The sequence below is a fragment of the Protopterus annectens genome, chromosome 7.part0 (assembly GCF_019279795.1).
Source record: "Protopterus annectens isolate FY-2018-M chromosome 7.part0, PAN1.0, whole genome shotgun sequence".
NCBI classification, from domain to species: domain Eukaryota; kingdom Metazoa; phylum Chordata; order Ceratodontiformes; family Protopteridae; genus Protopterus; species Protopterus annectens.
The window spans coordinates 53,494,347-53,566,435 of record NC_056739.1 but is presented as its reverse complement, the minus strand read 5'-3'; positions in this window follow the sequence as shown (position 1 = coordinate 53,566,435).

The following is a 72,089-nucleotide window of genomic DNA, read 5'->3' as shown; positions in this document are numbered from 1 at the left end:
TTCCCAGATTGTAATGTATACATATGACACTCCCCAGATTGTAATGTATACATATGACATTCCCAGATTGTAATGTATACATATGACATTCCCAGATTGTAATGTATACATATTACATTCCCAGATTGTAATGTATACATATGACATTCCCAAATTGTAATGTATACATATGACATTCCCAGATTGTAATGTATACATATGACACTCCCCAGATTGTAATGTATACATATGACATTCCCAGATTGTAATGTATACATATGACATTCCCAGATTGTAATGTGTATATATGACATTCCTAAGATTGCAATGTATACATATGACATTCCCAGATTGTAATGTATACATATGACATTCCCAGATTGTAATGTATACATATGACATTCCCAGATTGTAATGTATACATATGACATTCCCAGATTGCAATGTATACATATGAAACTCCCAGATTGTAATATATACATATGACATTCCCAGATTGTAATGTATACTTATGACACTCCTACATTGTAATGTATACATACGACACTCCCCAGATTGTAATGTATACATATGACATTTCCAGATTGTAATGTATACATATGACATTCCCAGATTGTAATGTATACATATGACACTCCCCAGATTGTAATGTATACATATGACATTCCCAGATTGTAATGTATACATACGACACTCCCCAGATTGTAATGTGTACATATGACATTCCTTGATTGTAATGTACACATATGACACTCTCCAGAATGCAATGTATACATATGACACTCCCCAGATTGTAATGTATACATATAACATTCCTAGATTGTAATGTATACATATGACACTCCTCTATTGTAATGTATACATATGACATTCCCCAGATTCTAATGAATACATATGACATTCCCCACCTTATCACACACCATTCCGTAACTTTCTTAAATAAAATATATTTTAACGTTATTAAGCTTTGCCACTGGATAAAAATAATTTACTTCCTATTAATGCTAAGAACTCAACAATCAGGGCGCTCGCCTCATAACCAAGACTGAACAAAACAAACCTTTTCATTCTGAAAGAACCCTTAAGCAATCAGATTTTTTACATTCATCAACAACAACTGTTTGCATACTCTACCCTGTCCTTTAAGAAATGTATAGAAGCAACAGTTAATAGATGCATCTCTTCTCTTGAGAAGCACAGCTTGCTCAAGTCAAAAATGTTCTGCTTCGTAAGTTAGAATATGTTCTGCCTATCATGGCATTGTACTCCTCCACGTGTAATCATATCCCTCAAAGCCAAGCTAATAAAATAGTGTCATGTTGTCCTTCTAACTGATGCTTTCACCCACCATTTCAAAATCCTTAAAATGACACATAGACCAGCACTGTCCAGCAGTTAAGGGTGTAAGATTATACAAATGTTTTAAATACCTTGTTGCTAAAAATCTTTAAACTATAATACTCCCCCTTATAATGTAGGCTTCTAATCAAAATGCCCAGATTTTCCTTGATAAATGCAACAACATTAAACAGACTAACCTTTGGCATACCAAAGATGAGAGAACCTTGTCAAAATTTAGACTTGCTACTTGGTATCAGCGTCCTAGTGCCAGTTGCTGCAAGTGACTGCAATCTACTCCTCTCAGCCTAATGCAGACTTTCTAAAATTTGTGGTGCAAATAATTTTTCATTTTCCATTTGCAATAAATCTACTAAAATTTGTTTTGCAATTGATTGCTTTCTTTCTTATGTAAATATTTGCTTTCATTTTCCTACAAGTTACAATGTTGCTACTGACATTGTCGTGCTAGATATTACAGAGAGGAGTATGCCTGGGTCACCAGTCATAACCTGCTTATTATCTGCAATCGTTTGAGACATGGATGCTAAAAAATGTATATCAAGAGCAAAGCTTGAGAGGTGAATCTTGGCATCATGTAAAGAACACAGAATTAAAGGTTACGATGAATCAGCTGATCATAAGTCTTTGCAGTGCATGCTGGCTTTCAAAGCCATTAATCACTTAGCAAGCACTGACAGAAAGACAGAGTAACACAGTCCCTTATATTTACAGTCACCATGCCATGCCCCTCAACTGTCCATGTTTTCACAGAAAGTCCCTATTTTTGCCTCATATATTTGGTCTGTTCTGCATAAAATCTCTGGTATTGGACACATCTCTCAGGATGTAATTCACAAAATAATGACATTTCAGTTTCAGATGTTGTAATCTACAGAAAATGCAACTGAACACTCATTCTGTTATTTTAGCTACTTTCTAAGTTTATAATTTAGTCACCATCTTCCTTCACAGTTCAGAACCTGTGGTCACTACATCCACCCCAATACTGTAGGGCCTGTGTCATAAGGGTCACCTCCCAAACATTTCCACTGAGAATTTTGTCTTTGTACAATAGCCTGTGGTCACTACATCTGACCCGTATACTGCAGGAGTGCTGCCAAACAGGCCACCTCCCAAACTCTTCCACTGAGGATTATGTCTTTGTACAATAGCCTGAGGTCACTACATCTGACACATATACTGCAGATGTGCTGCCATAAAGGCCGCCTCCCAAACTCTTCCACTGAGGATTTTGTCTTTGTACAATAGCCTGTGGTCACTACATCTGACACGTATACTGCTGAAGTGCTGCCATAAAGACCACCTCCCAAACTCTTCCACTGAGGATTTTGTCTTTGTACAATGTAAACAAATTTAACTTGAAGAACCTTGCTGTACATAAACTTCATCTAGTCAAATACCTATCTGTGCTTGAAATTGGCTTTAACATCCACCTCCAAAGGAGTAGCCCTTGCACTCTAAGGACACTTACTAAGTTGAGCAGTATCCTTTCCCTTTCACAAATCGTTTATACTGTATATGCCCATTATTTAGCCCTCCTGGCTGACAGGTTATTGCATTCAGGTAATTAAAGAAAACCTGTTGTACTTTGTACTGCTCTGTTAATTGCTTTGCATTGGCTATAAACTGATTACTTTCTGTTATAATTTGACGTGAGGGTGGAAGACCCCTACCCTACCAACAGTTCTCACCATCCACAGTTCCCACCAACCATATCTGAGTTTGCTATTTTTCTTCCTACATACACATTTCACTTGTGTCGTCTAGTCCCTAATTTACAAACAACCTCCTACCATAAACGCACTCTTGTTTCTTTTATCTAATGCCAAACTTCCATTTAATCGTTTAACATCATTCTCATCTACCTTTCTTCTTCCCATACTGCTTTGCACTATATTCATTCATAGCCTCACCCCCAACACCCATCTATTCTATACTGTATCTTCTTCTATATCCCCCCAAAACATTCACTTATTCCTATGTTAATTACATTACTCTAGCTTTTTAAACCCCTCTATTCTTTACATGCCAGAGAACATGCTAGAACAACCTAGCTTTCTTCCTTCATTGAAAACACTTACTTCCTACCTACTCTCTATCATCTTTTGGACTCCAATGCCACTAAATATCCTTCTGCCCTGCAACTTCCTTTTCCTTGTTGACCCCCCCACTACCTGCTAAGTATAACATACAGATCCCTTTCCTTATGCCTGTATTCTTCTCCTCCTACTGAGCCATCTTTCATCCTATCATGACTCTATAATCACTCCCAACATCTCTCCACCTCTGTCTCAGCCACCTATTCATACTTTCTCCCTGCACTCTCGACACGTCTCACCAAACCTACTTAATGACAGTCCTCACCTTTGCTCCAAATATAGGCTCCATTTCATCTGAAACCAAAACAAAATTAAGTGGAAAAATATCTCCAAAAAAACAAGTAGCTACAATTCCTCAATACACTAAAATCCTTCTAGGAAGAGGCATTCACCCTAATCCTGGCCCCACCTTTCACAATGAACATCAAAACAGTTCTCTTCTACACACTACTCTGATCCTACAATGGTCAACCACAAACCCCAGTAATCTAACTTTTGATGCCATAAACGTTAGAAGCGTAAGAAATAAAATTTTACATGCCTGGATTACTCAACATAAACCTGATATTCTCACTGGAACTGACACTTGGCTTAAACCCAACATAAAACATTCTGAAGTTATACCTCCCAGCTGTAATATAATTTGTAATGACCATATAAAGAAATGTGGTGGTATTGCTTTAAGATTTCCCAACAACTACAACATTTCCCCTTATAACAAACCAATATCAAAATATAGTTCAACAGAGCTTCTTACTGCTTTCCCAAAATTAAACACTTGTAAACAAGTATGCATTACTGTTCTTTACATCCATCCTGGTGACAGTACAGCTATACTGGAAGATATCTTACACTGATATCCATAGCGATTCCACAAGAAAAAATACTACTAGATGATGTGAATGTCAATTGGTTGGACATAAACTCTAACTCCCCTACATCTAGTCTAATCGTGTTTGGCTTCACACAACTAATTAATAGCCCCACACATTATAGCGAGACATCAAATTCCCTATTTAACTGGATTGTAGTATCAGACTAGAGCAAACACACCACCACTGGTACGTCTGTCTGTCTCACAGATCATCTCCCAGTCTATACAAGCAGACATCTCACACATCTACTTAAACAGCATGTTTATAAAACAACATGCAATCTTTCCAGGTTTAACCCAGAAATGTTCATTACTACCCTATCATCTATTAACTGGAACTTCCTAAAAATCCTCCCCTTATATGATGCGCTAAATGAATTCAGTACAACTTTCATGAATATCCTAAATATCCTAGCACCTCCCAGAAGGAAGAGACTGAAATCATATAATGCAATTTGGCTATCCCAAAGGAGCTGAACGCTAATGCAGGATACAGAAAAAGCATGGAAAGAATATGGCAAAAATATAAACCACCACCATATCTTCAAAACTTCAGAATGCTTTGTATTTGTACTAAAATGTAAATGAAGTCAAAAAACTATACTGTAATAACTTTCAGAATAATAGTAAACACAACCCTAAAAAAGTCTGCACAGCAATTAAAGAAATCTTGTATCCCGACCCCCCATCCCAATGAATCATCACTCAAAACTACAATACAGTTCAGCCCTTATTTCACAAACAGTATAGCATTTTTAACTAAAGATTCCTCAACATCTAATCCTAAACCAGCACAGCAGCCATGTATCACCACAATCACTTTTACCTTCAAACCTGCACCCACATCGTATATAAAACTACTCTTAAATAAATTCAAACAGTGTTGTACTGTAGCTGATGACCTTCCAAGTGAATACCTCGAAATAGCAGCTGATAGCATTGCCTACCCTGTCTCCATCCTTATAAATAGATAACTTCAGGAATCTCACATTCCTTCTCTCTGGAAAAGAATCACACATTATCCCTCTGCACGCAGGAGGAAATTCAACAGATATTACTAACTTTAGACCTATAGCAATCTTATCCCCCTCTGAAATACTTGAAAAATGTATTCAAAAACAATTGCTACATTATCTCCTGCAGAAAGAACTCCTATCCCCTACACAACATCCTTCTTATAATACTTACACTACTCTTCCAAACTATAAAGATAACGTCACTAAAACCAGAGATAACAGCAAACCAGTCTCTTGCATATTTCCAGACTTGTCTAAAGCCTTTGACACAGCTTCTCACAGATAATTTCTACTTCAAATGCCCCCATTAGGTATTTTTCAGCTCACCCTTTTATGGTCCAAAAGCTACTTATCTAATAGCTATCAGTCAGCAACATGGCACTCCACCCTCTCTCCGTACCTCCCAGTCACAGGCTCTGTCCTTGGTCCTGTCTTATTTAAAAATCTCACCAACATCCTCCACACATCCACACAACAAGCCTCCCTAATACAATATGCAGATGACTCCACACTCATTTGTACATCTGACAACATGGCACACTTCCAAAAAATTAGGAAGCTTTAACAGCCTTTGTAACTCACAACTCATGCTCAGTCCTAAAAAAAACAGCTACTGCCTTTTTTCCCCAAATCCCTCTCCTAACAAAAAGCAAAATTTAAAGTAATCTGTCTTGATAATACAGCCATTGAAGTCACTTCTAATAGCAAATTATTAGGGCTAATAGTGGATGAGAATCTTAAATTTGACCTTCATAAACAAAACTGCATAAGAAAAACCTCATCAAAAACTAGGGATGCTTTACAGAGCTGAAAACTTTCTCACCATAGGTTCATAGGTTCATAGGTTCATAGGTTTATAGGTTGGTAATAGGCTATCGGCCCTAGGGCCTATACAAGCCTAGCCATAACAATTCTCTGGATATTTCTTCTCACAACATTTACTTCCCTGGGCCCCTGTCTAGCAGGGTAACTGACGTGATCCCTGGGGTGAATTTCCTATCTCCCATCCAATCACCAAGGTTCCTTTTGAAGAGGGCCAAGGAGGCGCTCTGCTTGACATGTATGGGCAGTCTATTCCAGAGTATGGGGAGTCTCTGGGTCAGGAACCTATCCCTCCAGCATGTTTTGCTCATTGTGATGAGAAGGTTTAGATCCCTGGAGCATGTGGCTCTGAGGGATTGGGATTTCGTTAAGTGGAGCATGTCCAACAGCTCAGGGTTTGACATGGCCTTGTATGTTAAGCAGAGATCACCTCTGAGTAGACGATATGCCACAGAGTATAGCTGGAGTTTTTTTAGATGGTCAGCATATGGCATCTGCTTTAGGCCTGTGATTCTTTTAGTGAGGTATTTCTGAGGCCTTTCCTGTTGTTGCAGATGTCTTGAGAGGTACATACCAAACGGGGCATTGTATTCTATAATGGGTCTAATGAGGGATGAGTACAGTGGGACAATGACCTCCTTTTTTCTGGATGAAAAGCCCTTCGTGATGAGGTGCTTCGCATAGAAGGATTTGCTGACTGTTGTGGCGATGTGGTTATCGAAAGTGAAACCACTGTCCACCTGTGTCCCTAAGTCTCTCATCACACTTTCGATGTTTAGTGTCCTGCCACCTATTTTAAGCAACTGAGAAATAGTACAAAAAAGGCAATACTTACAGATAAAAAGAACTACTACTATACTATTACTACTATTACTATTATTATTATTATTACTATTACTACTACTACTATACTATTACTACTATTACTATTATTATTATTATTACTATTACTACTACTACTATACTATTACTACTATTACTATTATTATTATTATTACTATTACTACTACTACTATACTATTACTACTATTACTATTATTATTATTATTACTATTACTACTACTACTATACTATTACTACTATTACTATTATTATTATTATTACTATTACTACTACTACTATAAACTGCAGCAAACACATCAACATAATCCTCAAAAGTTTTGGGCTAGTATCAATAAACTCCTTTCCCCAGGCCACTCTCAAACACCTACCCCACTTGATGCCGATCCAAATACCCCCCATCAAACTGCCAATACCTTTAACTCTTTCTTCACAGACACCATACAATCTCTAGCTAGTCAACTTATCCCAGACAACTCAAGCCTTCCCCATCAGGCTCTCTACCTACACTTAAACTACAACCCATCTCTACTACTCTCATCTATAAATTCATTCAAAACCTCAAGAAATGTACTCCTTCTGCTGACCAACTGCCATCACAATATCTCCAAAAAGCAGCCAAAGCAATTGCCCACCCTATATCTATCCTTATAAATAGAACAATCAAAGAGGGTACCATTCCAATTATTTGGAAAATCTCCCACATTATTCGCCTACATAAAGGTGGGAACTCAAATGACTACTCAAACTACCAGCCTATAGCTCTCTTATCGCCCCTGGCAAAAATTTTAGAAAAATGCATTCACAAACAACCTTTACATCATCTGTCACAATATAACATAATAGCAGAGTGCCAACATGGCTTTAGGCCATCTCATAGTACCACTACTGCCCTTTTATCCTTTACAGATACCATTAATAGAAACTGCAATAAAAACATCCTCTCATCTGCACTCTTCATCGACCTTTCAAAAGCTTTTGACATGGTAAACCACACCGTCTTAATCAATATTCTTCAATCCCTTTCCTTTGACTCTCAAGCTGTTAAACGGTTCAGCTCCTACCTCAGCAACAGGCAACAGGCAGTTCTCTGGGAAAATCATATTTCATCTGTTCTGCCAGTCACCCTCGGAGTCCCTCAAGGGTCCATTCTTGGACCACTACTTGTTCTGCCAGTCACTCTCGGAGTCCCTCAAGGGTCCATTCTTGGACCACTACTTGTTCTGCCAGTCACCCGCGGAGTCCCTCAAGGGTCCATTCTTGGACCACCACTCTTTTCATTATTTATCAATGACCTCCACATAGCAATTCCTCAAGCCAACTGCATTCAGTATGCAGATGATTCAACTCTTGTATGCTCAACAAACTCCCCATCTGAACTTTATTCGCTTACTCAAAAACTTTTTAATACTGTAAAAACATGGTTTACAAAGTGCTGTCTCCTCCTTAATGCCAAAAAAAACCCAAACTCCTTCTCTTTTCCACCACTACCAAGTCCTCCCCCTTAGATTTCTCAGTCTCTTCCAATAATGGCACTGTCATATTCCCTGACTCTACTACTAAACTGTTAGGAATAACCATTGACAACTACCTTACCTTTGATCACCATATAAATAACACCATTAAAACAGTAAACAGAAAAATAGGCTCCTTATATAAAATAAAACCTTTCCTAACTCCAGCAGCCAGAACCAGGATTGCTCATTCCCATCTAAACTCTACTCTTCTGTATGCCTCACCTATTTATACCAACCTAAAGAAACATAATCTCAACAAACTAGCAACTTCCTTCAGCAACATCGCCAGATTTGCCACTGGTAATCCCTTTAGAACCCACCACTGTTTGAATCTTCGGCAACTAGACTGACTTGAATTCCAAAACCAACTTACAATCTCCCAATTTACGATTGCCCACAAAATATTTTATCAACCCAATGCTACCCTTATACTCTCCAATCTTCTTATCCCCTATAAAAATCTGAATTCCCTACGTTCTTCTAGCAAACTCCTCGCAACCATTATAAAATCTAACAACATGGCTGGTGACTCTCTGTTTACTAACTCAGCAGGAAAAAGCTGGAACTTGCTACCTACTGAACTAACCCTAATCACATCCTTGCCTCTCTTTAAATGAAAACTTAAAAAACACCTCAAAATTCACTGGTTATGCCCCTATAGAAACCCCGACTAACCACCCCTCCACCCTCTCCCACCTCTGTACTTTATTTCACATTCCTTACAAACTTCAAAACTTTTAAATTCTTATACTTGAAAGTAAGTCTTGCACTGTTTCAAACTCTAATCTATATACTGCTGAATAATGTTCTACTAGAAGTGAAAACGTCCTTATGTATCTTACTGTGCTACATTCTATTGTTGATTTTCCAAATATATATATTTTTTACTGATGCTTTTTCAAGTGTAAATACTTTTATTATGTTATAATTCTTGCTGTATTTTTTTATCAATCCTTTCTTTTAACATGTAATTACATTTTAATTTTTTTCTATCTTGTTGGAGCTTTTCTCCCCGGGCCTCTACTGAAAATGGAAATATATCCAGCTAGACCAGCCCGGTTAACAAATGTAAAATAAAATAAAATAAAATAAATAAATGTGGCAATTCATGGGTACATGTTTTTTTCCAAAGGGATAACTATACATTTCTTGGCATTAAGCTTGAGCCTATGGCTCTGGCATCAGGCATCTGTTTCTGTAAAGCACTTTTGTAGAATATCCACATCATTTGGGGATTCAATAATGGCTCCCAGTTTGCAGTCATCTGCAAACTTTGTTAGCCAGAGTCCCTTAGTGTTGGCCTGTACTTCAGAGAAGTAGATGCCAAACAAGAGTGGTCCCAGGACTGAACCCTGAGGTACTTCACTTGTCACTTGTCTGGAGCTGGATTTGGAGTCGGCTACTTTTACAGAGTAGGTTATGTCAGTAAGTCATTTGGCAACCCATCAGGTGATGTAGGGATTTATGCCCAGCTTAGTAAGTTTATCTATGATTCCAGAGTGGGGAATGGTGTCGAAGGCCTTGGAGAGGTCCAGATAGGCTGTGTGGACCGCCTTACCCTCGTCCACAGCTCTGGAGACTGATTCAATGAAGTCAATCAGATTCAGAAGACAAGATCAGCCCTTAACAAACCCAAACTGGGTGGGTTCCAGTGTTTGAAGGTTGCCAATGTCTTTGTTTATAAGTTCCATGATAATGCGTTCCATGCCCTTGCAGATCAGGCTTGTCAGACTGATGGGACGGTAGTTCCCGGGATCCAAGGTGGATCCTCCCTTGTGGAGCAGGATAAATGTAGCTGTGCGCCACTCAGTGGGCACGAAGCCTGAGGTGAGGCTATGATTAAACATGACACTTAGGTGAGGTGCCAGTTCATTTTGTAGTTCATGTAGTACACAGCCTGGGATGTCATCTGGTCCCATGGATGCTGTATTCTTAGCTTTGGAGAGTGCGGTTTCTACCTGTGTGGCCATGATTATTGGAATTTGGCAATATTTTGGTATTGAGATGGGCCCTTTAGGGGGTGAGAGGGAGGTGAAGTTGGCACTAAATCGATCTGCCAGGATATTGGCAATATCCTTGGGATCAGTATATTTAATGCCATTCTGTTGTAGCTCAGAGCAGATCTGAGCATTGCCATTTAGATTCTTGACATAACTATAGAATGCCTTGTGGTTGTCTTTGGAATCTTTGGCAATTTTATTTTCATAACTAGCTTTTGAGGATTTTATGAGGGATCTCAGCTTCTTACTGAGGCTGGTGAGGGAGTTTTTTGCATCCTGGGATTTTCCTCTTTTCTGCAACAGTTTCTTCCTTCTGTTGTATAGTTTGTTTATAGCAGAGGACCACCAGATTGGTTTCCTTTTGTTGGAGAAGAGCATCTTGGTTCTATTTGGGATAGCATGAGTCATGCACGTGTGGATGTGCTTGTACAGTGCCTTAGTGTAGGATTCTACAGTCGAACTTCCAGATCCCGTCTGCATGGGTGTTGTGAAGTTTGTCACTTCTGACTTCAGTAGCATGAAGTTGGCTTTGGAGAAGTTTTTTAAGGAGGTTTCCTTACTGGGGGGTGGGAGTGGGATGTGGATGTCAAAAGTCATTTGCTTATGGTCAGACCTGACCAATGAGGGGGTGACCACTGGTGTGGAGCATCTATCTCCCATGCTGGTAAAGACCAGGTCTAGGATATTGGAGCCCCTGGTGGGACAATGGATTAGTTGATTCTGGGGATTAGAATTTATGAATTCCAAGAACTGTTGGGAAAAGGAGTTGGTACCCGAGTAGTTTTCCCAATTAATGGCAGGGTAGTTGAAATCACCCAGTATTAGAGTGTTTGGTTGTGTCTTAATATTTTCCAGTATGTTTAGGAAGGTGTAGTGAGAATCTTGGGGCATGGTGGGGGATCTGTAGCAAGCTACAATTTGGATTGCAGTCTTACCTAGTGTTAGTTGCACCTGGAGAATTTCAGATGCATTGTGTTGGGCAGCTAGCCTGGAGGTGTGAATATCCTTGGTGAATATGGACACTCCTCCACCTTTAGTGTTTCGGTCTTGGTTTTGTGGCCGAAAAGTGTGGCAAAAATTCTAGCCTGGTATTGCAGGGTTGCTCTCTGGAGTCTTGAACCAGGTCTCAGTTACTGCACAGATATCGATGTTCTCCATTTTTAGGAGTGCCTCAAGAGAGTGCATTTTGAGGTTTAGACTTCTAGCATTGAGTAGCATTACCTTCAGATTTTGCATGCTTGTATCTGTTACGGTGGTGGTATTATCCTTTGAACATTGCCTAAAAAAGGCACTATAGGGGTGGCAAGAGCTTTAGCCACAACCCGAAACCCAGGGGTGACAGGTGCAGACCATCTCTGGCAAAGCATCGTGGTTTGTCGATCATGTCTTCCCAGGCAGACAAATACTGGATCCCCTTTGAATGACACCAGAAGATTAGCCAATTGTTGAAGTCAATCATTTTGTCCTTATACTGTGGTATAATTCTGGGCGAAGGCAGGATGCTACTCAGGGCTAGGGTCATACCTGCCTGGGTCACATGATCCAAGAGCTCTTCCATGTCTCTTTCAATGTAGTCCAGGGAGATACATCTCATGTCATTCACTCCAGCATGGACAATGACAGAGTCATATTTGTACGTGTTGTGGAGTGACTTGAGTGCATGCGTTATGTGGCGGATCCTGGCACCCGACAGGCAGCTGACTGTTCAGCCTGGTGAGTGGGACATCAGTGTGCCTGACTATAGAGTCACCTATGACTAAAGTGTTGGGTACATTGTCTTGCCTTAGGGGCTGTTGTTGGTTGGCACACTGGTGTTGTGAGCTATGTATCACTTTGGTTGTGACTGGTGTTTATTTGCGTTTTGGCTTTGGAGGTCCTTGTTGCTTGGGCAGGTTAATGTTAAGGGCCTCCGCATATGTGGGTTTGTGTTGCTATGTGTGGGTGTTGATGGTGTGGGTTTTGAAGGGCTATGAGTTGCTTGAGGTGTAATGCAGGTGTTAACCTTCTCCTCTTGACTGTCTAGCACAATCTTGGCCGGAGAGAGCTTTGCTTCCAGTTTGGATATGTAAGTGCATCTCTCGCAGGTTGTAGTGTTGGGTGGTAGGAGGAGAAGATTGTCTGTGTACATGAGGCAGTTGCCACACTGCCCCAGTATGCCCAGATTCACTAGATGGACAGCAGAAATCACCGGAAGCTGACCCTTGGACATGCCTGTTTAGGTGCTTTTTTGTAAAGTGTAAGAGCTGTTTTCCCTTACCTTTGCAAGGTACTTTGCAATTATAGGCTATTTAGTGCCTATGATTAATTTCTCCTTATTGACAAGGAAAGCTGAGTGCTTGAATCAGTTTCAGGCTTCCTAGTGCTTCCCAGCAGGTTCTAGAGCAAGTGCTAGTCACAGGGGTTCATATTTTAGTGCTACTACTGAGAAACCAGCTAGTTCTAAGGGAAAATTTGAAGAGCAGACTTTCTGGCACCTGGAATAGTTTAACTGTAGCCTCGCAGTGCTGCACAATGCGAAAAATGTGCAAACACACTCGTTTTTAAGCCAGAAAGTTGAAAGGGATAGAAATCAGCCCAAAAAGGCTAATAAAATTACAATTTCAGAGCTGGAAACCACTCCTCTAGCGTTAGATAGGCAGTACAATGCTCACCACTCCCACTGGTAAGCAGTAGGACTTCCCTCTACCACAGCAAGGTCTGGATAGCTCTGAACACAGAAAATAAAGTCCTGAAACCAGCAAAGCCTGGGATATGGACTGGCTAGGAAATGTGCGAAACGAGCAAACAAGATAGTATTTTTTTATTGTTGAAACAGGCTAAACAATGCAATAATACAGTAAATAAACACAGAAAAGGCTAACACACTTGAATGTGTAGTCCTAAACAGTAAATGCAATTAAAACTCTACAAAATTAGCAATTTAAAACTTTTTAAATGAAGCAAGGCAAATGCACAACTGAAAAACATTTTAAGAGGCAGTAACACAGCAGAATAAGTAGCTAGTCTACATATACAGAGAAGTCTATATATACAGAAAAGCAGCTAAAACACACAAATACTTCAGATGCAGTGCAACCTAGAGCACTTGAGTTGTAGCAATATTAAGGCAATTACAGTTATAATAAATGCTCTAAAATATACTCTATATTTGCAAAATGTTTGAGAAGCACAGTCAGAACACAATGAGGTTCAGGAAAAAAACATTTTTTGAAGGGGAAAAAGGAGAAACAGAAGGCCTTATCAAATGTTTTCTCTGTATTAGGTAGAATGAACTAATGACACTAGACTGGGAGGAGTGTCCCAGATCAGATTTACAGTAGGGGTGGGCAATGTCCAAGCCACCAAGTATAACAGCAAGACACCAACAGGGAGGGAGGGTGGGGACAATACTAAAGCATTAGCCTACAGACTGTAAGATCTACAAAAAGCCACGAAATTAAAGTTTTTAAACAGATAAAGGAGCAATGAGACTCTACAGAATGCTTTTTTAACTGCAAACAAATCAGTTACCCGTGCAGATTAGTTAATAGCAATAAAAATAGACTCAAAAACTATGCAACAGACAATAAAATGTGCTATATATAAATTGCCAGAAACAATAATCAGTATAAATAATCGAAGAAAACAAGATACTTATATATCTCAGGTAAGAGTTGTAGTCAACACCTCTCCTCCACTCTGCTCAGTGTGTATAGACCGAAACCTTTTCAAAGTTAGGGCTTAAATACCAGAAGATACAACCTCAGACAACTTTTATTTATTTATTTATTTATTTTTTTACAAAAACACAAAAGAACCAGCCCCCACTAGCCAACAGCATATTAACACAATCTAGCCATGCTAAAGAACGGCTTCAGCTAATTCAAGATGGCCTGTTCATGTGCTTTGAACAATCACTGTACAAACAAACAAGCAAAGAGCCAGCAATTCTGGACTAGGACAATCCTAAAGCATTAGCCTACATACAGTAAGCACTACAGAAATCCACAAAATGAAAGTTTTTAAATAGATAAAGGAGCAATGAGATTCTACAGAATGGGTTTTTAACTGCAAACAAATCAGTTACCCGTGCAGATTAGTTAATAGCAATAACAATACATTCAAAAACTATGCAGCAGACAATAAAAAGTGCTATATATAAATTGTAGAAACAATAATCAGTATAAATAATCGAAAAAAACAGGATACTTATATATCTCAGCTAAGAGTTGTAGTCAACACCTCTCCTACACTCTGTTCATTGTGTATAGGCCAACACAAGTAAAACTACACTTGCCACTACTTATTTCCTCCCCGCTCTTCTTTATGGCGCTCCCATTCTTCCTCCCCGCTCTTCTTTATGGTGCTCCCATTCTTCCTCCCCGCTCTTCTTCATGGCGCTCCCATTCTTCCTCCCCGCTCTTCTTTATGGCGCTCCCATTCTTCCTTCCCGCTCTTCTTTATGGTGCTCCCATTCTTCCTCCCCGCTCTTCTTTATGGTGCTCCCATTCTTCCTCCCCGCTCTTCTTTATGGCGCTCCCATTCTTCCTCCCCGCTCTTCTTTATGGCGCTCCCATTCTTCCTCCCCGCTCTTCTTTATGGCGCTCCCATTCTTCCTCCCCGCTCTTCTTTATGGTGCTCCCATTCTTCCTCCCCGCTCTTCTTTATGGCACTCCCATTCTTCCTCCCCGCTCTTCTTTATGGTGCTCCCATTCTTACTAATCTCCAGGCTTCACAAAAATTAAAACTTAAACAATGCTATAACAAAGTTGCTAAATTTGCAGCAAATACCCCTTTCAGAACCCATCACTGTATAGCACTAACAAGCATAACTTAGTTAGAACTACCCCTTCAGCTAACACATATTTCTCTTCTTACCACTAATAAAGTTATCCAGAATCCATCTGCTTGTCTAGTACTAGCTGACATTGTATACAACTATGTTCCCAGTCGGTCTTTATGTTTCAGTGATCAAAAACTCCTGTCTGTCCACAAACCTATCTAATATGCTGGGCATTGTCTGTTCTAGTACCATGTTACTAAGGCATGGAATGGTTATCTGCATCACTCTGGTCAATATCCTCCCTCCCATCCTTCAAAACCACTCTGAAATACTTCCTACCCAAAAATTTGGCTCTGTTTTTGCTCAACACCAGGATAAACTATATCCATAAATGTGAACAAATACCTGTTCGCTTCTTATATCTCCTTACTCTCCCTGCGTTACTCACTTCCTTACTTCTGTCAATTTCTCTCCCCTGGCTTTCTCTCTAAATATATCATAAGCTTGCTTTTCTCTCACTTTTTATTGCAATTCCTGTTTGTATTATACTAAATTACCATTAATTTCTCAATGAACTGGCTAAAATTTCTATTAAATCATTGTCATATAACTTGCATTTATTCTTAACCAATTCTTTCATTGTATGTCTAATTTAGTATAACACTTTAAACTGTAGTTGGTTTTGCATTATTTTTAAAGACTGTAAAATTATTGTTCTTAAAATGTTTAGTAAAACTTTGGAGCATGCCTTCTCAGGCCTCCACTGAAAATGAGCTCCTACCTAGTCGGACTTTCCCAGTAATCAAATGTCAGTAAATAAATAACTACTAGGAAGTCAGGGACACATTACCAGTACGGACAGCGGGCAGAAATAAATCTGTTTTTTATTCTGTCACTGTCTTTGCTGCTCAGTACTGGCAGATCTGAACTTAACAACTTAATCAGGGGGTGCTTAACTTTTAAGATCAAGTCTTACCCTACAGTAGCTCTTAACTGATTTGTCTTTTTTTGGATATTGGGGTGTAATCACCAAGCTCCATGCACTACATTGCAGTTGTGTCTATTTTAAGGGTTATACGCTGTATTTTCACTTTTGTCATGTGGGTAACATTTTCACTTGTTTATATTCTGTATGTAAATTCTATTGCAATGGCTTTATCAAATGTGTATCATATATGGATATGTTCATAGATTCATATGGTTATATCAGGCTAATGACCACCAGGGTATTTATAAGCTTAGCTGTGCCACCAAACTCAGTTTTCTCCCAGAGTTCCTTGAAAGCCTATATGGTGAGGTACGTTAGTAAACAGGTAACTAAGGGTTATGTGCTGGGTATGTCAGTTGGGGATTAATTTACTTACTGTCGACCTCTGCCCATCAGAGTCAAGGGGCCAGACCAGAGGTGAACTTACAACTTCCCATCCAGTGATCACGGTTTCTTTTGATTAAACTCAGGGGTGAACTTGGCTTCATGTAGCTGAGGAGCTTATTCCATACCCAGTGATCCTTTGTGATACATATCATTCTCTCCAGCGGGTTCTATTTGTGTCACAGACAAAGTTCAGGTCCTTGGATCAAGTGTCTCTGGTGTTGTTTGTTTTGTGGCTGTGCAGGAGATCCATCACAGCTGGATCTGAGGATGCCCTGTACTAATCATAGATTGCTTCTCAGTAACCTGTAGGAGACTGAGTACAGAGATAGGATCTTAGGGTGATCTGTTTAGGACAGGGTATTCATCCGTGGATTCTCCTGGTGAGGAACCTTTGAGGGCATTCTAATTGTTGCAAGTGCCTGGTTAAGTAGATGCCAAAGGGGGTATTCTACTCAATGATGGGTCTGATAAATGCTGAGGTAGAGTGGTACTATAACTTCCTTGGACCTGGATGCTATACCCTTGCTTATGAGTTGGAGTACATAGGGTTGTGGATGACCAAATTTACAGACGATTGCAAACTAGGTGCAATCATTGATTCCCCAGATGATGTCAGTATACTCCAGGATGGTCTCACACAGACCAACGACTGGAGTATTAGTTACGGTCTCAAACTAAATGCAAAGAAATGCATCATCATTCCCTTCAGCACAATATCTCTTTGAAATATCAAATCAATAACAATACCTAAAGTACAAATGAAGTGGTAATGGACTAGGATCGCAGGTTGACTGCGACCTTAACTTCAACCACCATGTGTTTACCATTGTAAGGAAAGATTTCCCCATAGCTCACTTGGTTAGTAAAGGCATTGCCTCAAGAGCAAAGAAGTTATAACTCCCCCTATACTCAACACTTTTCTGGCCCATAATTTAGAATAATGTCCTATTCAGTATATACCATACTAAGCATCTACAGCAATTAGAGAGACCACAGAGGTTTCTAACAAAGAAGATCAAGGGCCTCCAGCATGTGCTTTACATGGACTAACTAAAGTCCATGTCACTATACTCCATAGTCTATAGACTTATTAGGGGAGACTTGTGCTTGGCCTACAGAGTAACCAAGACCCAAACCTAATGAACTTACTTAATATCCATAAATTAAATGGGACAAGGCCTCCCCCCCAATCCAGTGACTTAAAAATGACTTGTAATTTAAATAGGACATACTGGCAGGACAGATTTATCTCCCAGTGACTGATGTATCTTTGGAACAGGCTACAAATTCATGTGAAACAGAGCACCTCTATGACACTGTTCAAGAGGAATTTGGATGAGTGGATGGGACACTGTAACTTCTTTCTGGGAATAACATCCACAACACTCCTGGACATGGGCAGCCATCATTAAATGCAGTCTTGGGTACTGACTAGTACATCTACCGTATTACAATGAGTTGAAATGGTTAAGCTTAAAATGACCTCCGGGTCAATAGCCTAGTAATCTCCTATGATCCTATGATTTCCTTACTATCTTGGCTATGTGTTGATCAAATGCCAGATTACATTCTACATAACCTAACTATCAGGTCAACCCTTAGGGCTGTTTTACCAATGAAGTAAACTTTTGTGGACAAATTCCCAAAAGGTACTTTAATGCATTTCTTTGCATAGAATTTTACTCTGTGACTTTTGCACCAGTCATTTGTTTGTGTTAAACCCTCTTGTGGGATGTTGCTGTCATGGGGGAATCTATGATAGCTCCCAATTTACAGTCACCTGAAAACTTGGTGAGCCAGATGCCTATGATGTTAGCCTTAGCGTCCGAGAAGTAGATGCCAAACAGGAGCTTGCCCAACACAGAGCCCCTGGGGTACTCCACTGGTAACTGGTATCTTGGTGGAGGTGATTTCACTGATTCTGACTTCTTAGGTCCTATCTGTAAGCCAGCTGGTAATTCAACGAGGTATGTAGGATTTCTGCCAAATTCTGAGAGTTTGTCAACAATACCTGGTTAGGGTATTATACTGAATGCTTTGGCCAGGTCAAAGTAGGTGGTAGGTACTGTTTTCTCCTCATTTATTGCCATGGTGACCCTCTCAAAGAAGCCTATCAGGTTAAGTAAGCAAGAAGTTCCCTTAGCAAAGCTAAATTGGGATGAGTTCAGTGTCCGTAGGTTGCCAATGGCCTTGTTGATCATTTCCATGATAATTCATTCCATGCTTTCCATGTTACACTTGTTAGACTGATAGGACTCTTGTTTCCGAGGTCAGTTGATGGTCCACCCTTATGTAGATGGACGACCTTTTGGCCTTCCATTCATTTGGCATGTAACCTATTTTGAGGCAGCAGTTGTAGAGTGCATCAAGTGATACTTTAGGCCACTTATTAAGCTATATAGGAGGCAACCAGAGATATTGTTAAGGGCCATTGAAACAGTGTTTTTGGCCTTAGCAAGCTGCTGGAGGACTTGCTCTCTGTTGATAGTTGGTGGATATGCTAAAAGAGATTTCACAGGGAGTAGCAGGTGAGTGGGGGGGTGACTATAGAGCTACATTTATTAGAGGTACGTCTCAGGTCATTCACACCAACATGGACAATGACAGAGTCATATTTGTACTTGTTGTAGAGTGAACTGAGTGCATGCATTATGTGGCGGATCCTGGCACCTGACAGGCAGCTGACAGTAACTTTTTCCTTGTTTAGCCTGGTGAGTGGAACATCAGTGTGCCTGACTATAGAGTCACCTATGACTAGAGTGTTGGGTACGTTATGCCTTATGGGCTGTAGTTGAGTAGCACACTGAGGATGTGGGCTATGTGTCATTTGGGTTGTGTTGGGGGGGGGTGGAGGTTGCTTGCATTTCTGCTTTGGAGGTCTCTGTTGTTTGGGCAGATTTGTACTGAGAGCCTCCGCGAATGTAGATGTGTGTTTTGTGGTTCTGTGTGTGTGTGTTTTGGTGGTGTAGTTTTTGAGGGACTATGTGATGAGTGTGGTGCGGAGCAAGTGTTTACCTTCTCCTCTTGACTGTCTAGGCCAGTCTTTGGTGAAGAGAGCTTTGCTTCCAGTTTGGCTATATAAGTGCATCTCTCACAGGTCATAGTGTTGGGTGGTAGGAGGAGAGGGTTGTCTGTGTACATGAGGCAATTGCTGCATTGTCCCAAGATGCCCAGATTCATCAGGTAGACAGGAGAAAACACCGGGAGCTGACCTTTAGACATGCCTGAATAGGTGCTTATTTATTAAGCACTAAAAACTGTTTTCCTCTAGACAAGTGAGGAAAGTTGAGTGCTGTAGTAATTTGTAACTTATTTAGTGCTTACAATGAGTTCTGACCAAGTGCTGAGATCAAAAAACAGATGAGTGCTAAAACTAAAAAGCTGGCTAGTTGCAAGGGAAATTTTGAAGAACAGACTTTATGGTGCCAGGAATAGTTTAACCCCAGTTAAGTGGGGGGGGGGGCTTATGACCTCACAAACAGTCCTGGCCACAACAAATCTGTATCTGACCAGCCACAGGAAAGGGGGGAAACAAGCTTAGAATTTTTTTTTCCAGTAAAGTGGAAATGGAGAAAGCTGAAACAGAAGTTAATTCAGCGTTAAGAATCTGAGTGGGTTGGCCTTCACAAATGTTCTCTATTAGATTGAGTGAACTAATGACACTAGACTGGGAGGAGTGTCACAGATGAAATATACAGTATGGGCAGGCAACTGCAAAGCCACCAAGTATAAGAACACACAACACTAGGGAAGGTGGGTGGGTGGTAAAAAATTACAGTTCCTAGCTGTAGCCACTAAATGAAAGTTTTAAACCGATCAAGGAGTAGACTCGAGAATGCTTTTAACTGTAACAGACAAAAATGCACAGAAAAGCTCGGATAGAGCACTCACAAACAGAAAATACAACTCTCAGTATGAAAAAGCAGTTTACAGTTAAGTAATGTTAAAACAGTATAAAACAGTACATAAATGCAGTGAAACAATAAAAAAAGCTTTATAACAGTGCAAAAATATAGTAGATCAACTGTATAGCACAATTATAAGCATTTCAGAAGTGCAGTTCAGTGAAATAAGTGTAAGAAATAACTTAGCCTGCTCTTGGAATCTTAAGGAATTTCCACTTATGCAATGCAATCCAGAGCCTGACAATACAAGCGTAAAATGGAAAATCTCAATAGAGGAATAAGAAATTTACATGATACCACCATTAACCATCTGTGTTTTGATGAAAAATATCTTTGGGACAGTGTAAATATTAAATTGACCAGACATGTTGCAATAACACCAACACCAACACAGATTTAGTTCGAATAATTATCTGCTTTCATCCCTTGACGAGTTTCCCCCATTGGTTGAGACTTCCAAGACTGTTCCAGTCAATGATCCAATTGATGTTACACCTGTTACAGAAGTTATTGTTAATAGCCAGTAGAATTGCTATGTCACCCTGATCAGTGACGGTTATGCCAGTTACCACCAGTTCTGCGCACTACTGAGCGATTACCTTTAAGGTCCCTGACATAGTTAATTAGGCTTTGTGATTTTCCTTAGCCTGGGAGGCTATCCTGACCTTGTAATTGATCTTTCTGGAGTTTACTAGACCTCTTAATTTCTTGTTTCGTTGAATCACAGAGCTCTTTATTTATTTATTTATTTAAATTTGTTGACCGGGAGTGTCCGACTGGATCCATCATTCATTTTCTAGGCCCGGAAAAAAGCACAGTAAAATAAACAAAAAGTACAGTAGTTACATTTACATACATAGTGAATAACAATTTAACACAGAAACTAAACAACATTATAGATGAAGAACATAGAACATACATCATCAGCAGACTAGATCTGTCTTCTGAAGTACATAACAGCACAAAATAATGTAACAATGAGAGTGTGTAATAATAGCTGTATAATAAGTACTAGGCTTATGGCTATCTATATGGTAGTTCATAGTTAGTGTTAGTGGTAGGAGGTGTAGTGTAGTGGGATGGGGTGATGGTTGCAAGGGCAGGGCCAGCATGTTTTAGCAGCATTTTTTTAGGTGTGCTTTAATTTTAGTTTGAAGTTGGTGTGATGTTTGGAGGGTAATTGTGGTGGTGGAGAGTGTATTTAATTTGGGAAGAAGAGAATAGTGTGTGCGGCGCTAGAAGAGTTATTTTAGTGATCTGCATGTGTTTTTGTGTTTGGGTGCTAGTTGATTGGAGTAGATTCTGGTGGATAGGTGAGTTTATGGGAGGATTCTGATGGGACAGAGGATTTTACTAGCTCTTGTATCTAAGAGTTTGGCCATGACTTTTTTTCATTTGTAATACAGCCAGTTAAGGTAAGGATTTCACCAGTGTGGTTTGTTTTTCGTGTTAGCTCTGTGCTTACTTCTGGTAGGTATGGCAGCGTCAACACAGCCATGTACATGTTTGTGCAGGGTTTCTGTAAATAATTCTGCATAGGTAGCTGTGTTATCTGGGTGTGGGGAGCTGTGAATTTTGAAAAACTGTCACTTAATATGTGTTGATTGCTTTAGTATATTTCCTAACTGCTACAGGTTTAATTGGGTTTATGGGTTGATTTTTATTTTGAGGGAGATAGTTTTGTGGCCTAACATCACCAATGAGGATATGGCACATGGGGGCAGTGCTTTACCATGCTGATGAATATTAGGTCCAATATGTTTGATCCTCTGGATGGAGATTGCACTATCCATTCCAGAGTGTTTGTGTTGTTGAAGTGCAGGAAACACTGTGCCTGTGAGTTAAACATAGCATACATTTTCCAGTATATAGAGGGTAGTTTAAGTCTCCCATGAACAGGGTATTTGGTTGGATGGTAAGTGTCTCTAGTAGGTCTAGGTAAGAGTTGTGGGCTTCATGGGTCATAGAGGGCAGCCTGCAGCTGGTCAGGACATTGTAAGGACACTTGCCTATAGAGACTTGGATGTGGATGAATTCCAGGGCATCCTCCCATTTAACCAAGCTAGAATTGCATTTACTTCTAACATACATCAAGATACCTCCACCTTTAGCCCCTGTCTGTGCAGCTGTTGGCTTAAATGTGTGGAAGGCACTGTACCATTCCACTGCAGGAGTACTTTCTCTGGCTATAAACCAAGTCTCGGTTACAGCATGCATGTCTACATTCTCCCGAGTGGGGAGAGCTTGTAGGGTGTGGAGTTTCTTGTTCAGGCTACTATCATTGAGCAGAACACCTTAACGTTGGTTTGAGTTTTTTTTTTTTTTTTTTTGCTATGTTGGTAATTTTGTCATTTTGACATTGCCTAAAACAGCAATAAGGGGATGGAAAAAGTTTTACCCAGTATCCAAAAGCCCAAGGGGAACAGGTGCAGACCATCCTTGGCAAAGCAAAGTTGTCTATTAACCATGTCCTTCCACAGTAATAGATACTGGATTCCCCTGAATTGACACTACAAACTAAGTGAGTTTTTAAATTCAGTCATTTTCTGTTCATACTTTGGCATCTTCCTTGGTGAAGGTAGAATGATGTTCATTGTAGGCCACGCACCTGTCTGTGATGCATATTCAGAATGATCCATAATGTCTGTTTTCATATAGTCCAGTGAGGTGTACCTTAGGTGTACCTTAGGTCATTTACACCCACACGGACTATGACAGAATGATATTGGTACCTGTGAGGTATGTCTCAGGTCATTTACACCCACATGGACTATGACAGAATAATATTGGTACCTGTGAGGTATGTCTCAGGTCATTTACACCCACATGGACTATGACAGAATAATATTGGTACCTGTAAGGTGTACCTCAGGTCATTTACACCCACATGGACTATGACAGAATAATATTGGTACCTGTGAGGTGTACCTCAGGTCATTTACACCCACATGGACTATGACAGAATCATATTGGTACCTGTGAGGTATGTCTCAGGTAATTTACACCCACATGGACTATGACAGAATCATATTGGTACCTGTGAGGTATGTCTCAGGTCATTTACACCCACATGGACTATGACAGAATCATATTGGTACCTGTGAGGTATGTCTCAGGTCATTTACACCCACATGGACTATGACAGAAAATATTGGTACCTGTGATGTATACCTCAGGTCATTTACACCCACATGGACTATGATAGAATCATATTGGTACCTGTGAGGTATGTCTCAGGTCATTTACACCCACATGGACTATGACAGAATCATATTGGTACCTGTGAGGTATACCTGAGGTCATTTACACCCACATGGACTATGATAGAATCATATTGGTAACTGTGAGGTATACCTCAGGTCATTTACACCCACATGGACTATAACAGAATGATATTGGTACCTGTGAGGTATACCTCAGTTCATTTACACCCAAATGGACTGTGAGAGAATCATATTGGTACCCGTGAGGTATACCATAGGTCATTTACACCCACATGGACTATGACAGAATCATATTGGTACCTGTGAGGTATGTCAAACTCAATAACTGTTGAAACCAAAGGCCTGGAATAGCTGCAGATAAATGGACCAAGTATAGCAAATGTACCTGACCAAATTTCCTTTCTTTGCGCTTGTATCCAAGTAAGAAAAACTTTGTATCCAAATACAGGTGACCCCGTATTACTTTGAAGTAAACATGTATTTATTAAGCAATACCAACTTCAGTTACTTTGGTTAGTTAAAACAACACAAATAAAATGCTTTTCGTTTCCAAAAGTTTGAAAACTTTTTCAAATAGCTTGTACTCCGCCCCTTTTCATCTATTTATACTAATCATGACATCATCTCTCCTTAAAGGTACAAGGCAACTTAGGTACAATGTATATTTACAATGCCAAAGTTGTTCATTGTTATACAACATATCATCAAATAAAATCAAGTAAAATAAGACCTTTTCTATCCATCTTTAAGTCATCTGATATAAATAGCTTTGCGTACAAATAAAAACTTTTCATTTATATCTGAAACCTTAATACTATGTATGTGCTCCATGGTACAAGTGCGCTCTACAATACTTATGTTTATACCAATACATGCTTGTTAGAACGCTAATGTAAGAAGCAACCCAAATATATTTAAATTTATGTATTTAAAAGTCCTTATAAATTCCTATCCTATTGTATTCAAGACATTATGGCATTCATGGTATTTCTGTGGAGGTTATTATGTATATTTGTCACCCTAAACAAGTTACTTAAATCAGCTCTGTACGAGCTTCATTTTCATGTTATAAAGACTACAACCCTGCAATAATAGAAATGTGTAAATCTATATTTATATTCTTCGTATCTGCCCTTTCATTAGTTGGCTAGATATGTCACATCTTCAGATCCCAAAAGTTGTAAAAAGTCAGAAACTGTTCAAAATAGTATCTGTAAAAATTATTATCATATAAGTAAATGTAACAAGTGTTACCTGTATTATAAATAGTGAAACATAATCGTGTAAAAAACTTTACGCACATGTGTGCAACTACTTATTGATAGGGACCTTCTACTTCAATTACGGACAAAAACTGGCTAACAAAACATGTAGTCACTTTCTGACCTCACTATGTTAGTAACATTGTAACATCATTCTGTAACAAGTATGGCATTATAATAACATAAAGTCTCAAAATCTCAAACCTATATATAAAAAATAATAATAATACTGATCTAAGCTCAGATTTGTTTACGGAAGTAAAATCTATGTGAGTGGAGTTAGTGACTTCTGTCTAAATTCTTTAATCTAAGAATACAGAGTATTGAAGACATTTCATTGATACCTGGATAGGTACATGCATGAGTGGTAAGTTGCCACATTAGTTCCAAACTTTCCAACAAGAGGCTAGCTGGTCCACATTGTCTTCTGTCAGTAACCACTAAGATGAGCGTAAGAGATAAGACTGGGAGGAGCTTCTAGGGCCAGCTAGACAGAGGATGAGACTGGGAGGAGCTTCTAGGGCCAGCTAGACAGAGGATGAGACTGGGAGGAGCTTCTAGGGCCAGCTAGACAGAGGATGAGACTGGGAGGAGCTTCTAGGGCCAGCTATACAGAGGATGAGACTGGGAAGAGATTCCAAGGCTAGATATACAGCAGGGCAGACAGCTCAAAAGCCTCCAAGTATAAACCGCAACAGGAATAGGGAAGGTGGCAAGTGACCAAAGTCAGAAAAGCCTGGCCCCAGCTCAGAAATAAAAAACAATGCAGACTATAAAAATACTTTTAGTTAATAACTTTAACTTCAGATAAAGAGCAAACAACAAACAAAACTGATTCAAATTATAAGATATGTACAATTATAAATGTAGCTGAAATGTACTTTCCTGGCTGCAAAATGTAGTCCAAAAGCTTTGCTATCAATCTTCCAACTTCCCAGCATTCCCAAGACTGAGACAGCAGACAGTGCATGTAATGTAAAATATCAGGGGTGGGTGGGTAGGTGCACTTAATTACCATAGGCTGTAGTTACAACTAGCTACAAGGAATGCAGTAAAACATCCAGCCCTATCACAAGCGCCAAAAAGCAATGCAGACTATAGCATGCCTTAAATTAATAACTTTAACTTCATATAAAGAGCAAACAATACACACAACCGATTTAGATGGTTAGATAAGTACAATTATAAACACAATTTAAATGTACTTCTCTGGATGAAATATGTAGTCCAAATGCTTTATTATCAAGCTTACAACTTTCCAGCAGCCTCAGGTCTACTTATTACTTGCCAATCCTGCAAAAAGGACAGAACATGACACACTGTAAATGGTCAAAATTATACAAAGAGAAAAAATACTTAAGTATTCCAGATGTTCATGCTTTAAAGAAAATGACTAGTCTATGCACCTCATGCATATGTAAAAACCTATTATACACTAAGCAATGAATTATTTTAGACTTCCAATCTTATCTGTATATACTTTCACAGCTTTCCAGAATGTGTTTTACTTTGTTACTGTACTTCTTGTCTATTAACTTTAACCATTCTAAGTTGGTTCATAGGTTTATAGATAGGTACTAGGCTACTGGCCCTACGGCCTATACAAGCCTAGCCAAAAAGGTACCTTGGCTTTTGCCACCCAAGAAAATTATTTTCCTGTGCCCCTGTTAAGCAGAACCACAGAAGTGATCCTCGGGGTGAATTTCCTATTACCCATCCAATCATCAAGATTTTTCTTGAAGAGTGTTAATGAGAAGCTCTGTTTGACAAATATATATAGTCTGTTCCAGAGTATGGGAAGTCTCTGGGACAGGAATCTATCTCTCCAGCATGTTCTGTTTATTGTGTTGACAAGGTTTAGGTCCCTAGAGCGTCTAGCTCAGAGGGATTTCTTTAAGTGGAACATGTCCAACAGCTCTGCATTTGACATAGCTTTGTATGGTAGGCAGAGATCGCCTCTGAGTAGGCGATATGCAATGGAGTAAAGCTGGAGTTTTTTGAGACGGTCTGCGTAAGGCATCTGTTTGAGGCTGGTAATCCTCTTTGTGAGGTATTTTTGCGGCCTTTCCAGTTGTTCTAGATGTCTTGTGAGGTACATACCAAAAGTACTCTATAATGGGTCTAATGAGTGATGAGTAGAGGGAAACAATGACCTCTTTATTTTCTGGATGAGAAACCTTTTGTGATGAGGTGTGCCACGTAGAAGGATTTCCTGACAACTGTGGCGATGTGATTATCAAAGCAGAGACTACTGTCCACCTGTGTCCAGAGGTCTCTTATCACACTTTTGGTGTTAAGTAGACTACCGCTTATGTGCTAGTTCATAGGTACAGAGTTTTTACCAAAGGGGATGACAATGCACTTTTTGGCATTGAGTTTGAGACCATGTCTTTGACGCCAGGCATCTGTCTCAGTGAGCAGGCATCTGTCTCAGTGAGGCCCTTTTGTAGGATGTCCACATCATTAGTAGTTTCAATTATGGCTCCTAGTTTGCATCATCTGCGAATTTAGTTAGCCAAAGACCTTCTGTGTTAGCCTGTACTTCAGAGAAGTATATACCAAACAGGAGAGGACCCAGGACTGAACCCTGTGGTACTCCACTTGTCACTGGTCTGAAGTCTGATTTGGAGTCTGCTACTTTCACAGTGTGGGTTGTGTCAGTAAGCCAGTTGGCAACCCATCTTGATCTATGGCTTTGGTGACTACTTCAAAGAAGTCTATCAAGTTTATGAGACATGATCTGCCTTTTACAAACCCAAACTGTGTGGGGTCCAGAGTTTGGAGATCTCCAATGTCTTTCTTTATGAGTTCCATGATGATACGATCCATGGCCTTGCAGACGAGGCGCCTGCCAGGCTATGGGGGTAGTCTTTTTGGGTCTGTTTTGGCCCCCCCATTGTGGAGTGGGATAACTGTCGTGGTGCGCCATTCAATGGGCACAAAGCCTGAGCTGAGGCTATGACTGAACATGGTACTTAGGTGGGGTGCCAGTTCATTCTGTAGTTCATGTAGAAGGCAGCCTAGGATGTTGTCAGGTCCCATGGATGCTGTGTTTTTGGCTTTGGAGAGTGAAGTTTTTACCTGTGCAGCCGTGATTACAGGAACTTTGCATTCTTCCAGTATAAAGATGGGCCCTTTAGGGGGTGAGAGGGGGTTAAAGTTAGCACTGAACCTATCTGCCAGGATGTTGGCGATATCAGTTGGTTCTGTATATTTACTGTCATTGTGCTGTAACTCAGAGCAGATCTGAGTGTTGCCATTGAGATTTTTGACATAGCTATAGAATGCATTGTGGTTGTCTTTAGAATCAGTGGCAATTTTGTTTTCATAACTAGCTTTGGAGGATTTTATGAGAGATCTCAGCTTCTTACTGAGGCTGACCAGGGAGTTCCTCCAATCATTTTTGCAACAATTTCTTTCTTCTGTTGTATTGTTTGTTTATGGCAGAAGACCACCAGATTGGCTTCCTTTTTTTGGAGGATAGCATCTTGGTTCTTAGGGATAGCACGATCCATGCACTCATGTAAGTGCTTATAAAGTGCATTTGTGTAGGATTCAGCAGTCGTACCTCTATTGTCCATCTGCATGCGTATCATGAAGTTTGCCACTTCTGTCTTAAGAAGCGTGAAGTTGGCTTTGGAGAAATTTTTTACAGTTGTTTTCCTAATGGGGGGTGGGAGCGGAATGTGGATGTCTAGGGTGATTAACTTGTGGTCAGATCTGACCAACGAGGAGCTGACCTCTGGTGTGGAACACTGGTCACCCATGTCGGTGATGACCAGGTCTAGGATATTTCTGCCCCTGGTGGGGGTGTGGATAAGTTGATCCAAAGCATTGGAATTGATGATTTCCAGAAAACGTTGAGCAAAAGAGTTGGTACATGAGTAGTTTTCCCAGTTAATGGTAGGGTAGTTGAAATCACCCATTATTAGAGTGTTGGGTTGTACCTTAATATTTTCCAGTGTATCAAGAAAAGAGGAGTGGGAATCCTGGGGCATGGTGGGGGGTCTGTAGCAAGCTACAATTTAGTTGAACTTGGATAATCTCGGATGCATTATGCTGAGCAAGAAACACTGTATCATGAACGCCTTAAATACACTTGCGTTTTTGTCCTACCAACTGGACTTCATCAGATATTTGAATTTAAATTAGTTAAGCACCTTTATACAATCCATTAAAACCACAAACCATTGAAAAACAGACATTACATTTGAAATAAACAAATCAAACTTCATTTGGGCTCATAAATATTAATCACCATTACTTCATTTCCACTTGGGCTTTATCATATTGAATAAAACAAACATATTTAAATTACTATTTATATATTATATTCTACTATCATCATCCCATATAAAACTCCATTATGAAAAAGTAAAAAGTAAAAAATTAATAAAACCTAAAATATAAGAGATTTTTAGATGATATAATGATTTTTTGGACAGGGGGTATAGAAAAATTTGAAGAGTTTATGGATTATATCTAGTATTAAATGTATTTTAGAAAGTAGAAATGGCTATAATAAAATGGGTGGAATGAGTAATAGAAGAAAAATGGTTACCTACAAATGTGGGAAGTGTAGCCAGTGTGAATATATTATTAATGAAGAAAAATTTTTTTTAGGAAGTAGAGGGAGATGGTTAATTAGTAAAGGTTTTTTTAACTGTGAATCTAGGGGTTTAGTGTATCTTGCCAGGTGTAAAAAATGTAACTCCTTTTATGTGGGCAAAATGGAGAGGGCCCTCAAGAGAAGAATATATGAACACAATTATGATATAATAAAAGGGAAGGAAACAAATGCCCTGTATAAACACTCTAAGACATGTGAGGGCTATAAATTTCAATTTTTTGTTTTAGAACAAATTAAAAGTGACATTAGAGGTGGCCCCTGGGAGGATACAGTAGGATATAAAGAATTATGGTGGCAAATAACTTTGGAAGCAAGTAAAACCCCTGGTCTAAATGAACATGTATCTATACTTCCACTTCTGAAATTGAGAGCAGCTAAGCTATGAAAATTTTAACAAAGAGGATGTAATATTTAAAAGTAACAGAAGGTGGCACTGCTGGATTGGGAATTTGTGTTTTTTTTAAACAGATGAATGCAAAAAGTTTATAATTAATTTTATTTATGTAGGTTTTATTAATTTTTTACTTTTTACTTTTTCATAATGGAGTTTTATATGGGATGATAATAGTAGAATATAATATATAAATAGTAATTTAAATATGTTTGTTTTATTCAATACGATAAAGCCCAAGTGGAAATGAAGTAATATTGATTAATATTTATGAGCCCAAATGAAGTTTGATTTGTTTATTTAAAATGTAATGTCTGTTTTTCATTGGTTTGTGGTTTTAATGGATTGTATAAAGGTGCTTAACTAATGTAAATTCAAATATCTGATGAAGTCCAGTTGGTAGGACGAAAACGCAAGTGTATTTAAGGCGTTCATGATACAGTGTTTCGTGGTTGTTTAACAATAAAGTCTTTTGGCCAGTCGATTTGTTTCTCCCTCCTAGCAGTTTGCTCTCTTTGTGTTTTATTTGGTTTTGTTGGAGAGCTTTTCGCAATTTTTTTGTCTTAATAAATATGGACACACCTCCACCTTTAGTGTTTCGGTCCGGGTTTGGTGGCCGAAAGGTGTGGTATGAATTATAGCCTGGTAATGCAGCGGTGCTCTCTGGAGCTTTGAACCAGGTCTCTGTCACTGCACAGATGTCAATGTTCTCCATTTTAAGGAGTGCCTCGAGTGAGTGCATTTTGAGGTTTAGACTTCTAGCATTGAGTAGCATTACCCTCAGATTTTGCTTGCTTGTACCTGTTACTGTGGTGAATTTGTCATTTGAACCTTGCCTAAAAAAGGCACTATAGGGGTGGCAAGAGCCTTTGCCAGTATCCGGAATCCCAAGGGCGACAGGTGCAGGCCATCTCTGGCAAAGCAGCATGGTCTGTCGATCATGTCATCCCAGGCAGACAGATACTGGATTCCCTTAGAATAACACCAGAAGCTTAGCCAATTGTTAAAGCCAATCATTTTGTTGTTGTACTGTGGTGTCATTCTGGTTGATGGCAGGATGCTATTCAGGGCTAGGGTCATACCGGCCTGGGCTACAAGATTGGAGAACTCCTCCATGTCTCTTTTTATGTAGTCCAGGGAGGTACATCTCAGGTCATTCACACCAACATGGACAATGACAAAGTCATATTTGTACTTGTTGTGGAGTGACTTGAGTGCATGCATTATGTGGTGGATCCTGGCACCTGACAGGCAGCTGACAGTAACTTTTTCCTTGTATAGCCTGGTGAGTGGAACATCAGTGTGCCTGACTATAGAGTCACCTATGACTAGAGTGTTGGGTACGTTATGCCTTATGGGCTGTAGTTGAGTGGCACACTGAGTATGTGGGTATGTGTCATTTGGGTTGTGTTGGGGGGGGTGGAGGTTGCTTGCATTTCTGCTTTGGAGGTCTCTGTTGTTTGGGCAGATTTGTACTGAGAGCCTCCGCAAATGTAGATGTGTGTTTTGTGGTTCTGTGTGTGTGTTTTGGTGGTGTAGGGTTTGAGGAACTATGTGATGAGTGTGGCACGGTGCAAGTATTTACCTTCTCCTCTTGACTGTCTAGGCCAGTCTTTGGTGAAGAGAGCTTTGCTTCCAGTTTGGCTATATAAGTGCATCTCTCACAGGTCGTAATGTTGGGTGGTAGGAGGAGAGGGTTGTCTGTGTACATGAGGCAATTGCTGCATTGTCCCAAGATGCCCAGATTCATCAGGTAGACAGGAGAAAACACCGGGAGCTGACCTTTAGACATGCCTGAATAGGTGCTTATTTATTAAGCACTAAAAACTGTTTTCCTCTAGACAAGTGAGGAAAGTTGAGTGCTGTAGTAATTTGTAACTTATTTAGTGCTTACAATGAATTCTGACCAAGTGCTGAGATCAAAAAACAGATGAGTGCTAAAACTAAAAAGCTGGCTAGTTGCAACGGAAATTTTGAAGAACAGACTTTATGGTGCCAGGAATAGTTTAACCCCATTTAAGTGGGTTGGGGGGGCTTATGACCTCACAAACAGTCCTGGCCACAACAAATCCATATCTGACCTGCCACAGGAAAGGGGGAAACAAGCTTAGAATTTTTTTTTCCAGTAAAGTGGAAATGGAAAAAGCTGGAACAGAAGTTAATTCAACGTTAAGAATCTGAGTGGGTTGGCCTTCACAAATGTTCTCTATTAGATTGAGTGAACTAATGACACTAGACTGGGAGGAGTGTCACAGATCAAATATACAGTATGGGCAGGCAACTGCAAAGCCACCAAGTATAAGAACACACAACACTAGGGAGGGTGGGTGGGTGGTAAAAAATTACAGTTCCTAGCTGTAGCCACTAAATGAAAGTTTTAAACCGATCAAGGAGTAGACTTGAGAATGCTTTTAACTGTAACAGACAAAAATGCACAGAAAAGCTCGGATAGAGCACTCACAAACAGAAAATACAACTCTCAGTATGAAAAAGCAGTTTACGGTTAAGTAATGTTAAAACAGTACATAAATGCAGTGAAACAATAAAAAAAAGCTTTATAACAGTGCAAAAATATAGTAGATCAACTGTATAGCACAATTATAAGCATTTCAGAAGTGCAGTTCAGTGAAATAAGTGTAAGAAATAACTTAGCCTGCTCTTGGAATCTTAAGGAATTTCCACTTATGCAATGCAATCCAGAGCCTGACAATACAAGCGTAAAATGGAAAATCTCAATAGAGGAATAAGAAATTTACATGATACCTCATTAACCATCTGTGTTTTGATGAAACTTAAATATCTTTGGGATTGTGTAAATATTAAATTGACCAGACATGTTGCAATAGCACCAACACAGATTTAGTTTGAATAATTATCTGCTTTCATCCCTTGACGAGTTTCCCCCATTGGTTGAGACTTCCAAGACTGCTCCAGTCAATGATCCAATTAATGTTACACCTGTTACAGAAGTTATTGTTAATACATCAATGGCAACGGCTACTACAACTAATCAAACGTTAATGAATGACTGTTTACTGGGAAGGGAAACTGGAACAAAAAACAACCAGATCATGAGAGGCAGAGGACAGAACCGGGATTATGCTGGAGATGATTTACCAATCTAATGACTCTTTTCCTAGTAATATTTCTGTGTTCAATTTGCCCAATGTTTCTTTTTCTGATACTCACTTGATTGTGCTTCAAAAAGGATTTACGATTATTCCAACTCTATATGGTAATCTTACTGACGGTTTAATTGACATCTGATTTTTCACAAGAAAGTTAAATTTGTAAAACATCTTGTAAGATTTTGTCTAATAATATTGATAATATTGATTTTTTTAAAAAAAAGTTTATTATATCCAGCCTTACACAGTATTTTAAATGTATTTGCTAAAATGTGTGACCAAGATGTTAGAGCTATACAAGGGAAATCCAGTTCCAATAAGTGGACTAATTTGTTCCAGATGAGTTTCACATTCTCAAAGAACTTAAAAGTAATTGCAACATCCGCGTTATGAAACTAGATAATGGTACAGGGTGGTAGTTATGGACAATGATGTGTATATTCAAAAAAAATTGAAGATGGGTTAAGTGTAGATGACTGTTATCAGGTCATGAAGTTGTTACAAAAAAAGATGTCATTAAAAAGTTCATATTTAAGAAGTGTTTGTTAGATTTATTACATAAATATAGGCATTATAATCCAGTAGTATAATTTTATGTCTGTTGAAAACCCTCATTTCTACCTAACATTCACAGAAAGCAAACTTTTAGAAGTAATTATCTCAATTTTCACAGTCAACATCCTACCTTCATGAAAAAGAACACAGTTAAGGGTCAGTATATTAGATTATCAGGGATCATCAGTGATGACAAACTTTCTGCTGATGAATGTGTATCTCTTAACCAGTTATTTAAGGAGTGACATTATGCTGTAGCCCTTATTGACCAGTTAAAAGATGAAGTGTTGAATATGAGATCCTTGAAATATCTGCCCATCTTAAAAAATGGATTTATGCCTAAGGAAAAGTACAATTATTTTGCACAACAAGTAAAGTTTCCTTTACCTATTAGTTCTGACGTGTCCATCATTCGTACCATCCTCATAAGGAACTGGTGGATTTTACTAGGGAATAGTGATATATGTAAAACTATAGGGGATATCCTGCAGTTCTGTCACAAAAGGACTAAAACACTGAAACATATTTTTGAAGTGGGTCATAATTTGTTTTGTGTCTCATAATAAAAGCAGTTTTCATGGAATGTTTCAGTGTGGCAGATATAATGTTTGTAGTGATATTTTAAGTTGTATTGTATTGTTTTAGATCAGCGTTGTTTTACCATCAAATGTTCTAAGATTTACAGCTGTCAGTCTAGAGATGTAGTTTACTTAGGGTTTGTTGTTCATGTCCAAGTTTTTAAATAGGTAAGATGACAAGAAAAACAGCTGACCAGATTCGAGAGCACAAGGCAGTGACCTGAAAGAAAGATATGAGAAACACTCTTGTTAAAAATAATTTGGTCTGCCCAGAATTTTTAGGATTTAAATTTTTAATATTAGAACAAGTCTTGAATTTTATAGGTGATGTAAATTCTTGTCTTGAATATAAAGAATTAAAATGGCAGTTGTTTTTAAATGATGACACACTTCTGGGTTTGAATGATAGTCTTAATAGTAAATGTGTATTAAAGTGTAGCCATTAGGATGTGATATTATTTGTCGGGGTTTTTTTTTGTGATTGGTTGACATGAGGTATTTAAGCTGAAATGTTTTATCAGTATGTATTTCTGAAGAATTTCTTTATAATAAAGAAGGACAAAAGCACTAATACTGTTGCAGCTGTTGTGGCTTATTTGTTTGTTTCACCAGTTTTATTTGTGGTTCCAGTTCTTTGACTTTTTTCCAGAGGCGTATTGACATGTTTGATACTTCTTGTCTGTGTTTTCCTGCAATTCTTTTATAATGTGCCATTTGGCCTTGGCTTGGCTGAAAAATGTCTTCCAACAAACATTTTTATCTATGTATGTATTTATTTCCATTTATTGACTTTGATAGCCTGACTGATCTAATGTCCTCTTTTCAGCAGTCATTGAGAGAACAGCAACACATTAAAAATGACACGTTCTGTATGTTCTGTAGTACTTCATATAGAAGATACAGGAACAATTCCAGGAAGAAGAAAACATTATCAAATTCAGAATTTCAGAAGAAGATAGCTTGTCATGGTTGTCACACAAAGAATAATTTATGCAAGTAATATATTTACATTATATTTAAAATTGTGCACGTTTCATGTTATTTCTGATTAAAGGGATATGACCTGGGTCATGGGTGAACAGGGTTTTTCAGCCTATCAAGTGGCAGTGATCTTTTACGAACATGCCACAACAAATACAGTAGCCTTGTGTTTTACAGAAATATTCCAGAAAAAGGAAAACATAAAATGAATATAAATGTATCAATACTTAAAATTTGCTTGTCAACCTGGTATGCTAACTAGGCTAAAGTGCCTGTTTAAGAGGCAGCCTGGAAGAACTTTCTGGAAAACAGATACACTTAGAGTCACCCAGAATGTAAATAGTTTTTGGGAACTGAATAATTCAGTAATGATACATATTCTGTAGTGCATGGAGTGCAGTAATTCCGCTCCGATATTCGGAATAAGACAAACTAGTTAAGTACCAGAGTGGTGTGAGACCTGACTTTAACAACTGTTAAGCACCCCCTACTGAAGTTTTTAAGGTCAGGTTTAGCACTAGGAAATAAAAGCTGCCTGCACTGACAACAAATGACAGTGGCAGAAAGTTTTGTTTCATCCTGCTGTTTCAATCAGTATCATGTCCTTAACATCTTTAAAAAAGCTTAGAATGTTCCAGAATAACAGAATGTTTTAGCACCCATTTAATTAAGGACACGAACTCTTAAACGCAAATAAATGTCATTACTTAGTAACTTCAGGCCGCAGTGGTTTGTCTGAAAACCACACATTTTATGAGGAAGAGAACACAAATGTGACGTAATAATCTGGACATTCTGTGAAAATATAGACAGATGAGAGGCATGAACTGTTAATATAAATGTAACAAACTGTACTACAAAGTGTTTTATGGCTCTGAATGCCATGAACTGTTAATATAAATGTAACAAACTGTATTACACTGCCTTTGTCACACTGTCCACTAAGTGTTTTATGGCTCTGAATGCCATGAACTATTAATATAAATGTAACAAACTGTATTACACTGCCTTTGTCACACTGTTCACTAAGTGTTTTATGGCTCTGAATGCCATGAACTGTTAATATAAATGTAACAAAGTGTATTACACTGACCTTCTCACACTGTACACTCAGTGTTTTATGGCTTTGAATACCATGAACTGTAAATATAAATGTAACAAACTGTATTACACTGACCTTCTCACACTGTCCACTAAGTGTTTTATGGCTCTGAATGCCATGAACTGTTAATATAAATGTAACAAAATGTATTACACTGCCTTTCTCACACTGCCCACTAAGTGTTTTATGGCTCTGAATGCCATGAACTATTAATATAAATGTAACAAACTGTATTACACTGCCTTTGTCACACTGTTCACTAAGTGTTTTATGGCTCTGAATGCCATGAACTGTTAATATAAATGTAACAAAGTGTATTACACTGACCTTCTCACACTGTACACTCAGTGTTTTATGGCTCTGAATACCATGAACTGTAAATATAAATGTAACAAACTGTATTACACTGACCTTCTCACACTGTCCACTAAGTGTTTTATGGCTCTGAATGCCATGAACTGTTAATATAAATGTAACAAACTGTATTACACTGCCTTTCTCACACTGCCCACTAAGTGTTTTATGGCTCTGAATGCCATGAACTATTAATATAAATGTAACAAACTGTATTACACTGCCTTTCTCACACTGTACACTCAGTGTTTTATGGCTCTGAATGCCATGAACTATTAATATAAATGTAACAAACTGTATTACACTGCCTTTGTCACACTGTCCACTAAGTGTTTTATGGCTCTGAATGCCATGAACTGTTAATATAAATGTAACAAACTGTATTACACTGCCTTTCTCACACTGTCCACTAAGTGTTTTATGGCTCTGAATGCCATGAACTGTTAATATAAATGTAACAAACTGTATTACACTGCCTTTGACACACTGTCCACTAAGTGTTTTATGGCTCTGAATTCCATGAACTGTTAATATAAATGTAACAAACTGTATTACACTGCCTTTCTCACACTGTACACTCAGTGTTTTATGGCTCTGAATGCCAAGAACTATTAATATAAATGTAACAAACTGTATTACACTGCCTTTGTCACACTGTACACTCAGTGTTTTATGGCTCTGAATGCCATGAACTGTTAATATAAATGTAACAAACTGTATTACACTGACCTTCTCACACTGTACACTCAGTGTTTTATGGCTCTGAATACCATGAACTGTTAATATAAATGTAACAAACTTTACTACACTGCCTTTGTCACACTGTCCACTAAGTGTTTTATGGCTCTGAATGCCATGAACTGTTAATATAAATGTAACAAACTGTATTACACTGCCTTTCTCACACTGTCCACTAAGTGTTTTATGGCTCTGAATGCAATGAACTGTTAATATAAATGTAACAAACTGTATTACACTGCCTTTGTCACACTGTACACTAAGTGTTTTATGGTTCTGAATGCCATGAACTATTAATATAAATGTAACAAACTGTATTACACTGCCTTTGTCACACTGTACACTCAGTGTTTTATGGTTCTGAATGCCATGAACTATTAATATAAATGTAACAAACTGTATTACACTGCCTTTCTCACACTGTCCACTAAGTGTTTTATGGCTCTAAATGCCATGAACTGTTAATATAAATGTAACAATCTGTATTACACTGCCTTTGTCACACTGTCCACTAAGTGTTTTATGGCTCTGAATGCCATGAACTATTAATATAAATGTAGCAAACTGTATTACACTGCCTTTCTCACACTGTCCACTAAGTGTTTTATGGCTCAGAATGCCATGAACTGTTAATATAAATGTAACAAACTGTATTACACTGCCTTTGTCACACTGTCCACTAAGTGTTTTATGGCTCAGAATGCCATGAACTATTAATATAAATGTAACAAACTGTATTACACTGCCTTTGTCACACTGTCCACTAAGTGTTTTATGGCTCTGAATGCCATGAACTATTAATATAAATGTAACAAACTGTATTACACTGCCTTTCTCACACTGTCCACTAAGTGTTTTATGGCTCTGAATGCCATGAACTATTAATATAAATGTAACAAACTATATTACACTGCCTTTCTCACACTGTCCACTAAGTGTATTATGGCTCTGAATGCCATGAACTGTTAATATAAACATAACAAACTGTATTACACTGCCTTTCTCACACTGTCCACTAAGTGTTTTATGGTTCTGAATGCCATGAACTATTAATATAAATGTAACAAAGTGTATTACACTGCCTTTGTCATACTGTCCACTAAGTGTTTTATGGTTCTGAATGCCATGAACTGTTAATATAAATGTAACAAACTGTACTACACTGCCTTTCTCACACTGTCCACTAAGTGTTTTATGGTTCTGAATGCCATGAACTATTAATATAAATGTAATGAACTGTATTACACTGCCTTTGTCACACTGTCCACTAAGTGTTTTATGGCTCTGAATGCCATGAACTGTTAATATAAACTTAACAAACTGTATTACACTGCCTTTGTCACACTGTCCACTAAGTGTTTTATGGCTCTGAATGCCATGAAATGTTAATATATATATAATGAACTGTATTACACTGCCTTTGTCACACTGTCCACTAAGTGTTTTATGGCTCTGAATGCCATGAACTGTTAATATAAATGTAATGAACTGTATTACACCGCCTTTGTCACACTGTCCACTGTGTTTTATGGCTCTGAATGCCATGAACTGTTAATATAAATGTAACAAACTGTATTACACTGCCTTTGTCACACTGTCCACTAAGTGTTTTATGGCTCTGAATGCCATGAACTGTTAATATAAATGTAGCAAACTGTATTACACTGCCATTGTCACACTGTCCACTAAGTGTTTTATGGCTCTGAATGCCATGAAATGTTAATATAAATGTAACAAACTGTATTACACTGCCTTTCTCACATTGTACACTCAGTGTTTTATGGCTCTGAATGCCATGAACTATTAATATAAACGTAACAAACTGTATTACACTGCCTTTGTCATACTGTCCGCTAAGTGTTTTATGCCTCTGAATGCCATGAACTGTTAATATAAATGTAACAAACTGTATTACACTGCCTTTGTCACACTGTCCACTAAGTGTTTTATGGCTCTGAATGCCATGAACTGTTAATATAAATGTAACAAACTGTATTACACTGGCTTTCTCACACTGTCCACTAAGTGTTTTATGGCTTTGAATGCCATGAACTATTAATATAAATGTAACAAACTGCATTACACTGCCTTTCTCACACTGTCCACTAAGTGTTTTATGGCTCTGAATGCCATGAACTGTTAATATAAATGTAACAAACTGTATTACACTGCCTTTGTCACACTGTCCCCTAAGTGTTTTATGGCTCTGAATGCCATGAACTGTTAATATAAATGTAACAAACTGTATTACACTACCTTTCTCACACTGTACACTAAGTGTTTTATGGCTCTGAATGCCATGAACTATTAATATAAATGTAACAAACTGTATTACACTGCCTTTCTCACACAGTCCACTAAGTGTTTTATGGCTCTGAATGCCATATACTGGCAATATAAATGTAACAAACTGTACTACACTGCCTTTCTCACACTGTCCACTAAGTGTTTTATGGCTCTGAATGCCATGAACTATTAATATAAATGTAACAAACAGTATTACACTGCCTTTCTCACACTGTCCAGTAAGTGTTTTATGGCTCTGAATGCCATGAACTATTAATATAAATGTAACAAACAGTATTACACTGCTTTTCTCACACTGTCCAGTAAGTGTTTTATGGCTCTGAATGCCATGAACTGTTAATATAAATGTAACAAACTGTACAACACTGCCTTTGTCACACTGTCCACTAAGTCTTTTATGGCTCTGAATGCCATGAACTATTACTATAAATGTAACAAACTGTATTACACTGCCTTTGTCACACTGTCCACTAAGTGTTTTATGGCTCTGAATGCCATGAACTGTTAATATAAATGTAACAAACTGTATTACACTGCCTTTCTCACACTGTCCACTAAGTGTTTTATGGCTCTGAATGCCATGAACTGTTAATATAAATGTAACAAACTGTATTACACTGCCTTTCTCACACTGTCCACTAAGTGTTTTATGGCTCTGAATGCCATGAACTATTAATATAAATGTATTAAACTGTATTACACTGCCTTTGTCACACTGTCCACTAAGTGTTTTATGGCTCTGAATGCCATGAACTGTTAATATAAATGTAACAAACTGTATTACTCTGCCTTTCTCAAACTGTCCACTGTGTTTTATGGCTCTGAATGCCATGAACTATTAATATAAATGTAACAAACTGTATTACACTGCCTTTCTCACACTGTCCACTAAGTGTTTTATGGCTCTGAATGCCATGAACTGTTAATATAAATGTAACAAACTGTATTACACTGCCTTTGTCACACTGTCCACTAAGTGTTTTATGGCTCTGAATGCCATGAACTATTAATATAAATGTAACAAACTGTATTAAACTGCCTTTCTCACACTGTCCAATAAGTGTTTTATTGCTCTGAATGCCATGAACTATTAATATAAATGTAACGAAGTGTATTACACTGCCTTTCTCACACTGTCCATTAAGTGTTTTATGGCTCTGAATGCCATGAACTGTTAATATAAATGTAACAAACTGTATTACACTGCCTTTCTCACACTGTCCACTAAGTGTTTTATGGCTCTGAATGCCATGAACTGTTAATATAAATATAACAAACTGTATTACACTGCCTTTCTCACACTGTCCACTAAGTGTTTTATGGCTCTGAATGCCATGAACTATTAATATAAATGTAACGAACTGTATTACACTGCCTTTCTCACACTGTCCACTAAGTGTTTTATGGCTCTGAATGCCATGAACTATTAATATAAATGTAACAAACTGTATTACACTGCCTTTCTCACACTGTCCACTAAGTGTTTTATGGCTCTGAATGCCATGAACTGTTAATAGAAATGTAACAGACTGTATTACACTGCCTTTCTCACACTGTCCACTAAGTGTTTTATGGCTCTGAATGCCATGAACTGTTAATATAAATGTAACAAACTGTATTAAACTGCCTTTCTCACACTGTCCACTAAGTGTTTTATGGCTCTGAATGCCATGAACTCTTAATATAAATGTAACAGACTGTATTACACTGCCTTTCTCACACTGTCCACTAAGTGTTTTATGGCTCTGAATGCCATGAACTATTAATATAAATGTAACAAACTGTATTACACTGCCTTTCTCACACTGTCCACTAAGTGTTTTATGGCTCTGAATGCCATGAACTATTAATATAAATGTAACGAACTGAATTACACTGCCTTTCTCACACTGTCCACTAAGTGCTTTATGGCTCTGAATGCCTACAAAACACTTAGGATTGTTTTCATTTCCCTGTAAGTAGTACTACATGGAGCAGATAATGCTCTGTGTACTACAAAGAATAATGATCATAGGTCATAGGGTCATAGCAGGATGCTAGGCATCGACTCGGTCATTTAAATCCTAGCCATTTCATCCCAATGTAATACCATAGATACTCTGGTCAATACCTAGGATTATACTTTGTAATGACTGCCAGTGTCAGGATGGTTGTGGGGGCTATCCCTGGTAAGAATTTATGGTTCTCCATCCATTTCTTCTGAACCGTGTCATAGAGGTGCTCTGCTTCACATGAATTGGAAGCCTATTCCAAAGACACGGCAGTCGCTGACAGACAAATCTGTCCCTCCGCATGTCCTATTCAAGTTGCAGGCCATTTGTAGGTCCCTGGAATGTGAAGCTCTAGTCCTGTTTGATTTACGGATGTGCAGTAAATTCATTAGGTTTGAATCAGAGATTGTTCTGTAAGCCAGGCATAAGTCTCCTCTAAGAAGTCTACACAATACTGAGTATAGTGACAGGGACTTTAGTTGGTCTGTGTGCGGCATATGCTTGAGAACTTGATGATCTTAGTTAGAAACCTCTGAGGTCTCGCCAATTGCTGCAGTTGCTTTGTACGGTATATGCTGAACGGGACATTATACTCAATTATGGGCCTGATTAGTGACATGTATAGAGGGGTTATAACCTCCTTTTCTCTAGAGGTGATGCCTTTGCTAATCAAGTGTGCTACAGATAAGCCTTTCTTCCTGCAGTAGACACATGGTGGTCAAAGTTAAGGTCGCAGTCTACTTGTGATCCCAGATCTTTCACCACTTCGTAGGCACATAGGGTAGTGTTGTTAATTTGATAGTGTGAAGGGACATTGTTTTTACCAAAGGGAATGATGACGCATTTCTTTGCATTCAGTTTGAGACCATGACTAAGACACCAGTTGCTAGTCTGCAGAAGTCCTTCCTGAAGTATGCTGACATCATTTGTGGATTTGATAATTGCATCCAGCTTGCAGTCCTATGCAAAGTTGGTCAGCCTCAGCCCCTTAATTTTGGCGTGAACTTCTAAGAAGTATATACTAAGCAGTGGGCCCAGCAGTGACCATTGTGGTACCCCACTAGTGACAGGTCTGCTGGTTGATGTGGAATCACCCTCTTTGATAGTGTGTGACCGGTTTGTGAGCTAGTTGGCAACCCAACAAGGGGGTTTGCATTCAGTTTGCTAAGTTTATCAGTATTGCCTGAGTGTGGGATTGTGCCAAAGGCCTTTGCAAAGTTGAAGTATGCTGTGTGCACAGATTTGCCATCATCAATGGCCCTGGTCACATTTTTGAAGACATCCACCAAGTTTAACAAGCAGGATCTGCACTTGACAAAGCTGATTTGGGTCAGATACAGGGTTTGTAAGTTGCCTGTGTCTTTACTTATGAGGTCCATGATGATACATCCCATGGCTTTACAGATGAGGTTGGTCAGACTTATGGATCTATAATTCCCTGGGTCTGTTGCTAAGCCACCTTTGTGAAGGTGAATAACTGTTGATCTTCTCCATTATGCAGGAACAAAGCCTGTGGTTAGGCTGTGATTGAATAGGGTACTTAATGGTGATGCTAATTCATGTTTTAGTTTGTTTAGAAGACAGCTTGGATGCCATATTGTCCCATAGTGGCTGTGTTTTTTTGCCTTAGACAAAGCTTTAATGACCTGCTCTTCACATATGTAGGGTGGGGAGAGGTTGGAGGCAAGGTTTGTGATAAGTTGGAGGGGATAAGGGAGTGGAATTTTCACCAAATTTGTCTACTGTCAGGTTATATTATCTCTGTGGGATCAGTGTGTCTGATACCGTTAGTCACTAGTTTGGCACATGCTTGGGTCCTACCTTTTAGGGTAAGTACGTAGCTGTGAAAGGCCTTATGGTTATCCTTGTCTGTGATTGCTAAGTTTTTCCCAAACTTACTCTTAGAGGATTTGACATGGTGTTTTATTGGCCTGTTGAGGCTAAGGAGGGTGCTTTTCCATTGTTAGGTCCTCGTCTTAGTTTTCTTAGACAGAAGCTTTTTGCGTTTGTTGTAGGTTGTTGATGCTGGATGACCACCACGGAGGCTTTTTTCACTTGTGGCCCTGGCTTTGACTCTCTCTGGAACAGCCATTTCTTTTATGAAAATGATTGTACAGGGCTTTAGTGTAAGTTTTGATGTAGTTACCACTTCCAGCTGGGGGTGGAGCTTGGAATGCATTTACACCTTCCTCTAGGAGAGTATAGTTTGCTTTGGTGCAGTTTTTTTGCCTGATTTCATCACTCATGAGTTCTATTGTTAGTGCCAGTTTGTAGGCGACTGATTTGTGGTCAGATGTAACTAATGAGGCTCCGACAGTTGCAGTGGTGCATCTGTTTGTCATGTTAGTGAGAACCAGATCTAGTATGTTTGTTCATCTTGTTGGGGTTTGAACAACTTCATCTAGGGCATTTGAGTTAACAAAGTCAAGGAACTTTTGTGCTAGTGAGTTAGTGCTAGAGTAGGTTTCCCAGTTAATGGTGGGATAATTGAAATCCCCCATGACCAGAGTGTTTGGCAATGTTGGATTGATTCCCATTTGCTCCAGTAGGCCTCATGCACATCATGATCCATGGAGGGGGATCTATAACTAGCTAAAACTTGAATGGGGGGGGTCTTCCCCACAGTAATCTGAACTTGGAGTAACGCCATAGAGTTGTCCAGTCTAACTAGTCAGGAAGTGAATTTACCTCTAATGTACACAGGCCGCCTCCTTTGGTTCTCACACTTTTGTTTTGTGGTGTGATGGTGTGGAAGGCATTGCCGCCTTGCAAGGCCGGGGAACTCTCTGAAGTCTTCAACCAGGTTTCTGTGACTGCACAGACATCTCCATCCTCCAATGATAGAAGTGCTTCTAAGGTGTGCAGTTTTTGGCTTAAGCTCCTAACATTTACCAGCATAGTCCTTATTTTGTTATGGTTGGCAATTTTCCCATCATTAATTTTGTTTTTGAGACCTTGCCTGAAAAAGGCATTATGGGGGAGGCAAGAGCCTTCACCAGCAGCTGAAAGCCTAGTGGTGACAGGCGCAAAACATCTCTGGCAAAGCAGCAAGTTTGTCAACCATGTCATCCCAGGCGGACAGAAACCAGATCCCCTTTGAATGGCACCAAAAACTAAGCCAATTATTGAAATCAATCATTTTTTGTTTAGACTGTGGTATAATTCTAGGTGAGGGTAATATGCTGCTCAAGGTTAGGGACATACTACCTGAGACACTTAGAGAGCTCAGTCATGTCCCTCTCTTGATATAGTCTGGTGAGGTACAACTCAGGTCGTTCACTCCAACATGAATTATGACAGTCATAAAGGTTCTTGTTGCTGGGAGACCTGACTGCATGCGTGATCTGATGAATCCCTGCACCGGGCAGGCAAGTGACCGTGACTTTTGTTCCTATTTAACCTGGTGAGTGGGTAATCATTTCACTGATGTTAACCTTTAATTATCTATTATTGACATGGATGCAAAGATCCATCTCTCAAGCTTCACTGTCAAGGTACATTTCTTGGTAGCCATGTCTCGAACACATAATAAGCAGGTTAAGACTGGCGACCTATTCATAATCCTCTGTGTTATAGCTTTGCTTAATACCAGTTAAGCACTACTGCTAGTTGATGTAAAAAGAAGTTCAGCATTATAAAATATGCGTGGAAATAAGAGCTCGGGGCTGCCTTTCAGTTCGGAGGATGAAGTTGTAATTTGCAGACCCTATTCCTGATGCATTGCATTAAGAATGCTAAATTATATTTCTGCAGGTTGATTCTTGCACAGTTTTCTCTGGGTGAAGCTGTCGACCACAATGGGCTCATCATATAATTGTATTAGAGTAGCTATTTTTATTATCCTATCAAGAATCCCAGTGGAAGACACAAGAGCATCTACCTAAGGAATATACACTTATCAAGCGGCTTTCATTAATTTCTGGTTCCAGTGATACTTTTCTTGTTAAAGTTTGTTCTTTTTCTGGAAGATCACACCCTGCAGAATTATTTAAATTGCACTGTTAATAAACATTGATTTTCATCTGTCATTTTGCCTTGAAATACTATATATAAGCCACATACATGAATGCATGTACTAGCTGATACAAATCAGAAATGATAGCGGAGAATGTTATCAAAAATAATATAAAATAACAAAATCATATAGTTCGCTTAGAGTACTTAAAGAGCAATTCTATAAATGACTGAATAATCTAAGTAATATTTGATATTACATTGTTGGCTCAAAATATAGCTAACTTTCAAAGACAATTTATTTATTTATTTATACATCTTTTATTAGCAGAATCTTGTTATTGTGCAGTTAATGTTGTAGGACTGTGATTGTTTTATACATATAGGCTGTTTGCAGTGATAAAACAGAGTCTCTGCTAACAGCTGTAAAGAGCTACGCATTCTGCAGTAATGAGATACGAGTTATTGCTTCTGTTCATCTCAAGTCTTACACACAGACTCACAGATTCTCAGCAGAGAGCACCACAAATGACTAAGATACTCAGGTACAGACGAGACGGAGATGTCATCATTGGAGCAATATTTCCACTCCATCTGGGTTATATTTATACAGAGTACGTGGACAATCCCTGTGGCATGTAAGTGACGTTTAATAAATAGCAATGTTTGTATTGTATAGAGCAGTGGATAATTGTATTTATTGTCTGACACCACCATTTTACTGAGTATAGGGATTACATATCTAGAAGTAGTGTGTCTTTTTAGCATTTAGCATTACTTTCTGGCTTCTCTGCACGTTTTTCATTTTTGCAGTTTCACAGCTACGACATAAAACCGTGCTTCCTCATATAACAAGTATGAATTGCATTTCCTCTCAAACCTACAGCTCATTCTAGTCATTTTCCACAAGTATTTTCTATCAACAAATGCCATTACCAGAGGACATTAGCAGAAATGACTGTTTTTGAAAAAATACATTAATTCTAGTAACAGAAAGTATTCAATATTTGATTTGCATTTTCTGATTATTAACTAAAGTTTAAAAAAAGGAATGGATCCTTGTGTGAAAATGAATCTGGAGAGGCTGGCATGTGCATTCAGTCTGATCCTGCCTGCGTGGAATCACGACACAGTGACATGCACGTGGTTCTATGCCGTGGTTTTCTGTGATCCTGATATGAACTCAGGTTGATACACTCAAGATGATGATGAGTGTCTCGTTGCTTTCATACGCTGCGATATGATGCCTGTAAAACTATCCCGTTTTTTCCTTTGGTCACATGTTATAGGTTATTGTTGGGCATCAGATCTATATCACTCTTTCTATAGCTATCGATCTATTTATATAGATATAGATAGATAAACAGATAGATATGTGTGTGTATGTGTAAAACTTTTTTTTCTTTTAGAAATTAAAAAATGCAACTAAGAGAAATGTTCTAGGACTATCTCCAACACTAATGTGGTTCCATTATGCATAGCGTTTGGGGGATACATTGTGTCTCTCAACATAATTCAAGGTGGGTTTTCAGAGAGCTTTAATGCAGAATGTTAAGACTGTAAGTTACTAATGTGCTTCTTCTCACAGTCCATGGTTTGATTCCTTCAGCATCTGTTTGGCTATTATTTAACTCGCATAACAAGGCAGTGCTCGCAGGTCATCTCTGAAAAGTGACTTTTGCCTAATAGATTTATCCAGTTAACATATAAATAAAATAAAAATTAAATAGGCAAACATTACACTTAACATATTTGTTAACTAAGAGGGCAGGAAATAGAACTATGACTGTTTGGGTGAATGCCTTCCACATCACAGGCAGAAACAGTGTTCTTACTTATTAACTGTACAAAACAAACTAGACACGTTTTTAAGGTTTACGCAGAAGCACTGGCCTGGTAAAGTAACTTATTTCATGTCAGATAGTGTAATAACTGAGATAGTTGGAATATACAAATTTCTCTTGTGTTTGCTCTGACAGGTAGAATACACATATATACTGGTTGTTTATTAGCTACCACTGTAGTAACAAGAAAATGTTCTTAATTTCTGTAAAAAGATTAAACACATACCTACTCACCTGTCTTAGCCTACCAGCTATCATGCATCAGTCTGATTGTTGTACTGATGCACTAAGGCTCCATAACAACACTTTTCTTTGTATACATCTATAGCTCGGAGAGCAGCAATCACTAATGGCTGTCTCTTTGCATAACATAGAGGTCTGAGTTTACATTATGTTGAGTCACAAGCTAAGAAGAGTTTCTGTAGATTATCTTGCCTTCAGAACCATTCCGTTTCATGACTCCTAGAAAAACACTTAAGCAGGAGGGTGAATACCTGCTCAGATTGGAACAAATCTTCACAGAGAGACACTTCACTTACTCATCTACTCGTGGTATGACAGACTGTTTTATACATTACCTGACTAGACCAAGAAACAAGCTAAATGCACAACAAAGAGGTTTCAATGGACGTAAATGGATAACATCAGAAAAAGGTTTTTGCCCATCATACCAACACAAGTGCTGATGTTAGCTTTATTCCAGGACATCTTTCCTGTACTACCCGGTTATCCACCTGGCCAAGGCATCATTACGCCCACTTGTAGAGCTATGCACCACCACACCAGTGGCTGGAATTCATAGTCCCTAGTACGGTCCATGTGAAGTAACATTTCCTGGTCTGGCTTCCCCCTTCCCAGTTAAATCCAATGCTACTTTAACCGCCAGTCCTACATTTATAGTTCTTTTCACAGCATCCTTGCCATTATAATTTGGCAGAGCCTTATCAAATCTCCTGTTCTCCCTCTCTGCCCTAGTGGCTTGATTCCCATTTCAATGAACAGTTCCTTGTACCTCATGTTCGTCACACTCCTAGCCATCTAATTCTTCTCATTAAGTAGTTAATGTCTAACTGCACACAGATAACTTAGTGTGACATTTCTAACTGCCAGAAGGTTGGATTGCAATTACCTACAGCTGGGATTTTCACAGAGAAATAAATGTGAGAAAATCTTTAAAGTTGAATAAGGAAAGCGGATTTTGTACTTCTTGTTAAGTTAAAGTCATTTTCTTACAAGTAGTGTACTTACTGGTGACACTGAATACCACAAAGTCAGTGCCATGAGTGATTTGCAGTAGGAAAAAAACACTGGCTGACCTTTCAAGTGATATATGTTTGAATATTCGGAGGCAGCCCACACCATTAGCACTACAGACATGACAAACAGCACAGTGAAATCAGCACTGCCATTATTAATGAGTTAAGGTTCTGATCAGGTTTAAATGTTGTTCTGTAATCAAAAATCTCCAGTGTAGTGTTCCTCCCAATCCACTGTCCATGGACTGGGGTCACAGTGGTGTACAGTCACTGTTGACTCTCTCATTCCTTATATTTACTGTGCAGCTCCAACGTAAAGTTAAGTACCAGGTAAAGGATGTTGAATTTCCTTGTTGATTCCTTATCTTCTGTTTAGTTTTGGGTCTATATCATATTATCGACATTTCAAAATGGCGAAGCACCTTTACTCGACACGAAAATGTTGAACTATGAATTTGTCGAACAGCCAAAACACTGATTTCTTTCCAAGAGAAAGAAATTGGAAGGCCAACAAACAACACAATATAAAAACTAACATATTTAAGTGGGCCCCCACACTCCCCTTAACTAAATATTCTAACTCCAACACCACACTACACTCGGGGAAAGGGAAGGTGTTTTGGCAGTTCGCCAAATTCAACGCTCAACCTTTTTGTGTCAAATAAAGGTGTTTCAACATTTTGAAATGTCAATATGATATAGACCCTTAGTTTCTACTTCCACAACAGCATCTACAATCTCCCTATTTTCCTGTTAAGTTTTTAGCTAAAAGATGACTGATAGCCTAAAATTCTTTTCCTTGTAGTAAACCATCTAATTGTCTTCCTGTCTTTATTGACTTCAGTCTTTCCTAAATCTTGTGGCCATATACTGTCAGCAGCTATTAAGGACATAAATCCTCCAAGCTGGTTTTAAAACCTGTTTTTGTTATCAGTGTTTTGTTTTATGCGTATATTTAGTCTCTTCCAGTACAAATCTCATCGCTTCCTGGATGTACATTGCTCCCTGCCCTCTGTCCCTCTCTTCTTGTCATTTGTAACTATCTTGAAATCCAGGTTAACACCATATGCCAGTATTTAATGCCTGCACACGTTTCAGTTAACCCTGGAGTCACAGCGTCCCCACCACACGCACCATGCCTTTTATCACCTATACCTTCCAAGAGTTGTACAGCATCAGCGTCTTAGTCCTTCCTCTTCATCATACCACTTGGTTTCCCTGGTTCTGTTTAATTAATTAATTCTTTTTTTCAAGTATGCTTTTTCTCCCTCTCCATATAGCGATGGTATTTTCTGCTTCTTTTAATTTAAAGGGACTGGAGTTTAATATATTCTTTCAGTTCCACTTTGAGCATGTGTTTGCCATTCACATCTAAGAAAATGATCTTAAGCTTCAGATCCCATTTTTATAGGAATGTGCATGGCCATACAGAGTATCAATATAATATTTGTTTATTTATTAAAATGAATTGTGTATATTGTAGAATTCCCATTATATCTGTTGTTACATCTCATATTAGACTGTTTCAAATGTAACTGTTATATAGGCAAATGTATGGCTCAGTGCTACAAGGTTAATCATTGCACCACCTCGTTATGTGCAGATAATACAAACTTTTACAAACAGAGCAGACATGCAGATCATTATGTAGAATTTAAATTTCAGGTTTTACAGGCAGTTACACTTTCCATGAGAGGTGGAATTTTAAGAAATGAATTGCTACATACAGAATTAGAGTAGCAATTATCTCTAAGTAGCACAAATGAACTAGGACTTAATGATGCTTTATCTTTAAAACAATACCTCAGAGGTATAAAAAAATAAGTTACTTAACACAACACTTACACCTTCTCAAATTTCTCAAACTACAACTGGATTCCAAATGTTGTCCTTGTTACTTGGAAAATAAATGGAGACGACATACTAAAATCAGGAATAATTTATTCTAGCGCCTGGGTGTTATCACCTTCATGGAATAAAAAATTACAAAAAAACACACTCTTTATATTCCATTCTTAGTTACACTTCATTAATCAATTAAACAATAAAAGGCAACAATTGACTCTTTAAAGCAAACATTTCCAATTCAACTCATTATTTAAACCTTTTGGAATTAATGTATTATATTTTAAAATATAAATACTTTCCTTATACAATAATTTTTGTTTTAATATATCATCTGTAACATCTATGCATTCAATCTGTTCCAGAATAGTACCTTGTAATAAATTAACATTACTCTCATGGAACATTTTAAAGTGTGAAGCTATCACTTTATCTTCCCTACAATTTTTATGCCTCTTAAATGTTCCATGAACCTTATACGGAACTCTCTCTTTAATTCACCCATATAATATAGGTGACAAGGACATTTCAGGGCATATATTTCTCCCTTACTTTTACAATAGAAAGTACCCCTAGGTTCAAACCTTATGTTATTCATATTGTATAAAAGAGTAAGGTTTAATTTTAATGTGTAAGTAGAATACCAATTTAAATGCACAAATATTTATGAGTAACTTTGATATGATAGGGCTTGTAAATAACAGATGTCAAGATTGCAGTTAGGGTTTTATTTATTATTCAGTCATGTGAATAAGTTCTTCCTCAAATTGAGCCTTCTGTTATTTATTTTGATGCCTGATTAAATATTTGTATTATGTTTAACAGCGAGTACTAAATCCTTGCTATACACAGTGGAAAATGCTAATTTATGTAGTGATTCTATATAAAATAGGTTTGCATACAATAAAGATCTATATGTTAGCTAGGGTTTTATTGCAATTGCAATCATCATGTGATTATATTTTTGTTCAAATTGATTGTTACTGCAGTTGATTCCTGATGCCTGAATAAGGACTGGCAATAGATCTGAATGCAAGTGCTAGCAGCTTGTTTCAGTTAAATAAAAGTTTTATAAGGCCTAAGTTATTTGGCATTCCTGTAGTTTGTTCATAGATGTTCATAGGTTAGTACTAAGCTAACTGCCCTTGCGAGCCATTTTAAGCCTAGCCAATTATCCCTTGTGAGACTCAAACCCTGCACCTTGTGTTTGTAAGACAAGCACCTTAACCATTAGGCCACCAGTTAATTGCTAGTTATGATTCAGTATTACTCACCGGGTATATATTAAATCAGTGAATGCTTAAAAAAGCAAACGCTGATTTATCGACCCTATGTAAGCGAAACTTAAAATCCCAAAAACTCTGAACAGCGATTTTTTTCCCAGGAAGAAAAAAATCGCTGTTCCAAAACAAAACAAAAAAAAAACTTTAAAAGAATACATAAAGTGGGGGGCTTCGCCCCCTCACCCCCCTACTTAAATATACCAACTCCGAGATCGCACTACAGTGAAGAAAATGGCAAAGTAATGGAAGCGGCCAAGCAAATTCTTTCCCAGGTAAATAATTTGCTTAAAAGCCGCTTTGCTGTTTTGCCTTTTCATTCTTTTAAGTTCGATCAAGACGCATTCGAAAGAATGCATCTTCAATCACTTAATAGGAATCTTTACTCACCATGGCTATTTGTTAAAATAGCATAATGATGAATGTGTGCCAAATTCTTTTAACATGGATCACCATGGCTATTTGTTAAAACATCATAACAATGAATATGTGACCATCCCTTTCTACGTGGATTGCCATGAAACATGAAGGTGCAACATTCAAACTCACAAACTGAAGAACATTCCTCATAATGAGGTACAATTGAGAGATATACTGGCTCCCCAACCACCAACAAACAGCTATATCTGGCTACCAGATCTGAGCACCAAATGTAGTACAAAATAAACACAAAAATATATTTCAAGTCACTGCTTCATGGCTGAAAGTGCTGCAACAGGAAACCACCCCCACAGGTCTCAACCTCTTAGTGCAAGTATAAGAGGCAAAGCTGAAAATTAAGCCCAAAATCAGAGACACATGGCTCTTATACACTTAGAAAGTTGCTAGAGTAAAATACTTTGAATTAGCATGAATCTTATGAAGGATATAAAGTCTGAAACTCAGATGTTTTTCATTATTTAGAGACTGCCATAGCCTCTAGTCTTCTATTCATAAAATATGGAAAACTCCTTCTGACAATGTGGACTGGAACAAACAAGCAAACTGTAGGACACTTACTAACAATTTCAGCTAGGAAGCTTACCACATACTTATTAACCATTCCTTCATACCTAAAAATGCTCTTTTGATTATTTTATGGGTCAGTCTTCTTAAATATTATTTACTATGGATATTTGTTAAAAATAATAGTTAATACAGAAGCATGTCAAACTTTTTCAGACTGGAATATTGCGGAATTTAGAACATTTAAGATTCAGAATGAGGAATGTTCCTCATAGTGAAGTACACTTGAGAGGTATGATGAATGTAATCCTCAAGCATTTGCCAGAAGACCTCAATTTCTTCTACAAGTAGACTACAACATGGGGCAAAATTAAGGACAGCTGACAAGTATGATGTTTCCACCCCTGAGCTGAGTACAGAGAGCGTAAAAATAAAGTGAGAGAAAAAATTATACTTCATTACCACTGCCCACACTTCTGTCTCTTTTTCCTGCCAGTGCCAAAATCTATACTAAAGAATAAAACAACTTCCTGCTAAAACAAAAAAGTGACCCTGGAGACTTGCATATCTCATTGTCTTTTCACTAGCAATGGATGGAAAAGGAATGCAAATTATTTCTCTTAGCAGCTGATGGCAGAAGAAACTACTTGATAATACGACACAAGCTGTCTGCCTGTGTCCAAATACTATGATTGTGGAGGAGAGGTGGATGCAGGTTTTTTTCCATATTAATGGGCATGCCAGGTCTTTTTTTCTTTTTATTTTATTTGCATTTATATGGGCATATGGAAATAAGTACAACACTACAAAAATGTCCTTTGAGTTATACAGGGGGACTGACCAGGGCACAGTATTTTACAGATGGGGCATGAGCCCCAGTATGTCCTGGTGTAGCACTGCCCATGCTCATATAACTTAGAGATAGTATGCCAGAATTTTAAAAGTCTAAGCTGAAGGGACAGAGCCTAGATGGCTAACTGAGAGCAGTGAATTTTGAGAGCTCCATAAACTAGTATAATAATATAGGAAAATTATATTATTTTCAAGTTTAAAACATCAGAAATATATAGATAAACCACTAAACTATATAAATATCAATTTTGGGGGAGATATACAAAAATGTTCCTGTCAGGTAATTTGCAGATATATTGTCACTGAATATGAACAACTCAATGAATTCTCATCCAGATGCTGCTTTGAAAAAAGGACTGGAATTGATGACATCTACCTTATAGGAACCATCTTTGAAGATGGATGGCTTTAAAAACTACTTAGCAAACCTAAAATTAAATTCTCAAAAACAGACTGATACTCTTAAGGAACTATTACAGCAACACCATACAAAAATAACAAATATAGAGACTTCTTTAAATGACATTGAAGGGAGACTCAAAGAGGAAGAATTCCAAAAAGAATTTCTGCTTAAACAGAATACAAGGCTGCTTAACAAACTAGACGACTTAGAAAACAGGGAAAGGTGAAACAACATAAGGATCTTTGGTCTGCCTGAAAACACTGAAGGAGAAGACATTATTTCATTCTTAACAAAGTGGATTCCTGAATTTTTAGACTTGAAAGGGGGACTTTTATTTGGGATTGAAAGGGCACATAGAGCACTGAGAAAACCTGCTTCTACCTCAACAAATACTCCACCTAGATCCATAGTTATAAAATTTATTTCATTTCTGGACAAGGAACTAATATTAAAATCTGCTTGGAGAAAATCACCCTTAAAATACAATCAAAGCCTGATACGGTTTGACAATGATTATTCTTCCAGAATACTAGAACAAAGGAAAAATTCTGGCCAATAATAAAACTGCTGAAACAAAACAACATTAAAGCACAGCTGGCCTTTCCAGTCAAGATAAAAATACTTTTTGCCAATGAGATGAGAACCTTTAATGACTTAGAAGAAGCTATTATATTTATCAAAAACAACAACATAGTGTCTATCCCAGAAGAAATGGAATGGATGGCCCCTACCCTTAAAAGAATAAAAGAAACAAATCCTTGGACTGATGCTAGAAAGAAGAAACAAAAAAAAGACGGATTCCAAGATAGCTGTCCCAAAAAATAAGTCTTAAATCTACATCTCTCAAAGTATCAACTGATATGGTACATCACTTGTCATCTGTTTTTATTTAAAAAAAGGAGGGTTTCTTAAACAACTGAGAAACAATAATGGTTTATTCAGAATGTTCAAAGAGTCCAGTAATTCTTCACAAACAAAGGTAGGTCAAGATGGGTTACTATTTACATTATACATAAGCCAAACAAAGCAACATATAATATAAACATAGACGTTTCTATTCACCTACTTGAACTAAATGAATACTTACCCTGTTCATTTTACATTGATTTTACTTATAATAATGTAAGTAATTAATTAACTAATTCAACAAGGTACCATTCATCAGAGTTCAGATACAAATGTAACAAATTAATATCATATATAATAGCAGTAACAGCAGAGTGTTTAGAAAAAAAATGCTGTCATGGAGACTAATTCCTTCTTCAGTTAAAGTATGATTTAGAAAAGTCATGTATATCCTGGTTAAATAATAGTAGCAAGCTTTTAGTATAAATGTCATTATTATTCTGTCTAAACATAGTTAATATCAATTATGGCAGATATCACAGCTACGAGTGCTGTGTGCTCAATCCTGATATGGTGTGCGTGGATGCAGCTGTGTCTGGCAGCTAGTACAAATGTAATTATTATTCTGTCTAAACATAGTTAATATCAATTATGGCAGCTTTGAGTGCTGTTTGATCAATCCTGAGATAGTGTTCATGGATGCAGCCGTGTCTGGCAGCTAGTACAAATGTCATTATTATTCTGTCTAAACATAGTTAATATCAATTATGGCAGGTATCATAGCTTCAAGTTCTGTTTGATCAATCCTGATATGGTGTGTGTGGATGCAGCTGTGTCTGGCAGCTGTTGTATGTTACCATTTTCATCTCCAGGAAGCTGTGGGCTGCGGCTTGTGATCGAGATTTCCTGATGCTTGTGTATTAGGAAGAGACATTTGGAGTTTTAGCCTGGATCCAGGGGAAGGGGGGTGGATAAAACTGTGATTTGGGATAGTTTGGCAGAGAATAGTTTGTTTATACATCTGCTGAGTGCGAAGTTGGAAGGCTGGAAGAATGTGTTATCTCTTGCTGTGGCGGCTTGTTAGGAGGTTTTTTTTTTTTTTGATCTGTTTGCTCTCCGTTCTTTTCCTGGCTGCTGCCTCACTGAAAGGGAGGGAATTTAGGCTTGAAGTTGCAGTGAAATGAAGCTTTGCTTCAGGTGCATCGCGAGCCTCTAGTATGCAGTACACAGACATATAACAGAAACAGATGCTCCCATGTTGCTATGGTAATGGAGACAGAGTGACGATAATGCTTAATGGCTCTGAGAAGCCTCTGAGATGATTCTCAGCAATTAAGTTTTTAGTTTAAAAAAATAATAATAATAAAAGGGCTGTTTTAAACTGCATGTACACATATTGATGGTCTCCCAATACTTTGTTTAGCTCATTAAATTGATTCTTGATAAAAAAAGTGCAATTTTATATTTAAAATATATTTTGGTCCAAACACATTAAGGGCTTACATAAGAGTGGAAGTCTGCGTTACTGTAAAAGACTAAGAGCACTTGGTCTTGTGCAGTACCCTTTGCAGTGGTCTGGGAGGTGAGCTTGCTTGGATGTGTTGGGCATATGGGGATAGCTGATTCTAGGGGGTGTTTGGGGTTGCTGGGAAGTGCTAGAGAGTCATAAGATTTCCTTCATGGAAATATCTGTGGGAATGGAAGGTGTGTTGAGTGGCTCACTGGCAGAGTGGCCACTGCATGGAACAGGCTGGTAAAATGGAACAGGAAAAATACTGGTTTGGATATTTTAAGAACAGCCTGGAAACACACCGTATGAACTAGTAAATGGTATTCTGGCAAAACTGGATGGGCATTGTTGCCCGTGCTTGAAGTACTGATATGTGTGTATGTAAAGATGGAAATATACTTATAACAAATAAGAAACTAGAAGGGTCTAATATTTTAAAGTCTATGGACTGTATAAACATGCTTGGAAGGAGCTAATAATAAGAATAAGTATTACAGTTTGTGGTCTCTCAAATAACTAAGCAACAGCCAAAAAAACACACAATAATTATGTAATGTATGATTTTAGTAAATCTAGACATGAAATATGTAATTGCCATATAAGATGAAGCAGTCTGCTGAATTTAGATATTAAAGACAGGATTTAATAACATAGGCTTATGTATAATAACACTACTGTCTCAACTTGTCATAAAGGACATGCACTACATTGAACATCAAGGGGAAGCATGATGATTTTCTTATATAAGTAAATATGCATAACAAGTCATGTAATTCCTTTAACTTGAATTTTAGTTTTTGTAACCCATCTTGACCATATATAATACTTAAGCAGTTACCAAGGTAACTAATATTTTATACATGACATCAAACTGACAAAGTTGTTCAAGAGAAACAATAGAAGCCTGAACTTGAAATGTCACTGAATGAAATAAACATATTCTGAACAAATTGTATTAAATTGACAATAGACACTCAGTTTAATAACATGGGCTTGTGTATAATAACACCACTGTTTTAACTTGTCATAAATGATATACACTATATTGAACACCACAGGGAAGCATGATGATTTTCTCATATAAGTAAATGTGCATAAGAAGTCATATATTTGCTTTAGCTTGAATTGTGGTGTTGTAACCCATCTTGACCATACATAACACTTAAGCTGTTATCAAGGTAACTAATGTTTTATACATGACATCAAACTGACAAAATTGTTCAAGGGAAACAATAGAAGCCTGAACTAGGAATGTCACAGAATGTAACAATCACATTCTAAACAAATAGTATTAAATTGACAATAATCAATCAGTTTAACCTTTGCTGATTAAACAAAATAGAATGTTGCCATTTAAATCTAAAAACTTTCAGTATATGCCATAAAATGGCAATTTATGAATATGGAAAGGGAACTTGTAATCATTAATCACAATAAGTGAATTTGTTGTTTTTACCTATAATTTCACACATTTAATAATAAGACATGACATATATGAAAATCCTTATGTGTAGGAAATGGGGGGATGCACTGATAATTAAAATGCACTAACTTTCATCAATGTTCACATAAAACAAACTTGATGCTTTAAGTAAGTTAGCAGCAAAGTGATTACTTAAATGCTGGCTAACAATGAAATATAACTTCTGATATATCCAGTAAAATACATTGTATTATAAACATTAGGAATAAATATTATTACCATCTATTTATATTAAGTAATAAGTTTTGAAAGACTTCATCAATAAGGGTGAATATGTTAAATAACTGTGTGCTATAATCTTTTACTGAGGTTTTATATATGATACATCCTACTTTACTATGAATTGCTTGTCATCTATCTTTCATGTAAATATTAATTCCTTATACGATAAGTAGGCATTTATATTGTATTAAATTCTGTCTAATCTACAATAGTACTATATCTGTTCAAAATAATATAAATATTGCTATTACAAATATTCTCCATATGATAATTCAATTTATGGAGCACAGATGTTCTGGATTGTCACGGTATGAGTGATAATCTGATGGACTTGGGTTTATCCATCAGATTAGGAATGATTTTCATTCCATGGATAGTGTGGATCTTAGTTTTGTTAACATTTATTAATTTAAATTTATTTCACAAAAACATTTTTAGTATGCCTGAGCAAAACATTACTTTACTGGTAAACACTCAAAGTATAAAGCTGATAATTTCCTTTAAAAAAGCTCAAACATATACTTTAGAGTTATCAGAGGAAACTGTTTAATAGTCACAATAAAACAAAAAATGCATAGTCTAAATAACCTAAGATGGATTTAACTTTATTATCTTTAAATACTAATGACTTAAACAATCCTAGCAAGAGATCAAATCTACTGAAATATTTTAAACTGAACAAAACACAAAGTGTCTTCCTTCAAGAACCTAATTTCAAAACAAATGACAATTACAAATGGAATCCCAAGGAATATATGATATTGGTGCAATCCACTTATAAGACAAAGACAAAAGGGGTAACAATTTTATGGAAAACAAATATGATTAACCCAGAAGTCATTTATAAGTATGAAGATAAAAAAGGCCTTATGGCATTACTAATAGTTAAATGTAATCGAATATGGATCCTAGACAATTTATACTGGTTCCTAGGCATTGGAACAGGAACCATTAAAAACACTTGGATTTAATTTCCAATAATTATAAAGGCAACGTAATATTAGGAGGAGATTTTAACTGCATATTTGATATTTCTGAAACTACAAATAGAAGACCGCTGCGTACATCTGCTGTATCAAAAGATTTAAACAAGTGGGTAGAATCATTTCATCTTGTAGATACTTTCAAATTAAAGAAGATAAATCTTTGTTGTTTTCCCATCAAGTTCACAGATTTTGTACCCAGACTAGAATACATAAAATATTTGCTGCCCATGATTTACACTCTAAAATCATTAATTTGTCAATCACTCCCTGCCCCTTTTCAGACCAAAATTCATTGATACTAAAACTTCAAAATGGGTACAAACCATTAATCTTTAACTCCAGAATCCCCGCATATATAACTAAAATTAAAGAGTTCAAACCCTGGTTATTATCTGAATTACATTTCTTCTTAGATATTAATTACACCACAGAGATAAATAAAATAATGATATGAGACTCATTAAAAGCTTACATATATGGTAAAACCCTAACTTGGTATAAAAAAAAATCAGATAATGGGATTCTGAATTATTAGATCTACAATCCAAACTTTTGTCAGTAAAAGCTGAAAAAAATCAAAATCATTTGGAGATAAAAAAGAAAGTAGAATTATTAAACAAAAAATACAATGAAATTCTAACACATAAAACTAGTTTTGCTTTAGAAAAACTAAAAATGAATACCTTGGCCACGTCTCCCAAATATCTACGTAATTTATCTACAAGAATCAAAATATAATCAAAAGCTAATAACATTAAAAGTATCTTCCATGAAAAGAAAGAGAAAAATGTCTTGGCTATAGGTGACATTCTTGATGCCTATAGAAATCACTATATGGAACATTTCGGAGAAGAAAATATACATATTGATCAATTAAATCTAGATGAATAATGTTCTAATATAAAAAAATACCAGAAAAATTAAAACTAGGTTTGAAAAACCCATATCCTACAAAGAAATTACATATACAATAAAAGGGGGTAAAAATAATAAAGCTCCAAGTATAGATGGCATAATTATGGACCTATTTAAAATTTTTCCTTCAAAGATACTATCCTCCTTCCATAAAACTCTATTAGAAATTCAGTCACAAGCTTTAATACCACCCTCTTGGAGATATTCCTTAATCACACCACTTCTAAAGGAAAACAAATCCTCAAACCTCTGTTCCTCATATAGACCTATATCATTATTAAATAATGACTATAAGATATTTATGACAATATTAACTGACAGAATGAAAGTACCACCATCCAAAACAATAAATAATGATCAAACTGGATTTATATATCATAGACACACACACAACAATATTAAAAGGATAATTTCTCTTATAGAGTATGTTAATAAAGAAAATAAACAAACACTCAGAATTGACTTAGATATAGAGAAAGCATTTGATTCCCTAAATTGGGGCTATTTATTCAAAATCCTAATGCTATTTGAATTTCCTGCATCCTTTGTTCAAGCCCTAATGAATATCTATACAAATAATTTAGTGTATGTCAAGTTAGGTCCTTTTACCTCTGAATCTGTACATATGACAAAAGGCTCTAAACAAGGATGTCCCATGTCACTGAATCTATTTGCTCTGGATATTAAAATATTAGCAGATTCAATTTGTAACAATATAAAAATCAAAGGACTAGATGTTTATGAACATTACAGTACTAAAGTAATGCTATTTGCTGATGACATATTACTAACAATATCTAATGCAAAAGAGACGTTAGAAGAATGAGATATATTACTTAACAAATTTCACATGACCTCAGGACTTCATTTCAATAAATCAAAATCATAATTTTTATTTTTAAATAAAAAAAGAACTGCAGACTATGGGGGGGGGGTCACATCATAGGGAAACAATAATCTACCTTAAAATATATAGGAATTGAGTTATGTAAGGATGATAATGAATTAGTCTCAAAAAGCTGCAATAATATCATCAATACAATTAAATACAATTAAAATCTCTGTGGAAAAATAGAACAAAATAATATTAACATTCGAAGATAGACTATAGTTAATAAAAATAATTTTACTCCCCAAGATCCTATATATAGCCTTGGCCATAAACTGTTACCAGAAAGGAATATACTTAAAGAAATAAATCCATGCCTAATAAAATTTTTATGGTTTCCCAAAAAACAAAATAGCTTTAATACATCATATCAGACCATGGAAACAGGGAGGATTAAACTTTCCTGATATAAAAACATATATAAAAGCATCAATATCTAATACAATCTCAGATTGGATAAGTCCAAATTACTCTGCAAATTGGAAAGAATTACTAACTGTAATATCAATAAATTAATTTAATTTACAAAAAAAATTTCAAATAACAGATAAAAACAATTTGCGATGGCACATATCATGTATTAGTATGCAATATAACATAACTAAACCCACTAAAACTCATATGATTAATTATTACATTGACTCAGATAGAAAAATTATTAATGCAAATATAGATTTAAAAATCTGGTTTGATCTTTTAACACCATTTATACTCACAAAGAACTTTCCACATAAAATATATAGAGAAATGATTAATTCCTGGGAACAGAAAGGATTTGTTTTTTGGCTCCAATGTATCAAAGAACTAAAAGTTTTAGATATGCAAGTAATAAAAACAACATACAAAATTACACAAAAGGAATGGCTAACTTTATAGAGTATTCTGTCATATTTGCAAGATTTAAGTAGTATAATTAACAATTCTTCATTTAAAGAAGCACCTAAATTTACAAAATACATATATGAAATCATATATAATGGCTTTGGGGTCTATATTAAATCACCAAATGCTTAAAAAAGTGAATGGTGATTAATCGACCCTATGTAAGAGAAAAATGTCAAAATGTCAGAACAAGGGGAAAAAAAATTGCTGTTCCAAAAAAAATTAAAAAAAAACAATTTCAAATACTACATTACTATAAATAATATACATTAATAGTACGAGCCGAAAACGGCACAGTACCAAAGCAGCCAAGCAAATTCTTTCCCAGGGAAAGAATTCGCTTAACAGCCGCTTCGATATTTTGCGTTTTCAGCCTTTTAATTCGACCAAGATGCATTCAAAAGAATGCGTCTTCGGTCTTCTAATATAGACCCTGACTTTGACATGGGAAACAGTATTTCAAAATTTTACAATATATTGATAAACTATAGAACAGCACCCAAAACCTCATATTGGAACTACATAACAAAAGGACACTCAATACAGTTAACTGAAGATATTAAAACAAATATCTTATTATCGATAAAATATACATCATTTACACAATACTAGAAAATTTTTAATTGGAAATGCTTGCACAGAGCATTCTTAACTCTAGACAGAATCAGTAAAATTATTTCTTCCATAAAAGGAATATTTTGGAGATGTGAGCAAGTACACAATGCAGATTGGAACCACATTTTCTTTGATTGTGTTAAAATTAAGCCATTTTGGAATGGTATTAGTAGCTTTCTACAAGATTTATTTAATGAATCATTTTATTTAACTAAAGCTCTTGTATTATTAAATGTGAACGAAGGTCCTCATTTGAATAGGTCAAACATGTATCTAGTATGGACTATACTTGCAATTTCAAGGAAGTGTATAACAAGAAGATGGAATACAAACACAATACCAACTTTGGAAGACTTCTGCAGCCTACTGAAGACCACAGCATTATTGTAAATTAAAATTAAAGAACTAAGAATTTATCCAAAGCCATTTATCAACAAACCTTGGGGAAAAGTCTTATCATTGATTGACACTATACAATAATTGATCAGACACTCTGATAATGGATTGGACATACTTATGAAGTAGCTGTATACATTAAGATCTGTTATAGTGTCAGGCTAATGCAAATAGTGTACATAGTTATTTAAGATGTTATGTATAAATACTATGGAATTCATTCAATGTATTTGAAAAATAAAAAAAAAATTTTTGATAAAAAAAAAAAAGTCTAAGCTGAAACTTAACATGTAGATCTATATTTTCTATTGGACCAAGAGCACGACTATACATACATTTCTCCAAAAGGAGAGCCACATAGTTTAGCCATGAAGATATAAACAATATTCATATCCATTCATAAATATACCTTTATGCCTAAAGGCCTTTAGTAAAGATATACAATCCCAAGACAAGAATATATGTTAGATTTACTTCCAGATTAGCATATCTCAACTGAAGATACCTGCAGAGCTCCTCCTTATGCAAGAATAGCTTACTACTTAAATACTGAAATGATAAAATCTAAGAGTCCCAACAACAGACTGCAGTGCATTAAATGTTCAGTGGAGATCTATCAGTCTTTAACTACACGTGAACTCAGGTATGTTCCTCCTGAAAGGAAAATCAACCTCTCTGACTTTATGCAACAAGCTTAAAACTTTACAAGAAAAACAGGCAAATGTCATCCGTATAATGTCAGTGGAATAGACTTATGAAACCAGAAAAGCATGGCAGGATCATTACAACCCAACACTTTAGCCTCTAACCGAGTCCTAAAAGGGGGAGCTATTTTGATAAAGGACAACATATACTATAAAAAGTATGCATACTTAACTGGAGGGGCCCTTCCTCACCCATATCCTTTGGAAATAGGACCATTGTCCTAGGTGAATTTCTTTTATTACCTTGCCAAACAAGTTAAAGTATTCATTTGGAATAGTTTATTAAGTCATTTATTTTTCAGAGTAGAAGGCAGACATTCTTAATACATTTTGGGACAAATAGCAGCTTGGCATTATTGGTGCAATCAGATACTGTAAGACACAGATGTCACTACACACATACAAAGACAGACAGCTTCTTCCAGAGGGACATACAGGTCATTTCCAACATTTTCCATCTATAAAGAGTAGATTAACTCCCTGGTAAGTAGCAGGGATAAACATACTGGAAATGGAATATCACCTAATCCAGTAGCCAGTAATGATGGTGCTGGACTAATTACATAATTAGAGACTTACTTATTTAGCATATCTAGCATATTTTTAAACTTTCTGTTAATTCTTCCATCCATAAACAAGCACTCAGTAAAGAATTCCTTGCCATTATGTGAACATGAAAGTCTGAATGAACAAAAATAGTCTTGACAGTGTATGCCTAGGGTATAATCTTCAAGATATGAAAGTGTGAAAATTTACAGAAAAATATAAATCTGTGAGTGTGTGTGTGTGTGTGTGTGTGTGCGCGCGCACACGCGCATGCATGTGAACATGTGTGTGTGTGCATGTGTGTGCGCGCATGCATGCGTGCGTGTGTGCGTGTGTTCGTGTGTGTGTGTACACATGTGATTGTGCAGTGTAATGTATTGCAGTATTGAAGTAAAGACCGGGAATTACTATTCATAATGTAAGTAAGACTGTAAAGCTCTACATCTGCTCTAAGATAAGTACTACTGTTATATTTGTGTTTGTTTGCTAATTATTGCACTTTTAAATTTGATTTTTTAAAGTTACTGTTCTAAGACTGCAGATGATTGTTTGCTGTATCCAGTACCATCAAGGAATGAATATTAATTCCTCATTGAAAACAATGCACTTTATTCTTTAATTTATCTGTGCTGCTTTGATATTAGTACATATGTTGCTGTTCCTTACTGTCTGTTTTTTTTTTTTTTGTTTCATTGGATCATATCCAGGGACTGTGAATCCCTGCACTTACTGCCTTGGTTTAAATACACTGAGTCACCAAGTTCAGCACCTTGGAAAGCCCCGGAAAGTGTTTTTTTTTTACATAACTTTTTAATGAATATTTTCTCACATAAAATACAGCCCCAGAAAGTGTTTTTATATTAAGAAGGCCTTGGTCTGCTCCCTAGTGGCTGTAGTGAATTACCAAGATTGTTCTGAGCTGGGAATCACTTTTTGTGACCTCAAGGTTTGTGATTACCAGCTTGCTTGTTTTTTTTATTTTGTTACTGCTATAAACTGAAGTATAGCTGGCTCAACCATCACCCAGTGTAACAGTGCCATTTAGGTAAGCAATATTTAAGAATTTGTTTTTTTATTCCATAACAAAGTAGTACTGTGCGCCTTATCTAGCTTGCAGCGTACAGTTGCTGTAAACATTTCTGGTCTAAAATACAGAAATCCAATCTGTTAGTTGTATTGTCTGAAATAATTTTACTAGAAAAATCCATTTTGATGCTGATATTTTTGATATCTCAATATAAGTCTGACCTCCTTCATATTTAAATCACCATAGGCAAAATATTGTACCGCATCCTTGCAACCTATAGGTCCCTTTCTATGATACAGGAAACCCATAATATGTATTTAAGCGTATTGCAAACTCTCACAAACCAACCAATTACAATATTCATGAGTGACTTTAATTACCCCACTATTAACTGGAAACCATATATGACACTAAATGTGCAGGTACAGAGATTCCTGGACTTTGTAAACACCAATTCACTGCACCAGAGAGTCAATATGCCAACCAGGAGTCAAACATACTGGATTTTATCCTCATTAACATGGGAGTGTTCTGCAAACCCCCTAGTGCAATGCCCTTTGTGGTAAGATCATCATCTTCTTTCGGCTGTTCCTGTTAGGGGTCGCCACAGTGGATCACCTGTTTCCATTTCTTCCTGTCCTCTGCATCTTGCTCTGTCACACCAACCACCTGCATGTCCTCTCTCACTACATCCATAAACCTTATCTTAGGCCTTCCTCTTTTCCTGTTGCCTGGTAGCTTCATCCTTAGCATCTTTTTCCCAATAGACTCCGCCTCTCTTCTCAGGACATGTCCAAACCAAGGTAATCTTGCCTCTCTGGCTTTGTCTCCAAACCTTCCAACCTGGGCTGACCCTCTAATATACTTATTCCTAATCCTGTCCACCCTCGTCACACCCAGTGCAAATCTTGACATCTTTAACTCTGCCACATCCAGCTCAAACTCCTGCCTTTTTGTCAGTGCCACTGTCTCCAACTCATATGACATAGCTGGTCTCACCACCCTCTTGTAGACCTTCCCTTTCACTCTTACAGGTACTCATCTGTCACAAATCACTCCTGACACTCTTCTCCACCCACTCCATCCTGTCTGTACTCTCTTCTTCACCTCTCTTCCACACTCACCGTTACTCTGAACTATTGACCCCAAGTATTTAAACTCATCCACCTTCGCCACCTCTACTCCTTGCATCCTCACCATTCCTCTATCCTCCCTCTCATTCACACGCACATATATTCTGTCTTAGTCCTGCTGAACTTCATTCCTCTTCTCTCTAGAGCATATCTCCATCTCTCCAGGGTCTCCTCCACCTGTTCCCTACTCTCACTACAGATCACAATGTCATCTGCAAACATCATAGTCCATGGGGATTCCTGTCTGATCTCGTCTGTCAACCTGTCCATCACCATTGCAAATAAGAAAGGGCTCAGAGCTGATCCTTGATGTAACCCCACCTCCACCTTAAATGCATCCGTCACTCCCACCGCAGACCTCACTGCTGTCACACTACCCTCGTACATATCCTGTACCACTCTTACATACTTCTCTGACACTCCTGACTTCCTCATACAATACCACAACTCCTCTCTAGGCACCCTGTCATATGCTTTCTCCAAGTCTACAAAAACACAATGCAACTCCTTTTTGCATTCTCTGTACTTCTCCATCAACACTCTCAGAGCAAACATTGCATCTGTAGTGCTCTTTCCCGGCATGAAACCATACTGCTGTTCACTAATCATCACGTCCCTTCTTAACCTAGCTTCCACTACTCTTTCCCATAACTTCATGCTGTGACTGATCAATTTAATCCCTCTGTACTTACTACAGCTCTGCACATCACCCTTATTCTTAAAAGTCGGTACCAAAACACTTTTTCTCCATTCCTCAGGCATCACTTTCCAAGATTTCATTAAACAATCTGGTTAAAAACTCCAGTGCCATTTCACCTAAACACCTCCATGCTTCCACAGGTATGTCATCTGGGCAAACAGCCTTTCCATTCTTCATTCTCTTCATAGCTATCCTTACTTCCTCCTTGCTAATCCACTGCAAATCATGATTCACTATCCACACATCATCCAACCTTCTCTCCCTCTCATTCTCTTCATTCATCAACCCCTCAAAGTACTCTTTCCATCTCCTCAACACACACTTCTCGCTTGTGAGTATGTTTCCCCCATTATCTTTTATCACCTTTACCTGCTGCACATCTTTCCTAGCTCGGTCCCTCTGTCTAGCCAATCGGTACAGGTCCTTTTCTCCCTCCTTAGTGTCCAACCTTTCATACAACTCTTCATATGCCTTATCCTTAGCCTTCGCCAGCTCTCTCTTTGCCATGCACCTCATCTCCTTATACTGCTGTCTACTTTCTTTATCTCTCTGACAGTAAGATCTGACCTCAAAATGGTCTCCCTCAGAGTAAAAATACAACCCACAGCCCCAGCTAACCCTAGAATGTTCAGGAACTACTCTAAGGCAAACTTCCTTCTATTATGTGACAATCTGGCAAAATGACAAGCCCCTCTAAATCCTTAGAACACTACTGCCTATGTAGAATGTTTCATGGAAACTCAACACAAGTTTGTTAATAGCGGCAATTGTATGTACCAGGAATAAGTGCAGAATTAACTCAAAAAACAAACTACCCTGCTGGAAATCCAGCATCAAAAGGTTGTATAACAGAAGGAAGAAACTTATGGCAAGAATTATGAGGTATAGTGCCCAGCAGGGTAAATCATTTCTCACCAAACTAAGCAAACAATTGAGAGGACAAATAATGGCTACCAAAAGCCACATTTGTGGTAAATCTGGGCTTCCATGCCAAGGACAACCACATGACATTCTTTGACAATGTCCACAACCATAAGGGCAATACACAAGTGTGTGCTGAGCTCATTGTTAATGGACCTACCTACACTGAGCCAGAAGATATAGCAAACCTTCTGGCAGATAAATTCAACTCTAATCTTACCACTGTCTCCCCCAGTGCCCCTTCACAAAATACCATCAGATATAACCCCCCAGGTATCAGTAGGTTATGGACCATCAATGTACTCTCCAAGACCAAGAACACTGCATCAGTGGGCCCTAAAATATTGCAGGCTTCATCCTCAATAGCATAAAACACAACCTACCAAGCAATCTGGAATCACTGTTTAAACATAGTCTCCAAATAGGCTTTGTGCCTTATGAGGGGATAAAGGCAATCATCATCACTCAGATTCCTTCTGCACAAAGGTAAGCCATCTATTGACCCTGGAAACTACAGGCCCATAAACTTCAAAAGTCTGATTTGCAAATCTGTGGAATGAATTGTCATGGAAATGATTAGCAATGATAAAGGAAACTTCCAGACACTCAAACCAATCCAGTTTGGTTTTGTCATGGGAAGGTCATGCATATTCAACCTGGTGAACTTCTTTGAGAAGGTCGCCCAAGCCATGGATGAGGGTAAAGTATTTCACTATGCTTATTTTGACCTGGTAAGTCATTTAACACAATACCCTACTTGGGCATTGAAGGTCAACTCATAAGGTTAGCTATAAACCCTTTGGTCATTCGGTGGATAGATAGGTGGCTCACAGATAGGACCCCCACAGTTAGAACCGTAGAGTCTTCCTCTACAAAGAGGCTGGTCACCAGCAGGGTCTCCCAGGGAATGATCCTGGGACTGCCTGTTTTTGGCATCTACTTCTCAGAAGCCAAGGACAATGTCAAGGCCCTCTGGCTGAGTAAATCAGCAGATAACTGCAAATTAGGAGCAGTCACTGAATCCCCCTTTGATAGTAATGTTCTCCAAGAAGGGTTAACATAGATAAATAAGTGTTGTCAGAGCCACAGACTAAAACTAAATGGCAATAAATGTATAATAGTATCCTTTGGGAAATCATCCACCCTAGGTAACTACCAAATAGACAACGTACCCCTTTGAGTCAACCCAATAGTTAGGGACATGGGGATGCAAGTTGACAGTACTCTGACCTTTTGACTATCATGGTAGTGAGGAAATCATTCTTATAGGTTCATAGGTTAGTACTAGGCTAACTGCCCTTGTGAACCATTTTAAGCCTAGCCAATTACCCCATGTGAGAATCAAACCCTGACCCTTGTGTTTGTAAGGTAAACACCTTAACCATTATGCCACCCTCCCACCTTCTGTACTGCATAGCTTATAAAGAAAGGTATGGCGTCCAGGTTCAAGGAGGTAATTTTTCCACTTTAATCAACACTAATCAAACCTACCACTGAGTAAAACTCCACTTTTTGTATGCACCTGAGCAGGCACATCGACAATTGGAATAGCCACAAAGATTCCTCACAAAAATAATATGGGGGTGGGGGGGTAAATAACACGCACTATGCAAACCCTCTCAAACTCTCTCCCTATATTCTGTCTCCTACAGATTTTTGAGGGGTGATTTTTGCCTGGCATACAAGGCATCCTTGGACCACACTCCTATGGACCTCTTACATGTTTGCAAATCCAACAGCACCAGAGTTACCCATTCTAAGAACTTAATCCATGCTTATAATATGAATATGACCTGCTGGAGAGATAGTTATGTATTCCAGGGACTACACCTTCTCTGGAGCAGGGCCCCCATCTATGTAAAGCAGAGTTCCTTCCTAACCCTATTTAAGTGTAACTTGTACAATTGGATGGGGAACAAGAAATTCATCACTGGTTTGGCACCAGTGTCTCTGCTGGACACAGGTAGTCTGTAAATAGTTCACCTCCCAGGCTGACACTTACACTACTGAGAAATTCAACTTGTCAGACATTTGGGATGCTGGTCTAGGCTTATAAAGTTTCAGTTGTTGCTAACCTAGTACAATCTATGATCCTATGTATTTTTAACTTAATTTTTCATAAAATGTTTTGGAATGTAAGAATCTGTATAGTTATACTTGCCCAAACCATAAACCTTCCCTTGGAAAAATAATTTCCATAACACTACCACTATTCAATCAAAGACTATCTGAATGTAGTCATAGGGTTTGGCTAGCAAATTGAAAAAAAAAGCTGTTTGATTTCCAGTTTGATGTTTTTTATATGTATTCAACAAGGTGAATTTTGGTAACCTGTGTTTAATTAATTTGTATTTGAACCTTATTTTATATATATATATATATATATATATATATATATATATATATGTTTATTATCAAAATGTCACAACTCATTTAAGTGAATGTTCACTTAAATGACTCGAAATGTCATAAAATCCACAAGCCCCCCACCCCCCATAAATTAAATATACCAACTCCGAGATCGCACTACAGTGGGGTTAGGAAATTAACTTTTTACCCCCACTGTAATGCGATCTTGGAGTTGGTATATTTAATTTATGGGGGGGGTGTGGGGGCAGATCCCCCACTTGGAGGTGCATGGGGGCTTGCCCCCCTGCAGAAACGTACTAAACAGTGGGTGGGATGTTATTTATAGTTCCTTTGTAGTTTTCAATGTTTTGAAATTCGATGTTATAACTTTTAGATGTTTTGAAATTTAGATGTTATAGTCTTGATGTTTTGAGTTTAGATGTTATGAGGAGTAGATGTTTTAATAGGTAACTATATATATATATATATATATATATATATATATATATATATATATATATATATACATATACATATATATATTTGAGTACTTCAAATTAATGAAATGCCACTTACTTGAATTTCATATAACTGAGATGAAAACACCAAAACAAACAAACAAAAAAAAAATACCGAAGCATGCATCCCACACACACCCCCCTCAACTGAATATACCAACTCTAAGATCACTCTATAGTGAGGAAAAGGGCAAATTCCCAAATGTTGGCCAACTGCCTCCTTTCCCTAGTTAAACAATGCCACTTCATTGTTTTTGTCTCTGTTATATGAAATGTGGGTAAGTAGCATTTTGTTAATTTGAAGTAGACCCATATATATATATATATGTGTGTGTGTGTGTGTGTGTGTGTGTGTGTGTGTGTGTGTGTGTGTGTGTGTGTGTGTGTGTGTGTGAGCAAAGCCCCTTTTCATCAGAGGTACATGTAGAAAAGCTACTTAAGACAGAAAAAAGTTTTGCAAAGTAACATGAAGATTTATTTAAAAAAAGCAACAGACCTGTACAACATTTCTAATTTTTGAATTAATGCCCTAGTTATCATAAACCACAGTGGAGAATTTTCTTGAGACGGACTAATGTGATGAGAAACACTAAGTAGTGGGAGTGTGGCCAAGATGGTGTCAAGCTAGCAGCACTCTTCTTTGATCTCCTATCTTAAATATATTTGTGACAGGAATTGTCTTCTATTCAAGGTTCTGAAGAAATTATTTAGTTTTCAGACTCTTTTTCATCAAATTCCTGTCAGTTAAAATTTAAAAGTTTCTGTCAGTTCTTCAATATGCGTTATTGTAAGAAAAACTCTCAAGACTTGTCCCTCAAGAAAGAAATGCAATCTTTACTCAGCAGTATATAAGATCTGTCAATAAAAATAGCTAAAATGGACAATAAACTAGATATTTTTAAAAGAAAAGTATAAAAACAGATGGAACAACGTCAGGAAATTGTATTCCATGAGAAAACTCAGATTAGCAGCATTGAAGAAGCTTGGAATGATATCGTGGAAAGAGTCACTGAAGAAGAACAGGTAGAATTTCTGTTAAAACAAAATACTTTGTGTTACAGAAAATTGATGATCTTGAAAACAGATCTTGAAGAAATAATCTTTGCATCTTTGGTCTTCCAGAGAAATCTGGGGGTGATAACATAGTGACTTTCTTACAACATGGATTCCTGACACCCTGAAGTTACCTGAATCCTTTTCATTTGGATCTTTAATAGTAAAACATTTCTCTACACAAGATAAAGAACTCGTCTTAAGGACAACTTGGTCAAACTTC